Here is a 63,546-nt window from a genome sequence, read left to right as displayed (position 1 = left end):
TCACAAATGTATTACCTCTCCACACTGCAGTGTATGTCCTCCTTTGCCGTCACCTTGGATAAAAATGTCTGCTAAATGTAATGTCAATGATTCATAGAGTCAGCACAAGTAACTACAGTACACCCATTCTTTTCCGTTTTAAAATGTTTTAGAGCTTGTGCCCCAAGACAATCAAAGAATCTCAGAGGAGACAATGATTAGTTAGTTAACGTTAGTAAAGCATCCTAAATTTTCAGTGAGTTTAGTTTGAGTGAGTCAGTGTACATCTGAGGCTAAGGGTGTGAGAATGAGTGAAAGTATGACCATTTCTTTAAATTTTTTATTGGAAAATTAGTGAGAAATTAAAACAAAATTCTAAACACAACTAGTACTGGTACTGTGTAACAAAAATCATTTTCTTTTCATTTCATTCATGTCATTTTTCACATAAAAATGCTTTCCTTCTGAAGTTAGGCACTGTCCCAACATACAACATGACATGCCTTTAACACAATACAATGTGACTTGAGTACGTTTGTGTGTGTGAGAGAGACTAACTAACTGACAAAAAATTCCGGAAATATCTGTTCTCCACTACTGAGAGAGGGATGTTGCATCCAATGACCAAATCTGTTAGTATTGAATTTGTTATGGCTTTTTGTTGTGGGTGGGTAGCATTGCACTGTGTATCTTTTGCAGTAAGGAATCCAGAAATGGACGGCTGCTCTGTCTCACTTGGGATGATCTTGTTCTTCAGATATTCTGCAAATCTAAACAAGAAAAAAAAATGTAAAATTAGTAGGCCTACTTGTTTTCTGTTTTTAATCATGTAGACATTAACATGTTTTTATCATTTTCAATATCAAAGTCTGAGTTCATTTAATCTGAACATATTTGTTTATACACAGTATAATGTTTAATACAAGCCAGCCAGGGTGTTCCTTTAAGCAGTTTAGCTAGACCACAATGCATTCACTAAACACTCGCTGAAATACCGGTAGCCTCAGTAAACACAGAACGTTGTGACGATGTAGCCAGAATCAGAGTCCTCTAGGGCTCTGGCCAGAATGTGAGAATGAAGCCCTGGCAACATTCTAGAGAGCCGTATAATAAAGTAGAATAAACAGTTGTTGTGAATTTCAGAATGTTCAGTGGAATCCTCCAGATCCAAGTTGCGTGCTTTTGGCGAATTTGGTTTCTCGCCAGAGACTAATAAATGCACTGGTAAAGCCACGCTATGTAGAGGCATTGTGTGCCCTGTCGTTTGGGTAAGACTGTGGGATAATGCTTCGCGTTGGAGTAGGCTACACTCCAATCTGTCGGGATGTACTGCGCTACAAAACGTCAGCTGAGCTTACATTTTACATAGCCCAAATGGCCCATTATTCACATTGCCTACATGACACCAGAGAGAGGAAGAGAATAGAATTGAATGTCTCTGATGACATGTAATCCCAGCACTAATAACACACATCGCACAGCGTCCATGACTTGGTGCAGTACGTAGCAAACAGTTAAACGCCTGGTTTAACTTGCATTGCTAGTCATCTCGTCTCAGTGGTTTAAATACCTTTCATGACGAGCACTGACTTTCCCATTGCAAAGAGCGAACTTCTGTTTTACATACTTAGTTTGCAGCCTGGGTAACTGTTTATTTGATTCACGTTTTATCCTTTGCTGTCCGGTTCTTATCATAAGTCTGTGTCATTCTGACCAGAGCCTTTATAACAATCTTGTAAACGTTCTCTGCTCTGACCAAATCACCACCTTCTGGCTATGCCTTCCCAATGTGTGTTAACTGGTAGCCTAGCCCACATAATCTAACACTAGACTGAACACAAAAGCAATCAAATAAAAAAATCTACTTCACTATTTTACATTCAGCAAAGCAAAACAAATCCTTGACAGCGTTAATACATTAACACATTCCACTTCTAGCCACCAACTAGCCTGTACAGATTCTTGCTAGCTGTAGCCTAGCTTTGTTACTTACTTGTCCTTATGCAGCCTCAGGTGACGAGCGAAGTTTGATGTGGTTGACTGGCTGTCCGAAATTGTGGCTCCACATGTTCTGCACGTAGCAATGCGTTTGCCATCTGTATTGGAGTATTCTTTAAATCCAAAGGAAATTACGTGGGGAATCATGTTTTTATCCGTCCGTTCATCATTCAGCGTCATCAATGTTCAGCGTCCTCGTTGCCCATCACCGTTTGGTTTTTCATTTGAACCAGTTGAAGTGCTTGAGTGACACCTAGTGCTAGTGGATTGAGCTGCCGTAGCCTAGGACAAGGAGCTACACCGCATTCAAATAATAACGAGTGTACTTGGATTCAAAATAGGGGGGAGAATATTTATACCTGATACGCCAAGTCATTGCAAGCTAAAACTGTCAAGTCCAAGTCAAGTCTCGAGTCAACAGCGTGCAAGTCCGAGTCGAGTTGCAAGTCATTCCTCATCTAGGGATTTCAAGTCTCAAGTCATCAAAATGGTGAGTCGAGTCTGACTCGAGTCCAAGTCACATGACTCGAGTCCACATGTCTGTGTAGTAATATAAAAAGTATTTTTGTTCATAAAGTAGGAAAGAAAAAATTAAATTAATGAGGTGTTCCCAGGCCAGCCGAGAGACATAGTCCCTCCAGTGTGTCCTGGGTCTTCCCCGGGGCCTCCTCCCGGGGGGACATGCCTGGAACACCTCCCCAGGGAGGCGTCCAGGAGGCATCCGAAAGAGATGCCTGAGCCACCTCAGCTGATTCCTCTCGATGTGGAGGAGCAGCGGCTCTACTATGAGCTCCTCCTGAGTAACTGTGTTTCTCACCCCATCTCTAAGGGAGCGCCCAGCCACCCTGCGAAGGAAACTCATTTCAGCCGCTTGTATCCGTGATCTTGTTCTTTCGGTCATTACCCAAAGCTCATGACCATAGGTGAGAGTCGGAACGTAGATCGACCGGTAAATCGAGAGCTTTGCCTTTTGGGTCAGCTCCTTCTTCACCATGACGGACCGGTAAAGCAACCGCATCACTGCGGAGGCTGCACCGATCTGCCTGTCGATCTCACACTCTATCCTTCCCTCACTCGTGAACAAGATCCCGAGATACTTAAACTCCTCCACTTGAGGCAGGACTTCTCCACCAACCTGGAGAGGGCAAGCCACCCTTTTCCGGTCGAGAACCATGGCCTCGGACTTGTAGGTGCTGATTCTCATCCCAGCCGCTTCACACTCAACTGCAAACCACCCCAGTGCATGCTGAAGGTCCTGATTTAAAGAAGCCAACAGGACAACATCATCCGCAAAAAGCAGAGATGAAATCCTGTGGTTCCCAAACAGGATTCCTTCCGGCCCCTGGCTGTGCCTAAAAATTCTGTCCATAAAAATTATGAACAGAACCGGTGACAAAGGGCAGCCCTGCCAGAGTCCAACATGCACTGGGAACAGGTCTGACTTACTGCCAGCAATGCAAACCAGACTCCTCCTCCGTTCGCACAGGGACCGGACAGCCCTTAGCAAAGAGCCCCAAACCCCATACTCCTGAAGCACACCCCACAGAATACCACGAGGGACACGGTCGAATGCCTTCTCCAGATCCACAAAGCACATGTGGACTGGTTGGGCAAACTCCCATGAACCCTCGAGCACCCTATGAAGGGTATAGAGCTGGTCCAGTGTTCCACGACCAGGACGAAAACCGCATTGTTCCTCCTGGATCCGAGGTTCGACTATTGGCCGAATTCTCCTCTCCAGTACCCTGGAGTAAACCTTCCCGGGAAGGCTGAGAAGTGTGATTCCCGTATAATTGGAGCACACTCTCCAGTCCCCTGTCTTAAAAAGAGGGACCACCACCCCAGTCTGCCACTCCAGAGGCACTGTCCCCAACCGCTACGCGATGCTGCAGAGGCGTGTCAGCCAAGACAGCCCCACAACATTCAGACACTTGAGCTACTTGGGGCAGCTTGAAAACCACCTCAGTGACTTCGGCTTGGGTAATGGACGAGTCCACCTCCGAGTCATCAACCTCCGCTTCCTCAGTGGAAGACGTGACAGTGGGATTGAGGAGATCCTCGAAGTATTCCTTCCACTGCCTGACAATGTCCCCAGTTGAGGTCAACAGCTCCCCACCCGCACTGTAAACAGTATTGGCAGAGTACTGCTTCCCCCTCCTGAGGCACCGGACGGTTTGCCAGAATTTCTTTGAGGCCGACCGATAGTCCTCTTCCATGGCCTCACCAAACTCCTCCCAGTTCCAAGTTTTTGCCTCCGCAACTGCCCGAGCTGCGGCACGCCTGGCCTGCCGATACCCGTCAGCTGTCTCCGGAGTCCCAGAGGCCAACATGGCCCGATAAGACTCCTTCTTCAGCTTGACGGCATCCCTTACTTCCGGTGTCCACCACCGGGTTCGGGGATTCCCGCCACGACAGGCACCGGAGACCTTGCGGCCACAGCTCCGAACAGCTGCGTCTACAATGGAGGTAGTGAACATGGTCCACTCAGACTCAATGTCCCCCGCTTCCCTCAGAAGCTGGGAGAAGCTCTCCCGGAGATGGGAGTTAAAGACCTCCCCGACAGAGTGCTCGGCCAGATGTTCCCAGCAGACCCTCACCATACGTTTGGGCCTGCCGGATCTGTCCGGCTTCCTCCTCTGCCAGCGGATCCAACTCACCACCAGGTGGTGATCAGTTGACAGCTCAGCCCCTCTCTTCACCCGAGTGTCCAAGACATAGGGCCGGAGATCAGATGAAATGATGACAAAGTCGATCATCGACCTCCGACCTAAGGTGTCCTGGTGCCACGTGCACTTATGGACAGCCCTATGCTCGAACATGGTGTTCGTTATGGACAAACCATGACTAGCACAGAAGTCCAATAACAAAACACCACTCAGGTTCAGATCGGGGAGGCCGTTCCTCCCAATCACGCCCCTCCAGGTGTAACTGTCATCGCCCACGTGAGCGTTGAAGTCCCCCAGTAGAACAATGGAGTCCCCAGTCTGAGTACCTCTCAGTACCAGGGATTCCAAGAAGGCCAGATACTCTATACTGTTATTCGGCCCATAGGCACAAACGACAGCAAGAGCCCTCTCCCCGACCCGAAGGCACAGAGAGGCGACCCTCTCGTTCACTGGGGTAAACTCCAACACATGGCGGCTGAGCTGGGGAGCTATAAGCAAGCCCACACTAGCCCGCCGCCACTCACCATGGGCGACTCCAGAGAAGTGGAGAGTCCAGCCCCTCTCGAGGAGCTGGGTTCCGGAGCCCAAGCTGTGCGTGGAGGTGAGCCTGACTATCTCTAGCCGGTACCTCTCAACCTCCCGCACAAGCTCAGGTTCTTTCCCCCCCAGCGAAGTGACATTCCATGTCCCAACAGTGAGCCGCTGTATTCGGGGATCAGGTCATCGAGGCCCTTGCCTTTGACTGCCGCCTAATCCACACTGCACCAGCCCCCTACGGCTATCTCTGTGGGTGGTGAACCCACAGGAGGTCAGGCCCACGTCACCAATTCGGGCTGAGCCCGGCCGGGCCCCGTGGGCAAAGGCCCGGCCACCAAGTGCTCGCATACGAGCCCCAACCCCAGGCCTGGCTCCAAGGTGGGACCCCAGCTGTGCCATACCGGGCGACGTCACAGTCCTTGATTTTTTTTTTTTAGCCATAAGGGTTTTGGTGAACTGCTCTTGGTCTGGCCTGTCACCTAGGACCTGTCTGCCTTGGGAGACCCTAACAGGGGCGTAATGCCCCTGACAACATAGCTCCTAGGATCATTCAAGCACACAAACCCCTCCACCACAATAAGGTGGCAGTTCTATTGTATTCAAGCAGGAAATGTGCCAAAGATTTTCAATGCTTTGACGGATTGATCTATGACATGCCTGACATAGCGCCACCAACACACTCACACTCATATACATGTAGCACACACATACACACACACACATATATACACACACACAGTTGCAATCATATACACACACATGAATACTCACGAGAATGGGTAACATATACAATTCTGTGCACACTCATACACACACAGTCATATGCATATTTATGCATACACACACTCACAAGTATGCACTCACATGCAACATCTATGAGCACACTCTCTTTCACACACACTCTCTCTCTCTCTCTCTCTCTCTCTCCCTCTGACAAACAGACACACACACACACACATACACACACACACACATACACACAATAATAGTGACCTGCCATCATTGTACATTTTGTTGCAGACATATGAAAACTCTGCATGTACACACACACACACACACACACACACACACACACTGCAGACACAGGAAAGCTAAGATGACTTAAGATTACAGCGTGAGATAGAGATGAGGAGGAGATGTACATATATAAATGTACATTTTCACGCCACAGAAACACACACACTTACAGTCTTTGTCTGTTTATCTCTCATCCGTCAAGCAGTCATGGCATTTGCAACACACACATCACCTTTGAACATTTGATGAATATATGACATGTGACTGTTGTGTTGGGTGGCGGAATGTCCTGGGTTGCAGAACCACACGTGCGAGGGCCCGTCAAGGCCGCTAGTGGCTTTAATTATTATTATTATTATTATTATTATTATATATACACACACATTCGATGGAACAATTATAGATTTTACAAAAAGTTAAGAACGGGGGATAACTTACCAATAAGTTTACTACGGGCGCCACTGGTGAACAAAGAAATGCTTCTGCATATACGCAGCAGAAAATGTTCTCATTGGATATTCGCATCAGCATTGACGTGTGAGGTCATGTTGTCTTGACAACCATGCAACATCAAACTATATTCAACGCTCATTCTCCATTGGGTAGAGTGGCATAATACACGTAGGATAAGCAATATGTTAACTAATAATATATACTGTATATATATATATATATATATATATATATCAGTCAATACTTTCAAGACCTCGGTCACGGTATTTCATGATATGGACCTCCCAGCTGGTAAATAATATTTTTTTTCTTTACCAAATTCTAACAGGAAACGAGAGCGCCCGAAAGGGAAAACCGAGCCGAGCCGCCATTTTGAATCCTCATTCACGACTGCAATGCAAATGGCTTCCTCCTCGGTATACAATTGCACTTCCATGGCAGGAAAAAAAACTACATTTTGCCGCCTATGTAGTCCCCTATTTATACAAAATTGAGTCATTCAGGATTCAGCCATGTTTCTGCTCGGCATCAGCAGCAGTTAGAGGTTTTTAGCTTTCTCCTGAAATGTTTTCTTTTATTTCTTCCTCCTCAGGGTAGTAAAACTCGCTTTCGCTGTGAACACTGTCGTTATCGCTATCCATGCTGTAAAATTAATGCTATTCTCCTGAGAAATGCGAAAATAAATGTTGATAAAAATTGCTACTATGTTTGTTGTTGTGAACGAGCGAGTCGCCAGAGGTCCGTAACTGGGGTCCGTATCGTAGGATACGGACCTGCTCGCCAGCCAATCAGAGTGCAGGATTTGATGGAAACCGGACCGCAAAAAAACATAATGCATGATATCGAACCTGTAATGGCATATTTTCAAATTTCCAAATTGGTTAAATAGCCATTCGATTGGACTTGATTATCACGCTTCTTTGACTGGCTATTTAAGAAATTTTTAATTGTACCTTTTTGGTTGCGATGGGATGATAAGCAGGCAAATAAAGTATGGCAGGCAAGTAGGTGAATATGGCAGGTAGGAGCAGGACAAACAAGTAGTAGAAACTGGAGGACTCCAATAATCCAAACAAAGATAAAGACATCTAATTAAGTCCAAACTAACCTGTATAGCCTGTAAGGAACTTTTTTGCTGCTCACGTCCTCAACTCCTTTGTTCAAGTCGACGGAGGGCAAAGGTTAGTGGCAAATAACTTATCCTTAAGGCCTACCAAAGGGCTATCAAACTAAAGGTCCTCAGGCAAAATAAAAGACCCAACATAAGTAATAATCTGGACTCCGATAGTACATATTGAATCTAATTTTAGTTTAAACACAAAATGGCTCCTCCAGGGTGTACCCCGCCTTTCGCCCATAGTCAGCTGGGATAGGCTCCAGCTTGCCTGCGACCCTGTAAAACAAGATAAAGCGGCTAGAGATAATGAGATGAGATGAATAATATATTGACTGGCATTGAGTGGTATATTAGATATCTTCCATTCAGCTAGCATGATATTGAACTCATCTTCAACTCATTCAATATCATGCTAGCTGAATGGAATATATCTGATATACCATGGAAAAAAAAGCCAGCCAACATCATTTAAATATGTCCCTCAAATTTACAATGTACTTTGGATGAAAAATGTGAGTTTTTCAACACAAAAAGATTAACTACATATCTTCAAACCAACGTGTGATTTTCTTGTTATTATACAGTGGGTACAGAAAGTATTCAGACCCCTTTACATTTTTCACTCTTTGTTTCATTGCAGCCATTTGCTAAAATCAAAAAAGTTCATTTTTATTTCTCATTAATGTACACTCACCACCCCATCTTGACAGAAAAAAACAGAAATGTAGAAATTTTTGCAAATTTATTAAAAAAAAAAAACTGAAATATCACATGGTCATAAGTATTCAGACCCTTTGCTCAGTATTGAGTAGAAGCACCCTTTTGAGCTAGTATAGCCATGAGTCTTCTTGGGAATGATGCAACAAGTTTTTCACACCTGGATTTGGGGATCCTCTGCCATTCTTCCTTTCAGATCCTCTCCAGTTCCGTCAGGTTGGATGGTGAACGTTGGTGGACAGACATTTTCAGGTCTCTCCAGAGATGCTCAATTGGGTTTAGGTCAGGGCTCTGGCTGGGCCAGTCAAGAATGGTCACAGAGTTGTTCCGAAGCCACTCCTTTGTTATTTTAGCTGTGTGCTTAGGGTCATTGTCTTGTTGGAAGGTGAACCTTCGGCCCAGTCTGAGGTCCCGAGCACTCTGGAAGAGGTTTTCTTCCAGGATATCTCTGTACTTGGCCGCATTCATCTTTCCTTCAATTGCAACCAGTCGTCCTGTCCCTGCAGCTGAAAAACACCCTCATAGCATGATGCTGCCACCACCATGTTTCACTGTTGGGATTGTATTGGGCAGGTGATGAGCAGTGCCTGGTTTTCTCCACACATACCGCTTAGAATTAACACCAAAAAGTTCAATCTTCGTCTCATCAGACCAGAGAATTTTATTTCTCATAGTCTGGGAGTCCTTCATGTGTTTTTTGGCAAACTCTATGCGGGCTTTCATATGTCTTGCACTGAGGAGAGGCTTCCATCGGGCCACTCTGCCATAAAGCCCTGACTGGTGGAGGGCTGCAGTGATAGTTGACTTTGTGGAACTTTCTCCCATCTCCCTACTGCATCTCTGGAGCTCAGCCACAGTGACCTTTGGGTTCTTCTTTACCTCTCTCACCAAGGCTCTTCTCCCACGATTGCTCAGTTTGGCTGGACGGCCAGGTCTAGGAAGAGTTCTGGTCATCCCAAACTTCTTCCATTTAAGGATTATGGAGGCCACTGTGCTCTTAGGAACCTTGAGTGCTGCAGAAATTCTTTTGTAACCTTGGCCAGATCTGTGCCTTGCCACAATTCTGTCTCTGAGCTCCTTGGGCAGTTCCTTCGACCTCATGATTCTCATTTGCTCTGACATGTACTGTGAGCTGTAAGGTCTTATATAGACAGGTGTGTGCCTTTCCTAATCAAGTCCAATCAGTTTAATTAAACACAGCTGGACTCCAATGAAGGAGTAGAACCATCTCAAGGAGGATCAGAAGAAATGGACAGCATGTGAGTTAAATACGAGTGTCACAGCAAAGGGTCTGAATACTTATGACCATGTGATATTTCAGTTTTTCTTTTTTAATAAATTTGCAAAAATTTCTACATTTCTGTTTTTTTCTGTCAAGATGGGGTGCTGAGTGTACATTAATGAGAAATAAAATGAACTTTTTTGATTTTAGCAAATGGCTGCAATGAAACAAAGAGTGAAAAATTTAAAGGGGTCTGAATACTTTCCCTACCAACTGCATATATAGATACACTCACAAACAAAAAGTACCCAAATTTATCAAAACAATTCCTCACAAGTGACATACATATACATATATACTAGTGCATCTCAAAAAATTAGAATACCATGAAAAAGTTCCTTTTTTTCATAATTTAATTCAAAAAGGTAAACCTTTGTATATTCTATATTCATTACATGTAAAGTGAAATATTTAAAGCCTTTTTTGTTTTAATTTTGATGATTATGGCTTATAGCTCATGAAAATCAGAAATCCAGTATCTCAAATTATTAGAATATTCCCTAAGATCAATCAAAAAAAGGATTTACAATACAGAAATGTCCAACTTCTGAAAAGTATATTCATTTATACACTCAATACTTGGTTGGGGCTCCTTTACCATGAATTACTGCATCAATGCGGTGTGGCATGGAGGTGACCAGTCTGTGGCACTGCTGAGGTGTTATTGAAGCCCAGGTTACTTTGATAGTGGCCTTCAGCGTATCTGTATTTTTGGGTCGGGTGTTTCTCATCTTCCTCTTGACAATACCCCATAGATTCTCTATGGGGTTCAGGTCAGGCAAGTTGGCTGGCCAATCAAACACAGTAATATCATGGTCAGCAAACCATTTGGTAGTAGTTTTGGCACTGTGGGTAGGTGCTAAGTCCTGCTGGAAAAGGAAACCAGCATCTCCAAAAAGCTCGTCAGCAGATGGAAGCATGAAGTGCTCTAAAATCTCCTGGTAGATGGCTGTGTTGACTTTGGACTTGATAAAATACAGTGGACCAACACCAGCAGATGACATGGCACCCCAAATCATCACAGACTGTGGAAACTTCACACTGGGCTTCAAACACCTTGGATTCTGTGCCTCTCCACTCTTCCTCCAGACTCTAGAACCGTGATTTCCAAATTAAATGCAAAATGTACTTTCATCTGAAAAGAGGACTTTGGACCACTGAGCAACAGTCCATATCTTTCTCTTCTTAGCCCAGATAAGACACTTCTGACATTGTCTCTGACTCAGGAGTAGCTTGATATTAGGAATGCGAAAGTTGTATCCCCTTTCTTGAAGATGTCTGTTCGTGATGGGTCTTGATACACTGACACCAGCCTCAGTCTACTCCTTGTGAAGCTCTCCCAAGTTCTTGAATCAACTTTTCTTGACAATCCTCTCAAGACTGCGGCCATCCCTGTTGCTTGTGGTTGTGTGTACTGAACTAGACCAAGAGATACACTGTGTTCATACAGGTTTACTCAAACTCGAAATGAAATATTCTAATATTTTGAGATGAGGTTTTTTTTTGTTTTTGTAGTGTATGCCATACTGATTAAAATTAAAATAGAAAATTGCTTGAAACATTTTAGTTTATGTGTAATGAGTCTATAATATATAACATTTTCACTTTCTTAAATAACTGATGGAAAATATTGAACTTTTTCACAATATTCTAATTTTTTGAGATGCACTAGTATATATATATATATATATATATACACATACACACGTACATACAACACACACACGTACATACATATATACAGACAGACAGACAGACAGACAGACAGATAGATAGATAGATAGATAGATAGATAGATAGATAGATAGATAGATGAATGAACCCTTTATTATCACTAGTCACAAGTACCAGCGAAATTGACCATCAACCTGTCCTTACACACACACAATTGACAGAGGGGGAGTAGACAAGACAGGAAGACAGGGATGAAAAGAAAAAACAGAGTAACATGAGGAGAGGGGAGGAGAAAAAAGCAACCCCCACACTATGCTCCTATGAGGTGCTCTCACAGAAGGCGGTCGCATTCCTCTGCTCTCCTCTCCCTTTTTTCCCTGCTTGTGCTTCTTTGTCTCGTCTCGTCTGTCTATTCTTTTGAGAGACTCTCTCTGCACTGCTCTCTAAACTAAAAAATCATGGAATTGATAAACTGGTCTCCTAACAAAATTGACAGTTTCTCGACGAGAAGCCTGGGTTCGGGGGAACCCGCCTGTCCTGCCGAGACGTTTTTCTGTGGAGGACATTGAAGACATCTACCTATCATCAGAGCGCAGGATTTGATGGAAACTGGACTGTGAAAAAAATTTTAAAAAAGATATTTATTATACATACAGGACACTTTTTCCATGGAATAAAAACGTGTTCTATTCCCTTCTAGTGGGTTTCATTCATTTGGTTCGATATCATGCAATATTGTTAACATATCACTTATCCTACATGTATTACACCACTCTACCCAATGGAGAATGAGTGTGCAATATTGTTACGATATTGCACAGTCAAGACAATACGGTGTCGCACGTCGGAGCCGATGCGAATATCCGATGAGAAAGTTTTCTGCTGTGCATGCGCCCAACTATTTCTGTGGTCGCTGGGAAAGAGAAAGCCGTATTGAACACCTGAACGGCTACCAAAACTTCATTAGATATTCTCCACGCATATTTACAAGAGAAAAACATACCAACAGACATCAAAAAACTGGAAGAGAGACACATCGGAGATGTAGAACTTCTGCACTAGTGAGCGATTGTGACAATTTGTACACAAACACGGCTGCCTGGTTTGCTTCTTTAAAAACAGAAGATTTTGAAAGAATTTTGGCGGCCAGGTCGCTCTGTTGTGTGTAGAGTTGTCGATGTTGATTTTAAAATAACTCAGTAAATTACAGAGGAAAATGAATACTTCAGTATGAGTGAAAAATATTGTAGCGAGCGTGCAGTGTGGCAGAAGAGTCCTGGGACAGAAATTTTAGTTTCTTGGTCATTAGCCTGTGCTATTTGCTCTCAATAGCACCGCTTTATTAGCATTCACTGACACTACTGATGGACGCTACACCGGCTGGAAGGTGACTTCACTGCTGTACTAACAGCGCCAACTCACAGGTAAGCTAGCTTTGGCCTTTGAGAATGCTGATATGAAGACAGTGTGTATGTATAATAATAAATAATAATATTGGCTGGCTTTTTTTTCGTAGTGCATCAGATATATTCCATTCAGCTAGCATGGTACTGAATGAGTTGAAGAATGGAATATATCTGATATGCCACGAAAAAAAGCCAGCCAATATTATTTAATTATTGAATATACGTGTATACAAGTTACCATCTATGTGCATCTTAGCTGTGTAGAAATGGTTCAGTTCCTGGAAGGAGGACGCTTAGAATACAGTCTTATGCAAATTATGCTGTAGAAACACTGCAGCTAAAGCACGTGACAAATTTATCTCGCCACCTCAAAACATCACGCAGTCTGTTGAGTCCGTGACATACCACAGAAAATTAAGTACAGAATTGTGGTTACATTGGAAGCAATTGACTATACTTTCATACTTCATAACAAGATCAATATGCACAATTGTCTTATGTTTATTATTATTATTTAAATACTAGTAGTTAGATATTTACGATTTACAGTAGATATACAGGATGCTGGGGTTTTTTTGTGTGTGTTACAAATAAATACTGTTACTTTAACATTATACTTTCGTTTTGTATCATGTATAGTCATTTCTCTTAAATGTATCGAGATTTTTTTAAAAGACATATTTCCTAGCCTTATGTTTAAGTGTTCTCAAAATATGATGACTCATCCAAAAAAAAGAAGGAAGTGAGAGAAACAACCACAGCTCAAGACCCATCGGACATGAAATGCATGCAGGATGAAGAAGTGCTTTACTGGCATATTATACACAACAGCCTTCTCAGTTTAGAGATATAGAACAAAGAGGATATGGATGCTTTAAAATTAAACCTGTTTGAAAGAATGATTTATTCCGTACAACTTAAAATCATTTCATTATTTTATTAAGTGATTACTGATTTATGTTGAAAAAAAAAGCCACAATAGAAAACATGTGGGTTAGAAAAAACAGTGTATTACAAAGTGAAAAAACAAGAATTTTAAATTGAATCACTGTAAAGGCATTTCTACTTACACTCATTGACATGGTTTTATAGGAGATTCGTGCAACGCAATTATGCATCAGTGCAATTAAAAGCATTGCAATTTACAACTAATAGAAGCACAAAGTCACTTTTAGTGAATACAATTAGCATATCTTGTTTTCAATCATGAAAAATACACAGCATGTCTACTTGATTGTGCATCACAGAAAGGGATTGTTTCGTGTACTGATGTTATGTTTGTTACTGTTTATGCTCTGCATTTGTAAAAGGAAAAAAAAGAGTGATGTAATAATGATGTGAAAGGCAAAATGTAGCAGATGTACGTGATGGTTATGGTTGATCCTTCTCCACTTTCAACCTCTCTGGCAGATGTAATGTGACAGCACCACACAGGGGTTTGAATACCAGCTGTTTATGTGAGGGTTCCATCCTCTTAGCAGTGCACAGGAGCCTTGGGAGTCTGGATCTGGCTGGCCATTGGCCCAGTAGCTGCCAATTAAAAAAATAACACCTGATTAAGTGGATTGACACTGCATGCGTTTTGCAATTTCAGTCTGCTGCAGCTGTGTACTGCTGTAATACAGTTAGTTTAGTTCCAAAAGAATGCACTAATACACTCAGTTCAGTATAATGTATTATAGGGAGCACTAAACAGTGGTGTGCACTGTTCGGTTTTTTAAGGTTGAGGTGCCGAAATACGCTACAGGAGGAAAACATCCATTCATCCATTATTCATAACCACTTAGGCCATCCTTAAAAAAAATCCGTTTCCTGTCCACCGGGTGAGCAAAAAAATTCTCAGTCGGGAGGGAGGGATTTTTTTTTTTTTAATATATGGATGGATAAGAAATCGAAATGCTGTGTTTGCTTTTTCTTTCAGTACTTTATTACAAAAGCAGACATTTAATAAAATATGATGGTTTAATCAACTGAAACTTGTACAAAAACTAAGTTAGCATTTTAAATGCTGACTGCAACATTTGCAAAACTTTAACAAAAGGTACTTAAAATGTCCGACACATGGACTTTTTGTAGTTCTAAATCGAGCGTTAGGCCTAGTTCGGATGAAATTACACTATTAAAATGATCACTGAATGATTTGTTTTTCTGAAATCTTTACTATTTTGTTGTTCGCTAGAATACCATTTTGCGATTTCACACTTAAGCAAATGTTTGAAAACTCCGCATCTCCTTCCTTCATGGTGGCTGCCATTTTTTTTGTGCCGCACGGCGCATGCGCAGAGCTGATTCAATTCTATATTCTGCACGGAATGCAGGGCTTTCCACAAGCCCCGGCTGCCGGCCGTACAGCCGACTACACAATTAAGTCCAGCTGGCTACTTTAATGACTTATTTTTGTAGCCCACAGGCTCTAAATATTAATTTTCGATTTTAATAAAATTAAATGTTTAACTAACGGACTGACGATAATGTCAAACTGAACCGCACTCATTTAAAGTTGTGATTCGCGCTGTTTGTACCGATAATAACCACAAATTCCCCGCCGACTTCGTTGATCAAGGGAGAGTAACTCATCCGCGGCCCCGACATGCGGTGTGCGCACGCACTCGGCGGAGGCGGTAGTGTGTCGGGGCCGTCGGAGGGAACAGAAGCAGAGACAACGCTTATTTTGTCTCCGGTAAACCAGTCTTCTCTCGTTCAATTATGTGCTGGCATCAAAAGACACCGTTGGTTGTAAATGAAACCAAACTGAGTCGTTGGAGTGTATTTTCATACACAAATGGAGAAATGTTGGCTGAGTGTGTAATTGTGTAGCCGCCACTGCAGACCGTTGTCGTTGTTAATTCATAGCATGCTCAGCTGCGTGAATGTGTCATGCACCGAAAATAAGAGATTTACAAGCCAGGAATGCCTCATGATGCAATACGCAAGAAAAGAAAGAAGACTTACTGCCATTTTACTTTGTATTTGAGTAAAGTGAATAAATAAATGGTCTGTGGAAAATACATTTAATCCTGGGAACTGCGTGCACAGGAGTTTATTTTGTGTTTCCTCCCCCCCCAGCTGGCTACTTATTTGTCATGGCTGGCTAGTATGAGCCTTAGTGGAAAGCCCTGGGAATGCGGAAACGTCAAGTTCGATTTTAGATTTACAAACCCGAAAAAAATGTCGAAAAACCGGCGTTAAAAAAAAAAAATTTTCAACGGCACAAATGGCACTCACCCGGCCAGTGGACCAGAAACGGAACATTTTTTAATAATGGCCTTATCCTGTGCAGGGTCTTGGGCAAGCTGAAGCCTATCCCAGCTGACTATGGGCGAGAGGCAGGGTACACACTGGACAAGTCACCATAGACACAAACAACCATTCACACTCACATTTCACACCTATGGTCAGTTTAGAGCCACCAATTAACCTAACATGCAAACTCCACACAGAAAGGTCCCCATTGGCCGCTGGGCTTGAACCCAGAACCTTCTCGCTGTGAGGCGACAGTGCTAACCACTACACCACCAGAGGAAAAACAATTTTTGACTGTTTTCCAGATTTCAGCCACACAGATAGCTGATGGGTTTTCCAAGACCACAACACGCATTAATTTAAATTGTTTTCGTGTAAATACAGAGGCGATTATAGGAAATCGCGCACACTTGTTGGTTGAGAAATTCAGACTATTTCTCGAAAATGGCAGCCAATCAATCAATCAATCACTCACTTTGCTACCATAAGTGAGGAAGAATTACAAATGCATACATGTCAAGTTATGCAGTTTCCCCGTATTTTGTACGGGAAAATGCAAGTTTTTGGCCAATATGGCGTACACTAATTTTCACACGGGAAAATTACGTTTTGTATCACAGATTTTTTTCCATTACTCAGAGAATTTTCTTAGCATCCACCATTTATTTTTTCAAAACACGCATGCCAAATGAAACGGAACTATTTTCGATTTATGTGGTTTTATAGTTGCACGTGGTTTTCTCGGTCATTTAAGTACATTGGCTCAGACTGCCCAGACTTCTGTGACGGCTGCAGAAGTTATGTTCTGCCAATTTCTTGTGGAACACAACATCCCCCCCCGACTGTGGCAGACCATTTTTCGCAACTAGCAAAAAAAAAAATGTTTCCCGATTCAAAGACTGCACAGGTAAGCATTTGTGGGTAGCTTTTTTGTTTGTTTTTAAAGTTTTTACTGTTTGCATGTAGGAAAGCTTCCTACATTATCATGATAATTTAGGGACGCGATACTGGGAGTCGCTGTTTATACAACAGCAACTGTAGTTACCCAGCGGTTTCTGGTTTCGCTTCCCTAAGCATATCCGCTTCACCTTCTGGGAACAATTGTGAAATAATAGGTTATGCACAGCTTTACATAAAACAGGTAGCCTTTACTAATGGAAGTGAGCAAACTTCAAGTCATGGACATCATATAGAATATTTATAGTGTCTTGCAAAAGTATTCATCCCACTTGGTGTTGGTCCTGTTTTGCCGCATTACAAACTGGAATTAAAATGGATTTTGGGTAGCCTGGGCCCGCCCATCCTAAGTGTGACGCAACACGGGGGGCTGTTGCGAACTTAGTCTGGGAAGGCAAGCTATCTCCAGCTCTTCCAAGCTCCCGAAAAATCGGGAGCCAATCAACTTTGAGCATCGCCAACGGCCCTGGGTAGAGGCGTGTTCAAGGCAGTGACGTAGTAGAACTGCGACGGGAAGCCATAGATTGTTTACAGAATCTATGCCGGAAGCGCTTCATTCACTAGAAACATTACGAACATGGAGCAGCGGCAAGCCTTTGACACAGCGGTAGATGCTGTATTGAAAGCATTCAACGGGAAGTTCTCATTGAAAACGGAGCAAAGAGCAGCCCTGGAGGTATTTATCTTCTTCCTGTTACTCAAGCAGTTTCCGTCGTGTCACATACGTCAGAGGAAAGAGTGATGTGATTGGTTTAAGCTTCGTCACAGCCTTTTCTGGCTTCGACCAGTAGCAAACTGAGGCATTTCAGGGAGGCGGGTCAACCACGCGCTTTGGGAAACGGTTGGGCTTAATATATTTGCCAGACCAATGCTCGCAGAGCTTTGAAGTTGCGTTAGCCAGACTAGATTTTGGGGGGCTTAGCACCATTTGATTTACACAGCATGCCTACCACTTTAAAGGGGGAAATCGTTGTGCTTTTTTTGTTGTGACACAAACAGTAATTAAGATGAAAAAACAGAAATCTGGAGTGTGCATAAGTATTCACCCCCTTTCGTATGAAACCCCTAAATAAGAGCTGGTCCAACCAATTCACTTCATAAGTCACATAATTAATTGATTAAGATCCACCTGTGTGCAATCAAAGTGTCACATGATCTGTCACATGATGTCTGTATAAATCAACCTGTTCTGGAAGGACCCTGACTCTGCAACACTACTAAGCAAGCAACATAAGAACCAAGGAGCCTCCAAACAGGTCAGAGACAAAGATGTGGAGAAGTATGGATCAGGGTTGGGTTATAAAACATATCCCAAACTTTGAATATCCCATGGAGCACCATTAAATCCATTATAGCAAAATGGAAATAATATGGCACCACTACAAACCTGACAAGAGAAGGCCGCCCACCAAAACTCACAGACCGGGCAAGGAGGGCATTAATCAGAGATGCAACAAAGTCACCAAAGAGAACACTGAAGGAGCTGCAAAGATCCACAGCAGGGATGAGAGTGTCTGTGCATAGGACCACTTTAAGCCATATACTCCACAGAGTGGGGCTTTATGGAAGAGTGGCCAGAAAAAAGTCATCGCTTAAAGAAAACATGTTTGAAAACACTCCCCAAACACATGGAAGAAGATTATCTGGTCAGATGAGACCAAAATTGAACTTTTTGGCCATCATGGGAAATGCCACGTGTGGCACAAACCCAACACCCTGAGAACACCACTCCTACAGAGAAGCATGGTGGTGGCAGCATCATGCTGTGGGGATATTTTTCATCTGCAGGGACAGGAAAGCTGGTCAGGACTGAAGGAAAGATGGATGGCACTAAATACAGGGCAGTTCTGAAGGAAAACCTGTTTGAGTCGGCCAGAGGTTTGAGACTGGGACGAAGGTTCACATTCCAGCAGGACAATGATCCTAAACATACTGCTAAAACTACACTGGAGTGGTTTAAAGGGAAACATTTAAATGTCTTGGAATGGCCTCGTCAAAGCCCAGACCTCAATCCAATTGAGAATCTGTGGCATAAGTTGAAGATTGCTGTACACCAACGCAACCCATCTAACTTGAAGGAGTTGGAGCAGTTTTGCCTTGAGGAATGGGCAAAAATCCCAGTGGCTAGATGTGCTAAGCTAATAGAGACATACCCCAAGAGACTTGCAGCTGTAACTGCAGCAAAAGGTAAAAGGATTGACTTTGGGGGGGGTGAATACCTATGCACACTCCAGATTTCTGTTTTTTCCTTGTATGTTCCCTTAGGTACTGAACTGCTGTCCTCAAGAGTTATTTTGGCATCTGGTGCTATGTATTGTATCAACAATGTTTAAAAATATAGTGGCTATTAAAAAGGAAAAGTTACAACGATGAGCTTGTGCTACAGGTTGTTTTGCATAGAGAGACGAGAACCATTCTTTAGCCAAGAACAGGGTTCGTACACATTTTAACCAACAAATTTCCATGACTCTTCCATGAGTTGGCCACAAGTTTCCATGAGTACGCATAACCTCTAAAATGTCAATATTAGGTGTGCTGTATGTATACTTCTGACCCTGTGTTGATTTCAGAAAACCCAAAGAAAATTAAAAGTTGTACACCAAATTCTAGTGTTGTTTTTTTTTTAATTAAAGATGTATGCTGTACATTCTGCCACAGAAAAAGAACAGTTCAAAGAAATTACTGAAAGCCCAAATATTGCCATGACATTCATATCCAAGAGGACATTCATGTCACTGTATGTAAACTTCTGACCACAACTGTATATATATGCCAAATATTATGTAAACCATAGTTAGTACAAAGTAAAAATGTTTAATAGAAGCAACGATGCAACCAAAATTAAAAGGAATTTTCCACATTATAACCATTTAAGTTTATTTATTCAGTAACTACAGTGAAACTAATAGGAAAGGTGTGTTGCAGTAGGGGTTCACGAATGTGAACCTAGACATTTAATGGATTAATAAGGGTTTTCTTGAGTTACATTCTTCCTGCTTCTCTTATTTGGTGCTGCATTCACCTCATTCCTTCTCACTTATTTTGTCTGCGCTGAAGACTGGAGTCCATTGTTTGCGTTGTTATTCGATCAACATGCTCAAACATCAAATATGCATGTTCGGAATAAACAGGATATAAATGTTATGGCTGCTTTCACAATCTCGCATTCTCATTCTCTTCTTTACCTTGTTATGAAGATAGTCCAAATGTGCAGAGATATGCACACTTGTGGCTATCTGACTATCGGGAAACATGGCCTGGAACAACTGGGCTGTATCCTCACACGACTTGAAGGAGTAGTGAGCTTTGGTTACCTTTAGCGCCCAGAATATCTCCGCAGTAAGCGAGTCATTTCTAGTCACAGCACTTGAAAGCGTCCCTTGTCTCAAAGACGACGTGACAGTAATGCAGGTAGATGTCGGCGTGGATGTGGGTGTTGTCGTGTGAGGTTGAAAAAAAAACCTGGCGATTGAGTTTGCTTGGCGGGCAGCGACTACAGCTTGGTGCTTAGCGCCTTTGGCATGGCTAGTAAGAGCTGCTTCTCCCATGTTAGCCATGTCGAATATTTTACTGCACAAGACACATTTGGCTCTTCCAGGGTCCTCTACCCTCTCCAACCACGATTTGTATTTTTCGGCATGAAGCCAGACATTATTAAATGTACGTTTCCCTGGCATTGTGTACTTTGTCTCTTGGCATAGTACAAGCCACGCGATCTGATCTAAAGACTGAGGGAAGTTTACATTGCATCTAGGCAACGCACGTCACATGTGATATGAACAGTGGCCGGAGAGGGGGAAAAAGCGGATCAGTCATGATCTCCGCACTGGCCGGTTAATCAAATCAACACGCACGATTTTCTTATTATAAGTTGTTTACAATATACAATAACCAATTTTAAAATCACATTGTCTGTTCACAAAGGAAGGCGGATAAATTCCATAACTTTTCCAGGGTGCTCGTGTTTCCAGGAGTATTCCAGTCCTGGAAAACGACATAAATCACATTCCATAACTTTTCCAGGTTTTCCATGACCGTACGAACCCTGTAAGACGATTAAATGCCACAGCAAGCACATAGATTCTGACTAGAAACTTCTACAGTTGTGGCAGGTATGAACAAGTCAGTGGGAATTCTCAAGGATGTTTTTTTTTCTTCTGGCAGAAAAATGCTGGGAGGGCATTGGGGAGCTTCAACAACACTGTGCATGGGTTTAATTTCTATGAAACAGGACTGTGAAATAGAAATGACAAAATCTGAGGAAACAATTTTAGCAGGGGGCCTGGGGGCCGCAGGGCCCCAGAAGCTGAACAGATTTTGTGTATATTGATAGATTTGAAGCATCTCCTGAAAGCAAATATTTTCTCAACCATGCCATTTAATCTGAACTGTTATTATTATGTTGAAATAATACAATTTGAACTGATTTACCTTTTAACTGATAAGGGTTCACTTGAAGAATGAAAATATATCAATAACATACCTCATATTGTAAATTCACTCATATTCTTGTGTCGATTTGTATCAATTCATTGGGTCCCATAATGTCTTTTCCAGAGGGGAAATTCTAGACTGACTATTAAATAATAGTCACTAATGTTCTTGTTTTTGAACTGATTCAATACCAAAATGTCTCTTGTTCATGTTAGACAGATTCTAGTCAAAAACTATATACAACTATTTACAAATCAATATTTATATTTATTTCCTTTTCGTTGTTAGCAGTTTCTTCAGCTTAGAAAGCCTACTCTTTTCTTTCTGACTTTCTATATGGCTTTTCTTTGCTCTTTTGGTCTCTCTTTCATTACAGATTCATGATAACAATGAACATTATGAACAATAACATAAGTTAAAACTACATAAATAATAAATGTGAACAAGATGGTCTATCTGGTAATCTATAGTTCAACAGCTTCAATTTCACCAATTCCGCATGTTTTTTTCCTTTAACATGGTCAACCAAACGTGTTCTTCCACCAGAACCGTACTTCACATCCTGATGGCACAAGATGCAGTAAGCGTTCCCTGGTTCTTTTATCTTCCGTATGTGCTCATGGAGAGATTCACTACTGGCTTTAAACTCCAGCCATCGCCAATTCCATGGATTTTTGATGCCGTTTTCCTTGTCAATGTTTTTGACATCGTCGGTCTCACCGTCCTCCCTCTGAACGATGTCCCTCCATGACGTGGACATACCGCGAAATTCTCCTTTTCAAAACCGTTGATATCGAAAGCGTGTTTAAAGAGCACAATGGTAAAACGAAAAGAACACAAGATTCGCGCCATGGTTTGTAAGCATGGCACAAATGCCGTAAACTGGTCTGTCATTGTCGCAAAAGAAAAAAAAAAAAGATACCAAAAAAATTAATGTCGTTACAGAAAGAACAATTTGCGGTAGGCTCTTTCCCAGACTCGCCGGCTCGGTGACACTCGCTGTACGAGACTACTAGCGGTCGGTAGACAACAACCCCTACACCCAATTTATTGCAAAATTAGATGATTTACTAAAATTATATTTTTGGCGACCAAATTCACGGAATTCCACGGATTTTTCACAGCCCTGATGAAAACATTATTTTGATAACGTCATCCCCCTGATCGCCATGTGACTGAAAAGGAACAACAGTATCACTGGTTTCCTGAAAAGGAGTGACAGGGATGACACCAGCGCCTTTCTGAAAATTTTCAGCGAGAAGCATTTGGAGCAGCCACAAAAAAAAATAAAAATATGGAGGAGCGCTTTGAATTAAAGATGCTGAGTGCAGCACTTTTTCTCTATGTGGCCACATGCAGTTGCACACACCAGTGTTGTAGCCGAGTCACTAAACCTCAAGTCCGAGCCCAATCTCAAGTCCGAGTCAGAGTCATTAAAAAAAAAATATTCAGGTTGAGTCCACGATTGATCCAAGTCGAGTCCACTACTGATGCAAGTCGAGTCCGAGAACGAGACTCCAACCGCACCATTTGACGGTGGCTGTTTTAGTGCTATTAACATTAGTTTGTTCCTGAACATGACGTATGAACAGGTGAATGTGCTTCTCTTTGTCAGGGAGTGTGAAGTATTCTGTCAGAGATGGTTGGAAGACAGCTGTAAGTGCAGAAGGTGTGTTTATTAATACGAGTGAAGAGGGTAAACAATCCAGAACGGCAGGCAAAATCGTAAAACAGCAAAACAGGCAACAGGCTGAGCAAGGCACAAACAGGTTATCATAGACTTTGCAGGAATCAAGGACGAGAAACAGGAAATCAGGGATCAGGAACCCAAACAAGGAAATAAGGCTCGATAATGTGTCAGCAATGCAACTCAATACTTCACAAAGTAAGCACGCCTTTCAGTTACATGAAACCTGCAACGGATAACGTTGTAGGCATCCAAATTAAAAAGGCGCACAAATTAAGGTCAAGCGCCCAAAATATGCTACCAAATAAATAAATAAATAAATAAATAAATACACCAAGGCCCTGTACTACGAACGGAGGTTAACCTACCCAGAAGTAACCCAGGGTTCCCCCGCTAAACCGGGGTTGACAAAACCTGGTTATCTTGTTTGGGGTTAAACGGTACTACGACGCCAGTTATGAAGTTGATTTGTTGAACCTGTGTTAACCTAATCAGGGTTAATGCGCGTTCACGTGAAAGGGGAGGTTATCAGCGCAAATCACCACTGTTCACAATGGCACGGTCGCCGTACTTCACGGAGGAAGAATGCGCTGTCATAATGCAAAGCTACGAGGAGCTCAAAACAACATTAAGAGCAAAATCTAACACAGCGGCTGCCAATAAGGAGCGGCAAGCATGTTGGCAACGAATTGCCGATCGGGTAAATGCGCAAGTACATTCTCCCTTGTACATGTTCCAGAACAGAAGTATAGGATGAGAGAAAGCTTCATGATCAATCACAAGTCACAGAAAATGGTCCTTCGACGTGGCCCCAGTCATATATAGTTTGTTTAATGTCCGAAAAATCCTGAATAAAATTTGGTATGGTAAATTCATGGAGTAGCCTACTTAAGCTGATATGTGCACAGAGTCACATGAATTAGGATGACTGACTGTTCAGTCCCTTTGACTAAGTTGGTGTATGTCCTGTGAACATTTCAGAGGCAACAGCAGTGCCAAACGCACCTGGCAACAGGTGAAAATGAAATATAAAAACATCATTCATAATGGTAAGTGTGTGTGTGTGTGTGTGTGTGTGTGTGTGTGTTGTTCTTTTTCTGTACTGTGTTTCAGATGAAAAAGCTTTTGCTCAAGGACAAGAAGTAGGCTAAACAGCATTTGCCTTTTATTTATTCAAGTTTTATCTGTTCGCCTAATAGTTCAAATTGTTTTGTATATAGTTTATAATGTTGTTGTGTGATATTAATGATAATATTGTGGGAAAACTACTTTGCACGGACGTTCATTTAATTTATTCTATCGTCATTTTGTTTGTTCTATTTTTGTGTATTTTATTTATTTATCTGTTTGTCTAGTTGTATCTATTTTTCTAATAATATATTTTTTGCATTAATTGTTTTTTCCTATTAAAATAATCTTGTGTTCTTGTTATAACTTTATCTATTTATCTGACTGTTTAGTTGTATCTATTTTGTTACAATTTCAATATTTTTAATACAAGTTTTTTTTCTATTAAAATGTTCTAAATGTTCTTGTGTTATATTTATTGTAGTTGTATCCATTTTGTATCTCAGACTTAAATATTTTTGTAAAACAAGTGTTTTTCTATAAAATATTCTTGCATTCTTGATAACTATGTTCTTGAGTGGGTTCTTTTTTTTTTTTTTTACAGAAAAGCCGTTCTGCATGGACATTCATTGAAGCCCTCATTGTTTTTTAATGGTTATTTATGAGCGTTTAGGGGTTAATACAATAATGTAAGTCTAGATTGCTTTATATAAAAGGTATGTCCAGAAATATTGTCACTGTCTAAGCAGAGGGATCTGGCTTCTTTAGACGCTGTCTTCTGAAAACTGAATAAATATTTAAAAAGAGCCAAATGAGCCAGCCTTTTGAACGGCTCTTTTCAAAGAACAGATCACAAAGATGCGGATCCCATCAAAGAGCCATAAATCCCATCTCTAATCTGCGCTCCGATATCGCACGGGTCATCCAGGTACGCTGGCATTGTCTCTAGAGGAAATGTCAGTGGAGAGGTGGTGTTTAAAAAGGGTGTGGTTAATCGGAAACCTCGGGTTAACCAAGAACATAACCTGAGACGAGCAGGTTTGAGATGCAGCGTAAGTTGCCATGGCAGCATACCTCGGTTTGAACATAGCCAACTTTCGTAGTATGGGTTAATCGGGAAGTTACGCTGCACGTGATCAAGTTACTCTCGAAGTTACCCTGGTAAGCCAGAAAACCCGCTTCGTAGTACAGGGCCCAGATGTTGATTCAATAAACTTGGCTGCATAAAACCCAATGTCTTGACTTTCTTCTTTAAAAACACTGAAATTAGCCAGAATTAGCATGTATTTCTCATAATTGACGCAAAATCCGCACCATTGCCATGTTGTTCCAGGTTCGTCGAACTAGCCATTAGCCTCGCGCAGAGCACGAATTCTCCATCATCAACGGCGATCGGCACACCATGATTTCGTGGAGGAGCGAGACTCGCGTACCAATGACCAGAGCAGGATTTCCACATTAGGTAAAGCTGCTTTTATATTGTTTTATGGCGGTTGGCAAACAGTTTTTAGGTGCATTACTGCCACCTTCTGGTGTAGTGGTTAGCGCTGTCGCTTTATCCTTCTACAGGGTCGCAGGCAAGCTGGAGCCTATCCCAGCTGACTACGGGCGAAAGGCGGGGTACACCCTGGACAAGTCGCCAGGTCATCACAGGGCTGACACATAGACACAGACAACCATTCACACTCACATTCACACCTACGGTCAATTTAGAGTCACCAGTTAACCTAACCTGCATGTCTTTGGACTGTGGGGGAAACCGGAGCACCCGGAGGAAACCCACGCGGACACGGGGAGAACATGCAAACTCCACACAGAAAGGCCCTCGCCGGCCACGGGGCTCGAACCCGGACTGTGGGTGGTAGAAAAGGGCAACTGGACTTGCTTGAAGATTCTTGAAAACGTTTCACCTCTCGTCCAAAAGGCTTCCTCAGTTCTGTCTGACTAATAGGGAGTATCAGATATTTATCCTCTCCTGGCTCAGAAACTTGCTTGAAGATTTTTCAAGAATCTTCAAGCAAGTCCAGTTGCCCTTTTCTACCACCCACAGTTTACTATGACCTGGATGATTGAGAATCTTCACAGACAAACCCGGACCTTCTTGCTGTGAGGTGACAGCGCTAACCACTACACCACCGTGCCGCCCGTTTACTACCCTATTGTGTTAAATTCTCCTAATAATTCCTGTATCATTTAAAAACCTAAAAATAGCCCTATATCCCACATTATCTGACCTCAACTGCAATATCTCTCTGATACCTAGTGTCATATGATTTAAATCAGGTAAAAGACTGAATAAAAGAGCTATTCAGGGCACAACTGTGTGTATTTATGATACAGCTTGCATCTTAAATACACACAGTTGTGTAAGTATAGGTGGAATCAGTGACTTGGAGCTTGGTCCTCTTGTTGATGATAGTCTAAGACACTGGACTTTCATTTAAACTAAGATCTTTTACCCGACTACATACTGTGAGCTGCACTGCCGATTCTTGTGATGGGACTGAAAAACCTTTTATGTCACAGGTCTGCTACAGGTTTGTCTCTTTGATGGCAACAGTGCAGAACTTGCTTTTTCATTCACAGGCTCCTCTCAGGACCCAACATATCTTTTAAATACTAACTGTATTCTAATTATTTTTAGCATGTACATCAAGAGGGATTAATGCTGTAGACATTTTGCAATAAAGGTAAAAATAACGTTCATAGATTTCTTTATTTATTCATAACTTTGTAGCTAACAAAGCAGCAGCAGGTTTAAACGCACAGCACTGGGAAACCAACACTTTGCGCATGCAGAAAAGCCCAAATTACGCTGTATCAAAGTCCTTCCCACACCATGTGGCGCATAGGGTGGTACCAATCTCCGTTTCCGTAGCCCTCAGCCTCTCTCGCCTATTACAATAGCTAGGGTTACAGTGGGCGGCTAGTCCTCTGGTAACCGTGAGAGTTTGACTCCCCACTCGCATCTGTACTGCAGTGTGCCTTGCCAGATGACAGTAGGTACCATTTTTATGACGGCCTTTGGTATGACCCGACCGTGAGTAGAACTTGCGATCTCTCGATCGAGAGGCGGACACGCTAACCACTAGGCCAACTCGCGGTAGCTGAATTACCCTGTATCGCGACGGAAAAAGCCTAAATTCAGAAATACAGGGTGTAGCCCAAATTATGTAATTGAAAGGCCTGGTGTGTTTTTCAAAGTTTTATATAGGCGCGCTAATTGTGCCTTAATCCTGTGCAGGTGCGAGTCATTTACGAAAGTCTGCTTGGCGTGTGCGCTGTCCGGACCGTGCCCAAGAGTCTATCTTAAGCCTCGCTCACAACCGGCCGTACGTGCTCCTACGGCCAGTCTACGTGCAAAAAACGCAAGAAACGCACGGAGGGCGCGCGTGTGACGTGCTGATTTTCAAGCCGTAGACCGGCCGCAGAGGTTCTTTGTCATGTCAAACAAACTCTACGGGCGCTTATGTTTTTTTCAGGTTGCAGGACAAACTTACGGCCAACGTGCGTCTTTCTCCACGAACAAAAAAAACGCAGCGATTTGGGAAACGCCAAAAATCGTACCGCCAAAAAAAATCGTGCGTCCGGTTGTGACCTAGGCTTTATGCACGTGCCAAGGCACACAGGTGTGACACACTTGCACGAAATTAGTACAAAATTAATCTAGATATAAATATCTTCTACCAAATTATTATGGCATGTTATAAAAAATAAATTAAAAAGAAAAAAAATCCGAGTCCAGAGTCCTTGTCTCCAATTTACAAGTCCGAATGCAGTTAATGCACGAGTCAGTGTCCGAGTCATTTGGACTCAAGTATTACAAGCCTGGCATACACTCTCTCTTAATTGGGAACAAGTGAAAAAGATGCTTGTGCACAGAAAAAAAGTGCTATATAGACATACGCCCTGAAGGCCTCTGCATGCTCTTGCGACAAGGCTTTCGCAGATAGCTTTTCGCAGACAGTTGTAATTTATCGTTGCGCGGGGAGTAATAGGCGTGCGCGATGTTATTCACCGCCACAACGCAAGGGAGCGCGAAGTCGCAAAATCGCTAGGAGTAGTTGGTGGGTGTGGTTAGTGGAGTGTTTATCCTCCGGTTACTTATAATGACTAGAACTGGAGTCGTATAGGTGTACGTACTTCCTCACTTCCTCGATCAACCGCTCTTCGTGCTGCTCCATCTTCGCTTGTGTTTTTAAAAATGCCGGTCGTGAAAACAAACCAAACCAGGAAAGTAGGGAAGCGGAAGTGCGTGTACAGCAGATGTAGAGTGGACCAATCAGAGCCCTCTTGTCTGCGACGCTGTCTGCGAGGCTTCTGCGGTGGTCACAATTTTTGGGAGGTGCGCGCAGAGCGTCTGCGAAGGTGGGGGGGCTACGCAGACACTGTCTGCGACGCTATCTGCGAGGACTGGGTTGTCAGCATAAATTGGCCTTAAGACAACACATTCCTTCAGCATCATAAATATTGATGTTAATTAATTTGTCTTGGAGGAGTTAAGACGCAGACTGCCTGTAAGCTCAGAAATCACCATGATACAAGTAACTGGGTGAAAAGGAGAAATAAATACAGTACTGACTGTTGCCTGCCTGTTGCTAAAACAGCAATCCTGTAGTGAGAAACTAAAGAACTGATGATTCACCTCTGGGCTGGTGCGGTATTGTTAATCCACATCCACTGTTGCTTTTCTGAATAACGGAGCCCAATCCAGTACAGCATGCCCCCACTGTCAGTTAGAAAATTCTACAGTAATAAAGACAAAATTCACAGTAGTAAGATATACAGCTTTAACCTGTCATGACAGCAGAGTGCTTTAATAATGAGGTCTGTTTCAGTTTGACTGATTTGGCGACTGATTGCTTAACCTGCACATGTTCGCTGTCAATGACAGCCAGGTCTCCGCCCTGTTTCTGACACGCCTCCCTGCTTTCCTGCCAGCTTAGACGCTCCTTAGACATGAAGTAGCAGGAGTTGTCAAACTTCAACCAGCCCCTCCCACACTCAGGGCACCGATACCCTGTAGAGAAACAGCAGGTTTGAACACACAGCTCACAGATAACAAAAATAAGCATAAAGAATTCACACAAATAAGAAAAACAGCACATTATTATAAATAAAAAAAAATAATCACTACAAGTGAAGAGCATTGAGAAAGATTATAAATTAGTACTTTTCAGTAGATTTGACGTTATAGAGTTTTACCACGGTTTTGGACAGCCTGTGTGGTGGGATACAGGATCTCGCATAGTTGGCGGCTACAGATCAATTCTTCAGGTTCTTCAACGTCGGGTCTCTCTGGGCACTTCTGGATGGACTGAACTTCATACACTGAGGTTTGGGCATCAAGGGAACATACAAACAATACAAATGCTCCATTTTAGACAGGAAACTAATCATTTATAGCGACATAGGCAGAAGCTGCCTTGGATATGTGCTCTCACAAGTGACAGAAAATACAAACAGATGACACTAACATTATCAAGATATTTGATGTCGATATAGAAGAACAAACTAGGTATGGCTAATTTTTTTGCCACACCATAGTTCAGCAAACACTGGAGAGGTCAACAGCAAAATGTGTTCCTGATATATTCACAGTGCAATTTTTATATAGCTTATGAAAATTAGCTCTTGGACTGCAAATTAAAAAAAAAAAAAAAAATTGAGCTCATCATCTTAAAAGGTCCCATGGCATGAAATTTTCACTTTCTGAGGTTTTTTAACGTTAAAATGAGTTCCTCTGACCTTCTTAAGTCACCCCAGTGCCTAGAGATTTCATAATGTGTAAACCAAACTATGCCCAACATTTGAGAATGGCGTGTCAAAACGGCGCGTTGATAAGCTCTTCCCTTGCCGACGTCAGCAAGGGAGATGATCCCCACGCCCCCCCTCTGGATTCCCACCCACTGTATGGATTGCCCGCCCAGTTGTAGTGAGGAGACCATAGAGGGAGGACACAACATGGCATCACCTAAGCGATCGAAACATGGAAATTGCGCTGTACATGGATGTGACAACACAGAAAAGAGTCTGTTTTTACTGCCGGCAGGAGAGCCCCTGAAGGCGCAGTGGCTTAATTTTATTTACTCCAATAATACGCCATCGAGTCTACCTAAGACGGTGTATGTTTGTCGGAAGCATTTTCCTGATGAATGTTTCCACAACTTGGGACAGTACAGGGCAGGTTTTGCACATCAACTGTCACTGAAGCCTGGGTCCATACCAAGCACCCCTGCCGCATCAGCAACAAACACCGAACAAGTAAGTGTAGAACTGTTAAGTCGTTTTGCCGTGTTTTAAAATCGGTGCGTTAGCCTAGCAATGGCTACATTAGCTGTGCAGCTAACCGCTTCCTGCAGTTAGCCAGGTAATCTGCGCTACAAAACCAAAAAGCATGCAGCATGCTCTGTTATAATAGCCAATCAAAACAGTTTTTACAAAGACACCCACATTCTTTTTTTAAGTCACTCGTTCATTTTATTTGTTTGTTTGTTCAGTAAAAACCCAAACATTTGTTGAATTTATTTTATTTCCTCGCGTCGCACCTTAATGACGTCAGCGCGCGGTATTTTTCCCTTCGCGGTTTGTTCCTTCTCTCTCGCCATAGTAAGACACCCACATCCACTTGTTCTGACCCACTGGAGGTAGCGTCACAGTGCTGTTCGCCAATCAGAGGTAACACGTTTACATGTCATGAATATTAATGATAAGACCCGCCCCCACCCTCTACCCTTCCCCGCCTCCTGCTTCTCATTAGCAAAACGACGCACTGGGAAAAGCGCTGAAATGGGGCTTTCTTCCAGGAGGCTATATCTACGTGCTGAGGGTTCATTTCCAGAAAGGCTGCGGATATAACATCCGGAAACCTCCACGAGCCCGTTTAAAGCATCAACAAACCACCATGCCATGGGACCTTTAACATTCTTTATTTTAAGTTTGGAATAACCATAAAATAAAAGAACAACAACAACTTTATTCATTCATCACATGTACACACCTCTCTACATTTAATCCATCTGAAGCAGTGAACACACACACACACACACACACACACGTGAGCAATGAGCACACACATACCCAGAGCAGTAGGCAGCCATGCTAACAGCGCCCAGGGAGCAGTTGGGGATTAGGTGCCGCGCTCAAGGGTGCCTCAGCCTAAGGCCACCCATGTTAACCTAACCGCATGTCTTTGGACCGTGGGGGAAACCGGAGCACCCAGAGGAAATCCATGCACACACGGGGAGAACATGCAAACGCCACACAGAATGGCCCCCCATCAGCTGCTGGGCTCGAACCCAGAACCTTCTTGCTGTGAGGCGACAGTGCTAACCACGACACCCAAGCATTCGTTGTCCAATATCTTGACTCTTTATGCTGGCCTTATATCAAACAAGTTTTCAAGCAATTTCATCATTGCAGACAAATTTCCATCCATTATCCATACCATTTATCCGTCAGGGTCATGGGAAAAGCTGGAGCCAACCCCAGCCGGCTTTGGGCGACAGGTAGGGTACACCAATCTACTGCAGGGCTAACACAAACAACCAAATTACAATCACATCCACACCTACATGGGTGCAAGTATAAAATTTTCAAAAACCTGAAAAGTCTGACAAAGTCAGACGTGCATGGCGCAGCCATGCGGGGGGGGGGGGGGGGGGGGGGGGGGGGTTACAAAGGGGGGTGAGCCCCCCTTAGGGCTCGAAAAAAAATTTAAATTACAAGTTAAAATGGTCGTCTCTCATGCAAACATTTATAATATTAATAGTTGACCGTAGGTGTGAATGAGAGTGTGAATGGTTGTCTATGTGTCAGCCCTGTGATGACCTGGTGACTTGTCCAGGGTGTACCCCGCCTTTCGCCCGTAGTCAGCTGGGATAGGCTCCAGCTTGCCTGCGACCCTGTAGAACAGGATAAAGCGGCTACAGATAATGAGATGAGATGATTTGCATATTCACATCAAATGTTTAATACATTTCAGCAATTCATTTGAAATAATATTTCAAGTACAAGGCTTGATATTTCAAAACATCTAGCAACTACTAATTTAAAATGTTGAAACAACCATTTTTAATATGCTTTTGCTGTGATACCTTTTTTACAATATATACACAGCTTGAGTTAAAATAAAGGGCCGCATGTCTTGATGTCCTCAGAAACTCCTGGATTTTAGCAAATAACAAGATTCAGCTTTTTCCATATATATTTTGTATACAAAAACAGCTATATTTTATAATCCATTACTGACAACAAATGAGTTTTCAACCTAACAACCACATTAGAAAAGATGATTAAAAAAAAAAGCTAACAAACTTATTTCAAGACCTACCTTACTTTTATTTAATAATTGAAAGGTAATCAAATGTAAAAAAAAAAAGTTTATAAAAGCAGATACTTGCGATGAATAATTTCAATTCTAGAAGAAAGCACATTGCATTTGCACATCACACAATATCAGATGACAATTTAAAAAATCACCAATAAATGTTTTGAATTCACTTATTACTACATAGCACAAAAATCAGAAAGGTGATTAGTCTCATCGGCGTGACTTTTAAGTCCCTTCTTCCCGCTGGAGCCGAACTTGATAGTCTTTGAACAGCAGTCACAATACGCAACTCCCGGGATGTCCGGTTTTCTCAGCCATATTCCCCATTTGTCACCGTTTTTGTCACACTCACTTAACCATTCCCATCTCCATTTATTTCTACACGTCTTTTCTAATTCTTTTGTATTGGAGCCTTCCGATAAAAACTTCATTTTGACATATTTTGATCAGCAACCAGAAGCAAAGCACTTGGATCTGTCGCAAGGGAGGGAAGCGAAATAAGGCTTATTATAAAAGCTGAAGTTTCATTGGACGGCAGTTAACAGTGAGCCAATCAAAAGCACCGTTCTAACTTGCACCAAAAGAAACAGCGACTCATGGGAATAGCTGTGTTGATTTGGTCGAACAACGTGCTACGTGCGTGAAACATGATATCACACATGTATAACACCGTGAAACAACAGGCTAGTCAGGACCGCTCGTCGGTGAGCGGCGTATAAATTGAACGAGGTTTGTGGCGAAGACGAGATGAAAAGATTTGTCTCGTGCAGAGACTGTACCGCGGTAACCCGGTAATACGCTGAGAGTGAGACAGTGAGAGGGCCACCCTTATACCCCCCCCAGAAAATTTCAACAGATTTACACGATTTGGAAAAATGACTATTTCAGAACCGAAAAAAAACGGAGCTTCCGGCACATGGCGGAAAACTTGCACCTATGGGCAATGTAGAATAGCCAGCTGCCCAAATCCAGGTCTTTGAACTGTGGGAAGAAACCAGAGTACCCAGAGGAAACCCAACACATTTCCAATGTTGGAATATAATCATGAAAGTTTTGCTAGAGTTGTTACACGTGCCCTTCATCTCATTCATTTGGTGTAAGGTGGTCAGGATAGCTGTCTTAAGTCAGTCTTTTTCTCATCTTGATATTCTGATAAATTCAGCAGTGTTTAATATTATCAGAAGTTCTTAGTCTTGGCTCAGACAAGTAGTGACATGGACATGAACAACCAACCAATCAGTGATCTGTCTTCAGCACCAAACAGGAAGCAGCAAAGCAGGTTCAAGAAGATCTTTCAAAAGGAATCTAGTTGCAGTTCACACCAGTCTTGACCCTACAAGACCCTACTAAGGACACATTGTCTTTAGTTGTGAAAGGGTGTCAGACTTCAGCATTTGGCACCCTAGAGGACTTTGAAACAATTCTGAAAATACTTTTAAAAGTCTTCTAGTGTATGGTTAGCATTACCATCAGGAGAAATTTTCTCCATCATGTTCAATGCTGTGTTGCATTTGCATGCCATCTAGTGACAAGAACCCAAAAAAGTATGCATGCATCACTGCAGCCTCTGGGACTGTATATGGGTTGAGAGAGCGGTCACTCACTTACCATATACGGACGATATGAAGTAATGGTTAGCATTAGGGTGTATCCTGTGCTTGTCCTTAAACATTTCAAATGTGGGGTGTGTTCAACATCCAACCCAGGTGGACATGGCACCATGGGAGTGGGATGGGGGGCTTGGGGCAAGGCTGGCCCTGGCCCATCCACTCACAAGGCTGGCCCACCCACTCAAGAGGGTGAGAGAGAAAAAAAAAAAGTGTGTCACAAGGACATTTTTTTTAATTTAACTATTATACTTATCCATTTTATGACGGCAACCCTGGAAAACCATTGCCAAAGCAGCACACCACTCCTCACACCACCACTCCCCACACCACCACTCCCATGGTGCTGAGGAAGCAGCGGCATTTCAGCACCACTCTTTTGGATAGCCAGAAACAGCGTGACCACTGGATGGGGCCCGCTGATCACACACAGCTAAAGCGACATAATCGGTGCCTTGATTTACCCTCCTCAAGCAGCCACGGGAGTATAAAAAGGTACTGTGGCTCTCGGAGGTTAGTCAGCTCCCAAATGTCTCATCTCATCATCTCTAGCCGCTTTATCCTGGTCTACAGGGTCGCAGGCAAGCTGGAGCCTATCCCAGCTGACTACGGGTGAAAGGCAGGGTACACCCTAGACAAGTCGCCAGGTCATCACAGGGCTGACACATAGACACAGACAACCATTCACACTCACATTCACACCTACGGTCAATTTAGAGTTACCAGTTAACCTAACCTGCATGTCTTTGGACTGTGGGGGAAACCGGAGCACCCGGAGGAAACCCACACGGACACGGGGAGAACATGCAAACTCCGCACAGAAAGGCCCTCATTGGCCACGGGGCTTGAACCCGGACCTTCTTGCTGTGAGGCGACAGCGCTAACCACTACGCCGCCGCTCTGTTGATTTATTATTATAAATATAAATTATAAATAAATGGACTAGACCGGTGGTTCTCAACCGGTGGGGTGCGGACACTCTCTCAGGGGGGCGCGAGTAGGCTAGGATGAGGGGAAAAAAAAAAAAAAATCAGGGGGAAAAAAAAAAAAATCACGAAAATTCCCATGTCGAAAATGCAAGTGGTTGGACTACTATAACACAGAAACAAAATCAACCACACAGTTTCATTTCAAATTTACCAATACAGGGGGTAGTATTTTGAGCCTGTGACGCGATGTCACATAACTGCTAGGCTAGCCTACTATATAAGCGTCTGCACACGCGTTGAGCTTGTCTCTTACCAAGTTCGCTTGTGCCAGCTCTCGCTAGTCTATCTGTTATCAGTGTTGATATCGGTCTACTTTAGGCCTTTACTTCAAACCCAAAAAGTCTTTAAAAAGACTTTCCCAATCTCAGCCCTAGCAATTTTTTACTGCTAAGCATGCACTTAGCTAATAGGGTAAGCCTCTGCCTTTTTCACCGTGTTGCAACACATATGACACACGCGACTAAGACAATCACACACTCGTTCAATCACTCAGGACTACAATCTTAAGTCTTCAAATAAAATTGGCATTGCCTGCAAAATTGTTAAACACTTGCATTAAAGAACGTGTATAAGTCCCATCTGATTAGTCCCCGATACTTGTCTCTTAACATACTGTAGCCACACATCCAAATTATAATTAACAAAAATGGAGAGATTTCTAGTGAGGACCAACAAGGCAACCGACGCACCACCAGCTGCAAAAAAGCTTCGAAGGTACGATGAAGCATACCTGCAGTTTGGATTTACAGTCAGGGCTGATCTGAGACCTCAGTGTGTCGTGTGTGCCGAGGTGCTAGCAAACGACAGCATGAAGCCCTGCAAACTTAAAAGGCACCTCGAAACAAAACATGCTGCTATTAAAGATAAACCGGCAGAATATTTTTAAAAGAAAGCTTGATGGCCTTCATCAGCAACAGGCAGCCATTTCAGTGCACAGCACTGTGTCTAAACAGTGTTTGGAGGCATCATATGTAGTGGCCAAAAGAATAGCTAAACTGGGTAAACCGCGTACAATTGCAGAGATTCTCATTTTGCCGGCCGCACAAGACATGTGCAGAATAATGATAGGAGATAGTGCAGCAGCCAAACTCGGTGCAGTACCACTGTCCAATGACATAGTCGCTAGGAGGATTTGACATGACATCAGAGAGCAACTCAGAGTTCATAAAACAGAGTCCTTACTACGCGCTGCAGTTGGACGAATCCACTGATATTGCTGGGCAGGCACAGTTCCTCGCTTATGTCAGGTATCTGCGTGACAAGGCGATTGAGGAGGATGTCCTCTTTTGCCGGCCTCTTCAGTCGCACACTACAGGAGAAGCCATCTTCAATGTCTGATATTTTTATCCATGAAAATGGTTTGGCTTGGGACCGATTCGTTGGCCTATGCATGGATAGTGCACGGGCAATGACGGGCCGCGAGCGTGGCCTAGTTGCTCGTGTTCAGCAAGTAGCTCCACTTGTGAAATGGACACATTGTATGGTCCATCGCGAAGCATTAGCTGCTAAAAAAATGCCAGTTCTCTTTGACTCCGTACTGAACCAATCCGTGAAAACGACAAATCTAATCAAATCACGGCCGCTAAACTCTCCCAACTGCAATGAACCAGCTTTTGGGGGGGGGCAGCTTGAAAAAGGTTGAGAATCCCTGGACTAGACAAAAGAAATCGTTTCAGATATGTTTATGCTTATTACAGAGGGAAAGTGTGTTCCACTGAGCTCTAGCACCGGGCCATTTCCGGGAAATAAGAGTTCGGGTCATGGTGACAGCATGTGTATGTCACCCTTGGTTCGGAGGTTTCAGTTTCGAAAACTGTAAGAGTAGAAAAATATAAAGTACAGACACTTGTGGCCCTTTTCCACTACCCTTTTTCAGCTCACTTCAGCTCGCTTCAGCTCACTTCAGCCCGACACGGCTCGCGTTTCGACTACCTCAGAACAGCACGACTCAGCTCGCTTCAGCCCTGCTCAGCCCCCAAAACTCGCACGGTTTTGGAGTGGGGCTGAAGCGAGCCAAATCGAGCCAAGTGGGGCTGGGGGCGTGAGGAGACACTCCCCTGTGCACTGATTGGTGAGGAGGAGTGTCGTCACATGCCCACACACGCCCCGCGAGCACACTGGGATCTGTAAACACCGTAAACCCGGAAGAAGAAGAATTACGAATTACGAGAATTTCTGAAGCCTTATGCGCCTCGCCTCATCTATACGCTCTTGCCAGTATCTGTTGGCGTGGTCAGTGACAACAAGCCACAGCACCAAGACCAGCAACACTAACGACTCCATGTTTATTGTTTACTATCCAGGTCGTGAGACTACCGCTTAAAAGATCACTGATGTCACTGTTTGCGCCGCCTAATGACATCACGTGACGTCCACCCACTTTCGCTAACTCCACCCAATGTGTCCACCCATTTCCAGCCAGCACGGTTCAGCGCAGGTGTAGTCGAAATGCAACTCCAACAGCCCCGCTCAGCTCGACTCAGCCCAACTCAGCCGCGCTGGTAGTGGAAAAGCGGCATTGGTATATGTGGCAGCGGGGTCGTGGTCAAGCGCCGGTCTGTGACAGGAGGGCGGAGTCAGGGAAGGTAAGTGGCAGAATCACGACACCTGAGAGCAATTAACTTGTGTTTGTGCATCTTCCCAGTGACCGCGCCCTATATCAGGAGGGAGAGCGAGAGCGAAAGGAGCTCATCCCTGAACCAGACGCCGGTTGTGTGTGTGTGTCTGTGCGAGTGACTATTGTTAAACTGAAAAGTGTGGCAATAAAGCCAAATTATAAAACCTGATCTCTGTCCTGCCGTCCTCTGTGCTCCACCCACACGTAGGAAGTCTTACAGTGGTGCTGAAACCCGGGACAGTGGAGCACCAAACCAGCAGCCCCATGGAATCCTCCCCGTTCGCCGATCTGGTCCACGCCCTCGCCACGGCTCAGCAAAGCCAGCACCAGGCACTCGTCACGCTCCAAAAGGAGCAGGAGCAGCGCTTCGAAGCCCTGGTGCTGGCCCAGCAGGAAGATAGCGAGGCATTCCGGCATCTCCTCGCGTCGGCGGGGTCCACCAGCGCTCCGGCCGCGGGCCCGTCTCCCCTCATTGTCACCAAGATGGGCCCGCAGAACGACCCCGAGGCGTTCATCACGTTGTTTGAACAGGTCGCCGAAGCCTCGGGGTGGCCGATGGAGCAGCGCGCGGCGCGCCTCCTCCCCCTGCTCACGGGAGAGGCACAGCTGGCCGCGCTACAGCTCCCCGCCGACCGCCGGCTGGCCTACGCGGACCTCCGCCGGGCTGTCCTCCAGCGCGTGGGGCGCACACCGGAGCAACAGCGCCAGCGCTTCCGCGCGCTGCGACTGGAGGAAGTCGGCCGGCCGTTCGCGTTCGGCCAGCAGCTCCGGAACGCCTGCTGGCGGTGGCTGAGGGCCAACAATCGCGAAGCCGAGGGAATCGTCGACCAGGTGGTACTGGAACAGTTCATCGCCCGCTTACCAGCCGGAACTGCGGAGTGGGTCCAGTGCCACCGCCCGGCGTCGCTGGATCAGGCAGTCGAGCTGGCGGAGGATCATCTGGCGGCTGTCCCGGCAGCAGGACAGCAGATGGCATCGTCTCTTCTCTCTCTCCCTCTCCTCCTGTGTCCCATCCTCGCCCCATTCCCCCACCGCGGAGGCGGGGGCCGGCGCCACCCCAGCCGGCCCGCCGCACCCTCCCGTTTCTCCCTTTTGTGTCTGTCTCTCCCCCACCTCAGGTGAGTGAGCCCCGGATCACCGGTGCAGAGGGAAAGCCAGGGCCGGTTTGCTGGCGCTGCGGGGAGCTGGGCCACCTTCATCAGCAGTGCACAGCAATGGAAGTGGGTGCGGTGGTTCGGATCCCCGATGCGCCAGAGGCCGCCCTCGATCGGGCCGGAGCGTATCGCATACCGGTGAGTATCCAAGGGGCTACATATCAGGCGTTGGTGGATTCGGGTTGTAATCAGACCTCAATTCGCCAAAGCCTGGTTCAAAACGAGGCATTGGGGGGAGCACAAGGGGTGAAGGTGTTGTGTGTGCACGGGGATGGTCACAGCTACCCTTTGGTGTCGGTCCACATTATTTTCAGAGGGGAAAAATTTATAGTGAAGGCGGCGGTTAATCCTCGCCTTACCCACTCGTAAATTTTGGGGACTGATTGGCCGGGATTTCGGGGTTTAATGACGCACCTAGTAGAGAGTGGGTCCTGCCATTTGACAGGGGGAGGTCCCGGTGTCGCTTTGGCGGGAGCAGCTGTCACAGAGCCGTCTACGTAATCTCCGCGTCAGAGTGAGGAGCCGCCGGCTCCTCCTCTCTCTATTGGGGAATCCCTCGCGGGTTTCCCATTAGAGCAGTCGCGAGACGAGACTCTGCGGCATGCGTCTGACCAAGTGAGAGTAATCGATGGTCAAACGCTCCAGCCGAACGCCACCCCGTCCTTCCCCTACTTCGCAATTATGAAGGATAGACTATACCGAAGGACGCAGGACACTCAAACTAAAGAGCGAGTCACGCAGCTTTTAATTCCGAAAAGCCGCCGGGAATTGGTATTCCAGGCGGCTCACTTTAATCCCATGGCTGGACACTTGGGGCAGGATAAAACACTAGCCCGAATAATGGCCCGATTCTATTGGCCGGGGATTCGCGGCGATGTCCGTAGGTGGTGTACGGCATGCCACGAATGCCAGTTAGTAAACCCAGCGGCCATTCCAAAAGCGCCTTTGCGCCCTCTACCGTTAATCGAGACCCCGTTTGAGAGAATTGGGATGGATCTCGTCGGGCCATTAGATCGGTCAGCACGAGGGTACCGCTTTATATTAGGTCTGGTGGACTATGTAACGCGATACCCGGAAGCCGTGCCTCTTCGCAATATCTCAGCACGCAGTATTGCAGAGGCACTCTTCCGCGTCATCTCCCGAGTTGGAATCCCGAAAGAGATTCTGACTGATCAAGGCACTACGTTTATGTCACGAACACTGCGCGAACTGTATGGGTTATTGGGGATTAAGCCGATCCACACCAGCGTGCATCACCCACAAACAGACGGTTTAGTAGAACGATTCAACCGCACCCTCAAAAATATTAAGAAATTCGTAAGTGAGGACGCACGTAATTGGGATAAGTGGCTCGAACCCTTGCTGTTCTCAGTGAGAGAGGTCCCCCAAGCCTCCACGGGGTTCTCCCCGTTCGAATTATTATATGGGCATAAGCCGCGCGGCATCCTGGACGTGCTGCGGGAAAATTGGGAGGAGGGACCTTCACAAAGTAAGAATGAAATTCAGTACGTTATGGACCTGTGCGCAAAACTCCACACGCTCACCCACCTAACTCAGGAGAATTTGCGGCAGGCCCAGGAACGGCAAGCCCGCCTGTACAACAAGGGTATGCGCCTTAGAGAGAGTTCACTCCGGGAGATAAAGTACTCGTACTGTTGCCCACGTCGAGCTCCAAATTGATCACCAAGTGGCAAGGACCCTTTGAGGTCACACGGCGAGTCGGGGATGTCGACTATGAGGTGAGGCGAACGGACAGGGGTGGGGCGCTACAGATTTACCACCTCAATCTGCTTAAACTCTGGAACGAGGAGGTCCCCGTGGCGTTGGTGTCGGTAGTTCCGGAGAAGGCGGAGCTGGGGCCGGAGGTTCAAAAAGGAACATTGGCATCACGTACCTCTCCGGTCCCCTGTGGAGACCACCTCTCCCCGACCCAACTCACGGAGGTCGCCCAGTTGCAGACCGAGTTTTCGGATGTGTTCTCGCCCCTGCCCGGTCGCACTAACCTCATAGAGCACCACATAGAGATGCCCCCTGGGGTGGTAGTGCGTAGCCGCCCTTACAGGCTACCCGAACACAAAAAAAAAAGGTGGTTCGGGAAGAACTTCAGACCATGCTCGAAATGGGCATCGTCGAGGAGTCCCACAGTGACTGGAGCAGCCCGGTGGTCTTGGTACCCAAGGCCGACGGGTCGGTCCGGTTCTGTGTGGACTATAGGAAAGTCAATGCGGTGTCTAAATTCGACGCGTACCCAATGCCTCGTATTGATGAGTTGCTCGATCGACTCGGCACTGCTCGCTTTTATTCGACACTGGATTTGACGAAGGGATATTGGCAGATCCCCTTGACTCCACTATCCCGAGAAAAAACGGCCTTTTCCACATCGTTTGGTTTACACCAATTCGTCACCCTTCCGTTTGGGCTGTTTGGGGCGCCCGCGACGTTTCAGCGGCTGATGGACAGAGTCCTCCGCCCTCACGCCACGTATGCGGCAGCATATTTAGATGACATCATCTATAGCAATGACTGGCAGCGGCACCTCGAACATCTGAGGGCCGTCCTTAGGTCGCTGAGGCGAGCGGGGCTCACAGCCAACCCAAAGAAGTGTGCGATTGGGCGGGTGAAAGTACGGTACCTGGGCTTCCATTTGGGCAACGGGCAGGTGCGTCCCCAAATTAATAAGACGGCAGCAATTGCGGCCTGCCCGAGGCCCAAGACCAAAAAGGGGGTGAGACAGTTCCTGGGGCTGGCTGGCTATTATCGTAGGTTTATGCCTAATTATTCGGACGTCACCAGCCCGCTGAATGATCTCACTAAAAAGGGGGCATCAGATCCGGTCCAGTGGACGGAGCAGTGCCAGCGGTCTTTCTCAGAGGTAAAGGCTGCACTGTGTGGGGGGCCACTTCTACACTCCCCTGACTTTTCTCTCCCCTTTATGTTGCAGACCGATGCGTCAGACAGAGGGCTGGGGGCGGTTTTGTCCCAGGAGGTGGAGGGGGAGGACCGCCCTGTCCTGTACATCAGCAGGAAGCTGTCGGTGCGTGAGGGGCGCTACAGCACCATAGAGAAAGAGTGTCTGGCCATCAAGTGGGCGGTTCTCGCCCTCCGGTACTACCTGCTGGGGCGCCCTTTCACCCTCTGTTCGGACCACGCGCCCCTCCAGTGGCTCCACCGCATGAAAGATGCCAACGCGCGGATCACCTGTTGGTATCTGGCGCTCCAACCCTTTAATTTCAAGGTGGTCCACAGGCCGGGGGCGCAGATGGTCGTGGCGGACTTCCTCTCCCGTCGGGGGGGGTCGGCTGCAGGGCGGTGGGGGTATGTGGCAGCGGGGGCGTGGTCAAGCGCCGGTCTGTGACAGGAGGGCCGAGTCAGGGAAGGTAAGTGGCAGAATCATGACACCTGAGAGCAATTAACCTGTGTTTGTGTGTCTTCCCAGTGACCGCGCCCTATATCAGGAGGGAGAGCGAGAGCGAAAGGAGCTCATCCCTGAACCAGACGCCGGTTGTGTGTGTGTCTGTGCAAGTGACTATTGTTAAACTGAAAAGTGTGGCAATAAAGCCAAATTATAAAACCTGATCTCTGTCCTGCCGTCCTCTGTGCTCCACCCACACGTAGGGAGTCCTACAGTATATTTTACTTCTGTGAGTTTTAAATTGTTAATTTTTGTATTACGCTTCATTTTTGTGGCTACTGCCTCATAGAGTAAATATATACGCTATATTTACTGTATGGACATGGGATCAGAAAAAAATGTATTCATAAGCAGTAGCCACATGTAGCCATAGGGTACCTATTTTTTTCACAATATCTTCCTTCATATTCATCATAAGTCCTAACGGGCGAGGTTTGTTTTGCCTGGCAACACTTGTTACTAGCATGTTTCAACAAGTACAGTGGTGCTTGAAAGTTTGTGAACCCTTTATAATTTATATTTTTGCATAAATATGACCTAAAACATCATCAGGTTTTCACAGAGTTCCTAAAAGTAGATCAAGAGAACCCAGTTAAACAAATGAGAAAAATATTATACTTGGTCATTTATTTATTGAGGGAAATGATCCAATATTACATATCTGTGAGTGGCAAAAGTATGTGAACCTCTAGGATTAGCAGTTAATTTGAAGGTGAAATTAGGTGTTTTCAAATCAATGGGATGACAATCAGGTGTGAGTGGGCACCCTGTTTTATTTAAACAGGGATCTATCAAAGTCTGATCTTCACAACACGTTTGTGGAAGTGTATCATGGCACGAACAAAGGATTTTTCTGAGGTCCTCAGAAATCGTGTTGTTGATGCTCATCAGGCTGGAAAAGGTTACAAAACCATCTCTAAAGAGTTTGGATTCCACCAATCCACAGTCAGACAGACTGTGTACAAATGGAGGAAATTCAAGACCATTGTTACCCTCCCCAGGAGTGGTCAACCAACAAAGATCACTCCAAGAGCAAGGTGTGTAATAGTCAGCGAGGTCACAAAGGACCCCAGGGTAACTTCTAAGCAACTGAAGGCCCCCCTCACATTGGCTAATGTTAATGTTCATGAATCCACCATCAGGAGAACACTGAACAACAATGGTGTGCATGACAGGGTTGCAAGGAGAAAGCCACTGCTCTCCAAAAAGAACATTGCTGCTCATCTGCAGTTTGCTAAAGATCACGTGGACAAGCCAGAAGGCTATTGGAAAAATGTTTTGTGGATGGATGAGACCAAAATAGAACTTTTTGGTTCAAATGAGAAGTGTCATGTTTGGAGAAAGGAAAACACTGCATTCCAGCATAAGAACCTTATCCCATCTGTGAAACATCGTGGTGGTAGTATCATGGTTTGGGCCTGTTTTGCTGCATCTGGACCAGGACGGCTTGCCATCATTGATGGAACAATGAATTCTGAATTATCCCAGCAAATTCTAAAGGGAAATGTCAGGACATCTGTCCATGAACTGAATCTCAAGAGAAGGTGGGTCATGCAGCAAGACAACAACCCTAAGCACACAAGTCGTTCTACCAAAGAATGGTTAAAGAAGAATAATGTTTTGGAATGGCCAAGTCAAAGTCCTGACCTTAATCCAATCGAAATGTTGTGGAAGGACCTGAAGCGAGCAGTTCACATGAGGAAACCCACCAACATCCCAGAGTTGAAGCTGTTCTGTACGGAGGAATGGGCTAAAATTCCTTCAAGCCGGTGTGCAGGACTGATCAACAGTTACCGGAAACGTTTAGTTGCAGTTATTGCTGCACAAGGGGGTCACACCAGATACTGAAAGCAAAGGTTCACATACTTTTGCCACTCACAGATATATAATATTGGATCATTTTCCTCAATAAATAAATGACCAAGTATAATATTTTTGTCTCATTTGTTTAACTGGGTTCTCTTTATCTACTTTTAGGACGCGTGTGAAAATCTGATGTTTTAGGTCATATTTATGCAGAAATATAGAAAATTCTAAAGGGTTCACAAACTTTCAAGCACCACTGTATGTAGTAATGAAATTTTATTTTTCACTTCAAGAATAAGTTTAGAAAAAACATAAGTCAAATAAATAAATGGAAATCAAAATGTATCTCATTCTTTCTTACACAGAGGGGTATGGTGCACTATTGTTTACAAGTTTTGGTTTATACTTACAACTGTAAATGGCATCAACAGCATCTATAACATCAGTAGCCGCCTAAGCAGTGCACTGGTTTCTGCAACTTTATTAATTACAGTCTCATTGTCTACAGACACGAGGATTTCCTTTTCTACACACGTTAACATGAAGGCTTTGAAGTGCTCCTGAGTCAGTGAGCTTTTCATATCAAGGATTTTGTATAGAATCTATCTATCTATCTATCTATCTATGTTTTCTAGTATTCTAGGAACATGAAATAACTTTAACCGCTCTCCCTGACCCCTCACTGCTAATTTCAGGTTCATCATCATTCTCAGCAGGGGAGTTAGGGACATAGGCCTATATGCCGCTCAGAAGCTATAAAAACATTTTATTAAGGTGTTATTTTACTGCATACTCATCTTTTTTTTTTTTAAAGATCATGTTCCCCCCCCTTCAAATGACTTTTGCAAACTGTGCGATTCATTACATTGGCCTATACAAACAGGCTAATATTTGAATTGATTTGATATTTTGCTTTGCAGCAGGTTGACAACATAACATTCTATCTTAGCCTAATAATTACCAAACAATTCATTATCTCTTCCTTTACCAGTTGTGTTTAACCTCTTGAAAAAGTTTCTGTCAGCTTGGCACATTTTGCCGTGTCCTATTCCAGCACCCTTCTCATTTAACCTGGCCTTTTCCCAGTCATCTTCTCTTTCGGAAAATTTCCTTTGTCTGGGCATGTTGGTCTGACTTTGAGAAATTCAATCCGGACACCACGTATACAAGCTGTTGCCTTCTGGAAGGCATTTCACGGCAATAAAAACAAGAACAAACAGAGCGGGGGGGAGGGGGGGCGGCTAAGATCCTCTCTGGCTAAGATGTCTGCCAGTTTTCTGGAAGTCCTATCATACTTCCACACCAGTCGAAGGGATCTCATCCCAAAGTGCGTAGATACATGTCTGTGAAGATTCTCAGTCATCCAGGTACATAGTAACATGTACATGGCAGACATCTTAGCCAGAGAGGATCGTTCATTTTTGTCAACCTGGAACAACCATCACTGAACAGAGGTGGGGGTCTAAGACATCTTTTATCAGCCACCTACAATGCAGCCATCAGCATTCTGATTCTATGATGATCCATGAGAGGATAAATACTTTATACTCCCTATTTGTCAGACAGAACTGAGGAAGCCTTTCAGACGAGAGGCGAAACGTCTTCAAGAACCTTCAAGCAAGTCCAGTTGCTCTCTTCTACCAACCACAGATTACACTGAAAATAATTCATAGAAATTTACATGGTGGGCGGCACGGTGGTGTAGTGGTTAGCGCTGTCGCCTCACAGCAAGAAGGTCTAGGTTCGAGCCCCGTGGCCGGCGAGGGCCTTTCTATGCGGAGTTTGCATGTTCTCCCCGTGTCTGCGTGGGTTTCCTCCGGGTGCTCCGGTTTCCCCCACAGTCCAAAGACATGCAGGTTAGGTTAACTGGTGACTCTAAATTGACCGTAGGTGTGAATGCGAGTGTGAATGGTTGTCTGTGTCTATGGTGGGGTTTACATTAGACCGTATCAGCGGATCATCAGATTAATGTTTTTAAAACGATTAGTGTGCACACAGCAATGCCAATACACGATTCGCGTGCACACAGCAACGCCAATACACGGATACGCTTGGCTCCGCAGGCATCCTGCGCTCCAAATCACTCCACCCTGAACAGCGAGTGCCCTCTGGAGGGTGCGCACTCCAGCCCTGCGCAGCTCACAGAGCGCGCGAGTGAAGCGCACGAGCAGTGATTCGGGACTGAGCCGCTGTGTGTGTGATCTCAGTGCATATCGGGCATGCGCGTCACTTACCATTTGCAAGTGGAAGGATGGCAAGCCTAAAGACAATCATAACTACATAATGGGCAGTATTTGCAGTATTTTCATACTTTTATACTCTTTAATGAAAGGTGATACAAGGCGGAAGTCCGCGCCGTTTTTCAGCAGTTGCGTCACATGACCAACGCCAGCGAATCAGCAAGGTGGATGTCACAGTGACGTTGTCCAATGACGATGCCAGCTAGAGCTCAGCACAGCGTATCCGCGTATCCTCAATGTTTACACAGCACCGGACCAGACACGATCTGGATTGAATACGTGGACGTTGGCGGATTCCCGTTTCCCGGCGTTTTAATGTAAACGGACAGTGCATCCGCGAAGAAAACAAGACAGATACGGTCTAATGTAAACTTGGCCTATGTGTCAGCCCTGTGATAAGTCAGCTGGGATAGGCTCCAGCTTGCCTGCGACCCTGTAGAACAGGATAAAGCGGCTAGAGATAATGAGATGAGATGAGAAATTTACATGATTTAAATGTGTTGGCTGTATATGAATAAACTGGACCGTGTTTACACGTTGTTTTCGTACAACCAGCATGATTTGATAAGAGTCCTGGAATCAAAAATATATATATATTTTTTTATTCCAGCTGAACTGAGAATCAAACCAGCACTGTTCAAGATCTGAGCTGGCACCAATACCCACTGCACTACTGTACCCTAATGAAGTAAAGATGTACAATTAAGTAAATAATGAGTGCTTTTTAAACAAAGATTTAGATTGTATTTCCTGATTTGAGTGAAGGCTGGGAGTAGATGTGTTTACTGCTGATGTTTACAAAAGCGCAAGTTTGGTTCTAGATCTAGATCATTAATCTGCCAACCACTAACACTTTACTTACACTTCATAGCCAGAGCAAGAACCACAGCCAGTAAGAGCAAAGAGAGAATGATGAAAAGAGCGGAAATCCTCTTGTACACTCGAACCCTGGTGTAAACATCTAAACACAAACAGAGACACGCAGTTAGCTGAACCCAAACGACTATAGGTTTTGTGTGTCATCAGCTTTCATCCTTTACCTGCACTCGGTTCCTCCTTGGATTTCCCAGACGCTTTCATATCAGCGTAGGGACCGAAATTACAGAATTTGATGTACATGATGGGATGTGATCTATCGTAGCTCCGTCCGGTTTAATGTGGAAACTCTGCAACAGGGCTCCTGCGGCTGCTCGCTCTCTCTCTTTAATATACTGCGCACGCGCAGCCACTGAATGGTCCAATGGCAGGCTCCGTGCCTGTCTCCATGGCAACCTCACAGCCTGTACTGGGCACTGTTTTTGGATTGGGCTCGAATTACACCTTTTTTTTTTTTTTTTTAAGGATGGCGCACTATTTTAGCATACATTATAGCAGGGATAGTGCGCAGTTTCGGGCTGAGCCCTGAGTCTTAACATTTTAGTTTAGTTTAGTTTATTTGGCCATAAACGTACAATAAAAACGGTACAGGTATGGCAGGGATGACACAAAAAAGCATAAAAACTTGTTTCCATTGTGGTCCCTTATCACAGACAAAGAATAGCTGCACACAATTAAAAAATAAAAGCATAGCAAAAATGTGAAAACTAATACCATAACAAATAATACTAAACAATATTGATAATGTTAATAATAATAGAAAAACAAGAAAAGCAGGAGAAAAATAAATAAATAAATAAATAATAATAAAGAAGGGGGGCGGCACGGTGGTGTAGTGGTTAGCGCTGTCGCCTCACAGCAAGAAGGTCCTGGGTTCGAGCCCCGTGGCCGGCGAGGGCCTTTCTGTGTGGAGTTTGCATGTTCTCCCCGTGTCCGCGTGGGTTTCCTCCGGGTGCTCCGGTTTCCCCCACAGTCCAAAGACATGCAGGTTAGGTTAACTGGTGACTCTAAATTGAGCGTAGGTGTGAATGTGAGTGTGAATGGTTGTCTGTGTCTATGTGTCAGCCCTGTGATGACCTGGCGACTTGTCCAGGGTGTACCCCGCCTTTCGCCCGTAGTCAGCTGGGATAGGCTCCAGCTTGCCTGCGACCCTGTAGAAGGATAAAGCGGCTAGAGATAATGAGATGAGATGAGATGAGATATATATATATATATATATATAATGTATAATAATGACAAACTGAACACCTGTCGCATCAACAACAAACTGGTAAGTTAAGAGGAAGGTTCTTTCGATGACGTCATATAGCTCCTCCTCCTCTTTCGTCTCCTGGGTGCTGCAGCCCCGTCAAATTTGCCCAGATAGCCGTGTTTTTTATCATAACTTGTAAAATAGGCGCCTTCGTGAATTAATATATGGATCATTGGGAATTACTTTTTATGTTATAAAACATCGCCAAAGATGTCAAAAACGTGTCATCAGCACTTTAACCCTTCGATGCAAAACATGTGTCAAAAGTGACCTGGCTGAGTTTTTATCTTCTATATCTTTGCAATAAATTAATTCCATCATTCAGTATTCAAGGTATTCCTCAATTAACTTGTTTTTGATCATCATACATCCTTATTTTATTTTTTTTCCTTTCTTACTTTTCGAATAAAAACCCTTTTTGTATCACTACCCTTCACAACATGGGTCAAAAACGACCTCATGTCAACCCCTACGGATTTTGGCATTTTAAAAATGGTACGGGCGTAGTGGTATTCAGCTACGGATTTTTCTACATTTTCACCTTAAAATTATTTTGATTTATTACCATCAAAAAAAATCATCATGAAATACAAAAATGCATGGGAGCCGCCATTTTCTACATTTAGAATTACTCAACCGGTACTTCCGCTAGCACCAACAAGCCATTCCGAATGTCTGAGCATGCGCAATTGTGATTTTCTATGGAATCAATTTTGTGCCAAAATGTTCATACAATACTTTTGAAATATCAAACAAAAACGACAAATCAAAATACAAAAAAAGGTCAATTTTTTTCAGACTGGCAAACAAATTATTCGTGTAATCGTGCAAAATCTCAGTCTATTACTCTTCAGAAACCTTTTATTTTTGTTCCGCGTCTATCTCAGTTTTGTTTGACGTAATTTATTTTGGTTGCGATTCCAGCTTTCTCGTTTGCGCTCCCTGACTTTTTGCTTGCAGTTTTGGCACAAACTTCACGTGTGGGTGGGCTGAATGGGTAGACTTAGCTCCACTACCCAATATAATAGCTGTCTTGCTCACATTAAACACACCTGCATAATGTGCACTACTGCAACACATGTGTCCCGCACTTACACTTTGTTGAATTAATTCAATATCATAGTCGCCACTGAAGTCCACTCGATGGGGCGTCGTGGTATTCAACTGAAGTCCACTCGATGGGGAACACAAGTTACCCATTCCCATTGGGTAACTTGTGTTTGACTGACAGCTACGCTCAGCCATTCCCTACTCGGATTCTGGAGGACTGTTTGACGAGTGACCGATCCATCGACGGTAAACAAGGATCGAGTGGACTTCAGTGGCAACTATGATATTGAATTAATTCAACAAAGTGTAAGTGCGGGACACATGTGTTGCAGTAGTGCACATTATGCAGGCGTGTTTAACGTTAGCAAGGCAGCTATTATATTGGGTAGTGGAGCTAAGTCTAACATTTGACTTGCCACGAAACACCTGCATAATGTGTACTAATGCAACACGTACAGCACATAACACGTACAGCAACGTAACTGACGTATACAGTGACGTAATGACGTGGCTCCCCTTAGCACCCCGAGCTATGGAATGCCAATGCCAAACCACATACTGCATCAATTACAGCATCATGGCTGTGTAGAAGAAGGGTCCGGGTACTGAACTGGCCAGCCTGCAGTCCAGATCTTTCACCCATAGAAAACATTTGGCGCCTCATAAAACGGAAGATACGACAAAAAAGACCTAAGACAGTTGAGCAACTAGAATCCTACATTAACAAGAATGGGTTAACATTCCTATCCCTAAACTTGAGCAACTTGTCTCCTCAGTCCCCAGGCGTTTACAGACTGTTGTAAAGAGAAAAGGGGATGTCTCACAGTGGTAAACATGGCCTTGTCCCAACTTTTTTGAGATGTGTTGTTGTCATGAAATTTAAAATCACCTAATTTTTCTCTTTAAATGATGCATTTTCTCAGTTTAAACATTTGATATGTCATCTATGTTCTATTCTGAATAAAATATGGAATTTTGAAACTTCCACATCATTGCATTCCGTTTTTATTTACAATTTGTACTTTGTCCCAACTTTTTTGGAATCAGGGTTGTAATATTGGATCATTTTCCTCAATAAATAAATGACCAAGTATAATATTTTTGTCTCATTTGTTTAACTGGGTTCTCTTCATCTACTTTTAGGACTTGTGTGAAAATCTGATGATGTTTTAGGTCATATTTATGCAGAAATATAGAAAATTCTAAAGGGTTCACAAACTTTCAAGCACCACTGTATGTGTGTGAGGTCGCTGCCATGTGTCCACGTCATATTTACTGGAGCATAGTTTTACTCCGGATGCCTTTCCAGCCACAACCCTCCCATTTCCTGGCTTGGGAAACAATCATTCGCATTCATGGACAATTTTAGACTAAACGCATGTCTTTGAACTGTGGGGGAAACCGACACAAACACAAGAACATGCAAACTCCACACAGAAAGGCCCCCGTCAGCCACTGGGTTTGAACCCAGATCCTTCTTGCTGTGAGGTGACAGTGCTAACCACAACACCACTGTGTTGCCCATGCCTACTGTAGCCTCACACTCCTGTTCTTGGTTGACAAAAGTGGAACCTGATGTGGTCTTCTGCTGTTTTGGTTCATCAGTCTCAAGGTTCGGCGTGCTGTGCATTCTGAGATGCTTTTCTACACATCATGGCTGTAATGAGTGGTTGTTTAAGTTACTACAGCCCTAACTAGTTTAACCATTCTCCTTTGAGCTCTCATCAACAAGGCGTTTCTGCTCATAGAACAGAATTTTTTGGTGTTTTTCACACCACTGTGTGTGGGAGATCAGCTATTTCTGAAATACTCAAACCAGCTCATCTGGCACCAAAACTAGGCCACAGTCTGTTGAAGGCCTGGCATCTCAGACACTATCAGTAGTCTAGCCTAAACATCTGCAGCTACTGAAAAACAAAGAGAGCTGTGTTCAGGACAGAGGCGTTTCTGGACTTTCTGGTTTCTAGTAAATTGATAGTAATAGTATAATTGATAGAAATAAGATATAAATCCATCAATATAGATGGAAATATTGAACAATGAAATTACCCAGTTATGAGTCAGTATATTAGTAGACAGTACTGGGCAGTATATTAGGCACTAATATACTGAATTTTCACTCAAAAGCCTGACTCTTTCCCAAAAATATGACACCATTGTTTTAAGAGAAGTAATATTTATCACATCATTACAACATGATCAAATAAAGAATAATTTCAGCTTTGCTGGTGGTGCATGAAGTCACTTTCTCTCAGTGTCTGGTGTCTGTTCCTGTTTCCCCCCAGATGCTTATTTAGAGACCCAAGACAGCTGAACATTTGCAAGGATCTAAATTTTTTTTTAAATGTGTCCCATTAATTCAATTCAATTCAATTCAATTCAACTTTGTCATATGTTCTTATATATGTACTTATATGTAACCTTACATATAAAACCACCTTCAGACATGCATTAAAACTTATCAAACAACATAATGTGTACTTGTGCTACATTATTAGATCATTTAAACTTTTTGTTTAATTAAGTAATCATTTATTTTACATAATGTTTTAGTGTTGTTAACCTTCACTGTGCTTCGGAGTGAAAGCAGGCATTGCAGCCAAACTGTACATTTCTTGTGTTGGATTCTACAGCTTGCAGTACACATTATATTATTATTATAATACAGTACTTTCAGACACTATCAGTAGTCTAGACTAAACAACTGCAGCTACTGGAAGACAAAAAGAGCTGACCTTGTAATTTAGTGATAGTGATATACCAACCAGCCCTTTTTCTATCTATAATTAAGCAATGTCACATTAGACGGAGTGCTGTTTTACTGAATATCAACATGGCTGTGACTCAGTCATAAGCATGAGGCTGCAGGCTGATTGCTGAAGATAATCCTAGCTGTGCTGATATTCAGTAAAACAGCATGACTTTGAGTGTGATATTGCCTTTATACAACAGTTCTATACACAAGAACTCGATATTGAGTAAGTGACATTTCAGACACAACATGGTCAAATGTTCTGGGCCGAGTTTCCCAAAAGCATCGTAGCACAAAGGTCATCGTTAAATGGTACAGCGAGCAGCACACTAAACACTCTCTCTTTTAGTTAAGATGCTCTTTGCGTTAAGAGGCTTTTGGGAAACCCACCACTGTTTATTTTTGTTTTGCCAGCAGAAATAGATCTTGATCACTTTATAGCCCATCGGCTAGCTGGCCAGCTAGTTCACATTGATTAGCCCATCGGCTAGTTGGCCAGCTAGTTCACATTGATTTATACTACATTCTCATTAATGGTGCCTCTGGTAAAATTGGCATCCCTTCTTCTATTTCTTCTTCATCTGATGAGCTTTCATATTTTAAAAGTTATATTCCTGAAGAGTATCAATTGCCATGTCTACTAATGATGGCGCTAACACAACTGTACTATAACCATTTTGAACTAGGAAGTGGAAATTTATGTGGCGAACCCAGACAAGCATTATAGTAAATATAAGCATTCTTGGAATACCACTTAACCAATCAAATTAATGGGCTGAAAACTAACTGTTGTACAACTCCAGAAAAGTTGGGACACTGTGTAAACCATAAATAAAAGCAGAATGGGAAGATTTGCAAATCATGAAAACCCTATATTTCATTGAAAATAGTAGAAAGACAACATATCAAAGCCCTGTGATGACCTGGCGACTTGTCCAGGGTGTACCCCGCCTTTCGCCCGTGGTCAGCTGGGATAGGCTCCAGCTTGCCTGCGACCCTGTAGAAGGATAAAGCGGCTAGAGATAATGAGATGAGATGAGATGAGACAACATATCAAATGTTTACACTGAGAAATTTTATTGTTTTTTGAAAAATATATGATCATTTTCAATTTGATGTCAGCAATATGCTTCAGAAAAGTTGGGACGGGGCAACAAAAGACTGAAAAAGTTGTGTAATGCTAAAAAAATAACAATAATTATGTGAATTGACAACAGTTCAGTAGCATGATTGGGTATGGGAAAAAAAGCATTCCAGAGAGTCGGAGTCTCTCAGAAGTAAAGACAGGGAGGGGTTCACCGCTCTGTGAAAGACTGCATGGGCAAACTATTTAAGAATAACGTTCCTCAATATAACATTGCAAAGAATTTGGGGATCACATCATCTATGGTCCATAATATTATTAAAAGATTCAGTGAATCTGGAGAAATCTCTGTATGCAAGAGACAAGGCTGAAAACTAACATTGGATGCCTGTGATTTTCAGGCCCTCGGGCAACACTGCATTAAAATCAGACATGTGTCTGTAATGGAAATCACTGTATGGGCTCAAGAACACTTCAGAAAACCATTGTCTGTGAAAGCAGTTCATTACTGCATCCATAAATGCAAATTAAGACCAAATATAAACAATTAAAACCAAATATAAACAATATCCAGAAACACTGCCACCTTCTCTGGGCCCGAGCTCTTTTACGATGGACTGAGGCGAAGTGGAAAATTGTCCCGAGGTCTGATGAATTAAAAGTAGAAATTCTTTTTAGAAATCATGGACGCCACATCCTCCAGGCTAAAAAGGAGAGGGACCATCGGCTTGTTATCAGTGCACAGTTCAAAAGCCAGCATCTGTGATGGTATGCGGGTGCATTAGGGCACATGACATGGGTAGCTTGTACATCTGGGAAGGCATCATTAATGCTGAATAATATATACACGTTTCAGAGCAATATGCTGCCATCCAGACAAAATCTTTTTCAGGGAAATCCTTCCTTCTTTCAGCAAGACAATGCCAAACTGCTTTTTGCACATATTAAAGCTGCATGGCTCCATAGTAAAAGAGTCTGGGTGCTAAACTGGCCTGCCTGCAGTCCATACCTGTCTCCCATTTTAAACATTTGGTGCATTATGAAGCGCAAAATATGACAAAGGAGACCCCGAACTGTTGAGGAACTGAAATTGTCTATCAAGCAAGAATGGGACAACATTTCTCTTTCAAAACTACAGCAGTTGGTCTCCTCAGTTCCCAAACATTTACAGAGTGTTGTTAAAAGTAGAGGTGATACAACACAGTGGTAATCATGCCCCTGTCCCAACTTTTTTGAAACGTGTTGCTGACATAAAATTCAAATGAGTATCTCATCTCATCTCATTATCTCTAGCCGCTTTATCCTTCTACAGGGTTGCAGGCAAGCTGGAGCCTATCCCAGCTGACTACAGGTGAAAGGCAGGGTACACCCTGGACAAGTCGCCAGGTCATCACAGGGCTGACACAGAGACACAGACAACCATTCAAACTCACATTCACACCTACGGTCAATTTAGAGTCACCAGTTAACCTAACCTGCATGTCTTTGGACTGTGGGGGAAACCGGAGCACCCGGAGGAAACCCACGCGGACCAAAATGAGTATATATTAAAAAAAAACAATTAAATTTCTCAGTTTCAACATTTGATATGTTGTCTTTGTACTATTTTCAATAAAATATAGGGTTTCCATGATTTGCAAATTATCACATTCTGTTTTTATTTGCAGTTTACACAGTGTCCTAATTTTTTTTTGGCACTGGGGTGCCTATATCATGCTTTATAGAACAACACTGTTGAATTCTCCAGTCTGATTGGTCAGAAGGTGATGATACATTTTCTCTAACAGTAGGTCAGTGGTAACTTATAGTTACAACATTGGACTTCTCCTCAGGAAGTCATGGGTTCAAATCTCAGCACTGTTAACCTGCCATGACTGAGCCTGTGAGGTCCTTAATTCTCAAATGCTTAGTTATATGAAATGAGATAAATGTAAGCTGCTCTGGATAAGGGTATTTGCCCAATGTAGGTATCATATATGACAGATGTCAACAGTTCTGGTTGCAAGGTTTATATTAATGTGCTTGTTTGAATATTTTCTGTAGTAACAGTTAATTCACAGGGGATTTTATGGTGGGCTCTTCACACAATAAGGTTAGTAATAAACAGATCACAAATATGTTATTTAACAAAAGAAAGCATACAGTATAATCATTGATATGGTGATGCTTTCTACGAGTAGATGTTTATTTGTTTTCTACGACTGGAAGGTCTTCAGGATAGAGGAATTTCTGGGCTTTCTGGTTGCTAGTAAATTGATAGTAATAGTATAATTGTTAGAAATAAGATATAAATCATTCTGGGATTATAACAGTACAGATGGAAATCTTGAACAATGAAATTACTCAGTTATGGGTCTGTATATTAGTATACAGTACTAGGCAGTATATTAGGCACTAATATACTGAATTTTCACTCAAGAGCCTGAATCTTTCTCTAAAATATGACATGATTGTTTTAAGAGAAACGATATTTGTCACATTCATCACAACATGATCGAATAAAGAATAATTTCAGCTTTGCTGGTGGCGCATGAAGTCACTTTCTCTCTGTGTCTGGTGTCTGTTCCTGTTTTTTTTTTCCCCTTTTTTTTCAGATGCTTACTTAGATATCCGAAACAGCTGGACATTTGCAAGGATCTATAATTTTTTAAATGTGTCCCATTTAGCTTACATATAAACCCACCTTCATACATCCTTCATACATGCATTAGACCTTATCAAACAATTTAATGTGGACTTGTGCTACATTATTAGATCATTTAAACTTTTTGTTTAATTAAGTAAACGTCTGTTTTACATAAGGTTGTAGTGTTGTTTACCTTCACTATGCTTCAGGGTGGTTAAAATATGAGAAAAAAGTGGTTAAAATATGAGAATTGGAAAATAAAGTCAGACACTGGAAAAGTACAAGCAGGAAAACATACAAACTGGAAGCTATTTAGAATAAAAGTTTTTACTCTAAGTTACTTTTCTGTTATCAAATGGTCATTTATAGAGAGCAGAATGCTGTCAATGCAAACTATTTTAGTTTTTTTTTACCTCTTATTCCTTCCATTTTGCATTTCTCTGCATCTTTATCATCTTGTACTTCTGCCAGAGTGAGCTCCTTCATCTCCACCTGAGTAACTTTCTCAGCATCCATGGTCACTTACTTTCTGTGCTTTCTTATGTTTCGTTTCAACCAAATCCAGTGCCCGATGCCAGGCAGGGAGAAAAAAAAACAACAGATGAAAAGGACTTATGTAATTGCTATAATAGTTCTTTCCTCACAAGCTAAAACTTAAATCCATCTATGTCCACAGTGTTGGTGAGTACGGACAAGGATAGACAAGATCAAGGATTACAAAAAAAAAAAAAAATTGAAATAGAGAATCACCATTCAGAGAAATTCACAAATTGCTAAGCCTTAATACATACTGTATTCATCACCTGCCTTGAATGTTTCACACTTCCTCATCACACTTTTATACTAAGACACCATCCAGGCACTTCCCTCTTCCTTTCACTGTTGCATTTATTGGAGAAAATGTACTTATTGTCACTCTTTGTCAATAAGGATTCTTGGAATTGTCAATTTTCCTAATCAACTATTAGAAATGACCTCCATGACCAAAAAAAAAAAAAAGACCAACATATGACAACTCCAATTGTCCCGAGCACAGCAGCATCCCACAGGGTGCCTCTGAAAAATGCACCAAACTTGAGACGTTGTAAAGTCAGCACCCTGAACAACACTTGTGCATCTCTAATCAAAAGTGAATAGTGATAGTGCCACACAGGAAGTGGTTTATCGGTCACAGACAGGAAAACAAGCCAGAGAAGAACACTAGTTTGTACATTAGTGGTATCTGAGGCTCATGCAACAGTATAATACAGTAATCTCATGCAACTAAAGAGATCTACTCCATTGAGTAACTAGCTATCTCAATTAAAGCTGCTTTAATCGATACTAGAAGTGCTTGCTGACTTCGTCCAAAGCCAAGACATGCACACACACAGTACAGTAAGCAACAAAGAGATCAGCTCCATGTGTGAGCTTTGACTTGTTAACTCTAGATCGGGGTTCTCAACGTTTTCTACTTTAAGGCCCATCTATTCATACTTGTAACGAGCCGGGGCCCATTAAAAACTAGGAAAGCACTCAGAGAGCGCAGACCTCCATCAAGAATCCTTTAAAAAAAATCCGGGATCCAGAAGGTGATCCGGATCACCGCCAAAATTTAATGGATTGTTACTTGTGCCCAGTCACACCTCTGGAAAAAATTTCAGAGCAATCCGTTCATTACTTTTTCCGTAATGTTGCTAACAGACAAACAAACAAACAAACCAGCGCTCCTGAAAACATAACCTCCTTGGCGGAGGTAATAATAATAACTAGAATGCATTTCCAGAGAAAATGCGAAAGTGTGCTTGCCCAAGTGCGCTGCCATGACGACCCGGCAAGAGAGGCGACCGCACGCCCACACGACAAGTTTTGTGTCAACATGTGAAAGTTTGGCCAAGACACAAGGCGGATTCTCATACGGAGATGACAGATTGGCAAGGTTCTTTACAGGGACATCCCAGAGCATCACTAACATGAAAATGTGGATGTAATTCTAAATCCGTAAAGAGATATGACCCAAAACACGTTTTTGCTCATTGTGGCGCCCCTAGTGGCCAAATGACACCAAATTTGATGAGGATACATGAACTGGTGCCGAAAGTCATCTCAACAAATATGGTCTTGATACGTCAAAGCGTTTCTGAGATATGAGCCAAAATACATTTTTGCTAATTGTGACGCCCCTAGTGGCCAAATGACACCATATTTGATGAGGGTAGTTTGGATGGTGTCCAAAGTCATGCCACTAAATATGGTCTTGATACGTCAAAGCATTTCCGTGATATGAGCTCACTTCCTGTTTGGTGGCTTCGCCATCGAATTTGATTGGCTGCCACGGGCGAATGCTTCGATGTATGAGAGTGAAATGAATATCATTCATTAGGCATGGACTGGAGATCATGTGTGCCAAGTTTCGTGATGATCGGACAAAACATGCAGCCAGGGTCACTCTACCTTCACTTTGGACAAAATTCAAAATGGCGGAAAATCTAATTAGGCGGAGAATGACGCCATAGGGTGCGTTGGAATCGTCTAGCTCCAAGGATTCCAACGGCACCAGACTTATGAAAATCGGACATACGGATCAAAAGTTACGTGCATGAACGCATGTAAGACTGTGATCAGTTGGTGGCGCTACAGCGTGAGACATACCAACATGAAACTTGATGAAATCAATCAGGGTCCACTCCTCTATCAGTGTACCAAGTTTCATGACTTTACACCTTACAGTTTGGCCTACAGAAGGAAAAATCTGTTTTTTGCATCGCGCACCCATTCATTTAAATGGGGAAAAAATTAATCCTTTAAAAAAATCCGGGATCCAGAAGGTGATCCGGATCACCGCCAAAATTTAATGGATTGTTCCTTGTGCCCAGTCACACCTCTGGAAAAAATTTCAGAGCAATCCGCTAATTACTTTTTCCGTAATGTTGCTAACAGACAAACCAGCAAACAAACAAACAAACAAACCAACGCTACCGAAAACATAACCTCCTTGGCGGAGGTAAAGATCCCCAATTATTTTGGCTCATCTATTCTATTAGAATCTAATAATCTATTGTAAAGTGTATTAATGGAACACAACATCACTCCCTGTTACAGATGGGAGCCCAGGAATTAAATAAATGCAATAAAACAAACTGTTTTTAATTGTCGGTATTGTATTTAAAACTGTATGGATGTGCCAGAAGCCAAACCATGCATGCAGGGCATTCTCAGTCAAAAGGGATTAATGATCCAAAAGTGGAGTCTGGTTGATTAACACAAGAACTTATTGCCATGTTTGTGTACAGCAAACAAAAACCAAGAAGTACACTCAAAAGAAGTGGATATAGAAACCACTCAATGGGATTAGATCCTTATACGCTAACAATGAAGGATTTTTCCTCTGAGTTGGAAAATTATCCGTCTGTTGAGTTCCCCGACATCCCAAACTACCTGGTGCTGCAGACATCGTTCTACACGAACAAACAGATGAAAACCTGGAAGAGCATGGAGGAGTACAACTTTTTATATGTGTCTGGGTTAAAGATCTGGAAATCAGGACACTACAAGATAGACGGCAGTAGATGGATTGAAGTGCAGGAAGAGTGTTTATTAGCAGGCGTGATATTGACAAAAACAAAACACAAAGCAGAATATTTAAACAGTGTTATAAACATGGCTAGAAACCAACATGATGGCGATAATGATAATACTTCGCAAAGCCTCTGTGAAAACAGCTTCTGTTTTCTGTGCATGCTGATTGCATTCAGTATCAGGTGTTTCCCATAATGACTGGGTCCCGTGAGCACGCGCGGCCGCTCAAGCTGCAACAGGCTCAAGCGCGCAAAGGCATGACAGTCAAATGTTCACCTACTGTGTGACCACAACTATTAGCTCACGTGTATATCGCCACCAAAATGCCTCATTTTCATCTATAACCCATCGCAAAGCATCGGCAGCTGTAGTGTGACCGTAGCTTAATGAGGCGGATGTGACGTCGGATGCAACCCAGCAATTGTACCTTACTCCGAGTAAAAAATTAGCTTCAACTTGAAAAAAAATTCACGGCCCACTAGATGGCCCATTAGTGGGCCACGGCCCAATGGTTGAGAAACACTGATCTAGATGACGTATATTAGCAAAGCTTTAACATGACATCTTGGGGCATTTTGTCAGGCAGCCGAAACAAAGAAAGAGCTGTTCAAGTAAAATATTTTTGTTCGGTATTATCAGTATTCAGTATGAATACCAATTCCTGTCTCTTCTAGTTGAGATAATATTCATGTGAACTACAAAGGCAGCTTTAGAACTAGAAGGTCACTTGGTAGAGTCCATACCTCCACCAAGCCACATATTCAGATTTGCATCAAAATCTAATCAATTGTTCCTTGGCCCATGGATCACCTTTCTCAAAATTTTATCAAAATACATTTATGACTTTTTTAATTACGTTGGGAAAAGGCAAACAAACAAACAAACAGAGGCAAAAACAAAACTTCCTCCAACAAAGTTGATGGAGGTAACTAGTAGGAGCATTTTAAATGTAAGTAGTTTGCCAGTAAGATCAGTCTTAACAGATGTGCAAGCTCTGAACACTAACTCCGTTTTGTGCGACTAGAATAGATCTTGCATAAATTTTATAAAAATAAAACTGATTTTTTTAAAATGTGCTATATGTTTCCTTTCAGCTAATCTGATCCTCTATGATGAATTTGATGATGTAAAATAAGAAATATGCAAATACCCATTACCAGAATTGTTTATACACCATTATAGATCTTGTAGTGTAGTGTATTGTTTTATATTATATGGACAAGAGTGTTTTACTGGGAAATACGCCACTCGTATTTTTCATATGAGCTACATCTGGGACATGGAGAATCAAAAGTCAAGTCAAAGTCCTTCCAGTGCCAGGACCTGCTCTTCCCAGGCCGTCTCCTGTCCCACTACTAACCAGGCCCTTAAGATGCACTGGACAGTGCCAATCTCTGCATCAATAGCCCTTGACCTCTCGCCTATTATACAGCTAGGGTTACAGTGGAGGGCTAGTCCTCTGGTAACCGTGAGAGTTTGACTCCCCACTCACATCTGTATTGTAGCGTGCCTTACCAGACGGCAGTAGGTACCATTTTTATGATGGTCTTTGGTATGACTCGACCGTGAGTAGAACTCACAGTCTCCCAGTCGAGAGGTGGACACACTAATCACTAGGCCAGCTCGCAGTAGAGAGCCAAAACCATGACATAAATCTCTATGTTACTTGTGAGGAACTCAGTGAATTGTTTTGATAAATTTGGCACTTTTTATTTGTGAATGTGTCTATATAATAAAAAGAAAATCACACGTTGGCTTGAAGATATGAAGTTTATCTTCTCATTTTGAAAAACTCGCATTTTTCATACAAAATACATCGCGGATCTGAGTGACATTTAAATAATATTGGCTGGCGTTGAGTAGTATATAAGATATATTCCATTCAGCTAGCATGATACTGAACGAGTCGAAGACATGTTTGTTTACAAATTGTCACAGTCACTCACTAGAATGGAAGTTTTACGTCTCTGACACGTGATGTCATGTTGTCTTGACAACCATGCAATATCGTGAACCATATTCAGCGCTCATTCTCCGTTGGGTAGAGTGACATAATACACGTAGGATGAGCGATATACTAAAAATATTGCATGCTATCAAACCAAATGAATGAAACCTGCTAGAAGGGAATAGAATACATGTTTTTATTCCATCCAAAAAGTGTCCTGTGTGTATAATAATTCCTGATATTTGACTTCGATGAGGTCACTCCCAGTGTTTTCCTGCTGATTTGACGTGCATTGTCAAAATGGCAAACTGGTTCAAAATTATTTTGATTAACTTGCGTGTGTGTGTGTATGTGTATGTATACAGTGCCTTGCAAAAGTATTCATCCCCCTTGGTGTTTGTCCTGTTTTGTCACATTACAAGCTGGAATTAAAATGGATTTTGGAGGGTTAGCACCATTTGATTTACACAAAATGACTACCGCTTTAAAGGTGCACATTGTTGTTTTATTGTGACACAAACAATAATTAAGATGAAAAAACAGAAATCTGGAGTGTGCATAAGTATTCACCCACTTTCGTATGAAACCCCTAAATAAGAGCTGGTCCAAACAATTCACTTCATAAGTCACATAGTTAGTTGATTAAGATCCACCTGTGTGCAATCAAAGTGTCACATGATCTGTCACACGATGTCTGTATAAATCAACCTGTTCTGGAAGGACCCCGACTCTGCTACACTACTAAGCAAGTAGCATGAAAACCAAGGAGCGCTCTAAACATGTCAGAGACAAAGTTGTGGAGAAGTATAGATCAGGGTTGGGTTATAAAAAATATCCCAAACTTTGAATATCTCAGGAGGTGCCATTAAATTCATTATAGCAAAATGGAAAGAATATGGCACCACTACAAACCTGACAAGAGAAAGCCGCCCACCAAAACTTACAGACCGGGCAAGGAGGGCATTAATCAGAGATGCAACAAAGACACAAAAGATAACACTAAAGGAGCTGCAAAGATCCACAGCAGAGATGGGAGTATCTGTCCATAGGACCACTTTAAGCCATACACTGCACAGAGTGGGGCTTTATGGAAGAGTGGCCTGGGTTGTTTACCTGGGTTCTCTTTATCTACTTTTAGGGCTTATGTGAAAATCTGATGATGTTTTAGGTCATATTTATGCAGAAATATAGAAAATTTGAAAGGGTTCACAAACTTTCAAGCACCACTGTAGCAGGTAAGTTATCTGTGGCATAACTTGAAAATTGCTGTACGCCAACGCAATCCATCTAACTTGAAGGAGTTGGAGCAGTTTTTCCTTGAGGAATGGGCAAAAATCCCAGTGGCTAGATGCGCTAAGCTAATAGAGACAGACCCCAAGAGACTTGCAGCTGTAATTGTAGCAAAAGGTGGCTCTATAAAAGTATTGACTTTGGGGGGGTGAACACCTATGCACACTCCAGATTTCTGTTTTTTCATCTTATTGTTTGTGTCACAATAAAAAAACAATGTGCACCTTTAAAGCTGTAGGCATGTTGTGTAAATCAAATGGTGCTAACCCTCCAGCAATCCATTTTAATTCCAGCTTGTAATACAACAACACAGGACAAACACCAAGGGGGATGAATATTTTTGCAAGGCACTGTGTGTGTGTGTGTGTGTGTGTGTGTGTGTGTGTGTGTGTGTGTGTGTGTGTGTGTGTATATACACACAATCCCAATTCCAAAAAAGTTTGGACACTGTCTAAAACATGAATAAAAACAGAATGTGAAGCTTTGCAAATCATGGAAACCATACATTTCATTGAAAATAGTACAAAGACAACATATCAAATATTGAAAGTGAGAAATTTTATGTTTTTTTGAAAAATATATGCTCATTTTAAATTTGATGTCAGCAACACGTTTCAAAAAAGTTGGGACAGGGGCATGATTACCACTGTGTTGTATCACCTCTACTTTTAACAACACTCTGTAAACGTTTAGGAACTGAGGAGACCAATTACTTTAG

At 43.2% G+C, this 63,546-nt stretch overlaps 1 protein-coding gene across 1 annotated transcript; it reads right to left on the bottom strand.

Annotated features, from left to right (window-relative positions):
• Positions 1–13,768: 13,768 nt before the first annotated feature.
• On the bottom strand, positions 13,769–47,606 carry LOC132886681 (natural killer cells antigen CD94-like). Its single transcript, XM_060921623.1, has 6 exons — positions 47,433–47,606; positions 47,255–47,353; positions 29,441–29,566; positions 29,104–29,255; positions 28,881–28,981; positions 13,769–14,376 (listed from the first exon to the last, which is right to left on the bottom strand). The coding sequence occupies exons 1-6, from the start codon at positions 47,509–47,511 to the stop codon at positions 14,241–14,243; spliced, it is 693 nt and encodes a 230-aa protein (XP_060777606.1). The 5' UTR covers positions 47,512–47,606; the 3' UTR covers positions 13,769–14,240.
• Between the last annotated feature and the right edge of the window lie 15,940 nt (positions 47,607–63,546).

This window comes from Neoarius graeffei, chromosome 5, assembly GCF_027579695.1.
Source record: "Neoarius graeffei isolate fNeoGra1 chromosome 5, fNeoGra1.pri, whole genome shotgun sequence".
NCBI classification, from domain to species: domain Eukaryota; kingdom Metazoa; phylum Chordata; class Actinopteri; order Siluriformes; family Ariidae; genus Neoarius; species Neoarius graeffei.
The sequence above is the reverse complement of the archived record's forward strand: the minus strand, read 5'-3'. Positions and strand labels throughout refer to the sequence as shown.

Coding starts and splice junctions, on each gene's coding strand:
- LOC132886681 (XM_060921623.1), bottom strand. CDS start 47,511: ATGTACATCAAATTCTGTAATTTCGGTCCCTACGCTGATATGAAAGCG. Junction 29,567..47,254: donor TCTTGCTCTGGCTATGAAGT/GTAAGTAAAGTG, acceptor CCCAAACCTCAG/TGTATGAAGTTCAGTCCATC. Junction 28,982..29,103: donor TTGACAGCGAACATGTGCAG/GTTAAGCAATCA, acceptor TTATTACTGTAG/AATTTTCTAACTGACAGTGG.